Genomic DNA, 66,206 nt, shown 5'->3' with positions numbered 1-66,206 from the left:
TTAATAACTGTACAAAAAAAAACTTGTAACCAATATAAACTTTAAAGATGATTTTTGTTAAAATATTGTATAATATTTACAAACGTTAGCTTTATTAAAAAACAAAAAAAAATTATTTAAATTTTAAAAGCCTCAGTCTGTATAAAATCTTAGCTTATATAATTTTAACTACCTTCGTCACATGTTATTAAGTTAGTAGATCCTTCGTCTTTTTCTTTTTTAGTAGTTTCATGTTTTATAGTCGAACAAGAATTTTCATGTACCATTTTGAAACTAAACAGTGCTAAAATATATTCAATCAATGTATACCTTTTTAAAGAAAGTAATCAAAAAAAAATCGTAAGCGCTTACAAATAGGCTTTTATTTGAATAACTTCTCTTTTTTAGTAAACTTTTACTACTTATTTTTTCTCATTATAGTTTTAAAGTAGTGTTTTTATGTTGATTCATACAGTGTTCGAAAAATAACTACGTCCTGCAGAAAGACCTTTTTTTAAGCAGTGCGGCCCGCGTGCAAGTTTTTATAGGAAAATTTGCTTGCGAATTATAAATTTGTTTGCGACTTATCCAAGGCTGCCGACCCTTGAATAAAATTTTTGCTATAGTTAAATTAAACTAAGGTCTTCGATTGTTATAACTTACTTTTACGTATGACTGTTTTGATTGTTTATACCACTATCATAAAATTTAATTCTTAATTGTTTTTAAATTTTTTTCTGAGAAAATTGATATTAACTTTCACATTATAAAGCCATTAATATACTGTTAATATATTGTAAAAGTAAATGCTATCAATCTTACAAATTTAGAATAAATTCACAACTTTCCTTTCACTGTTTAATCAAAGGGTTAATCATACCAAATCAATCCTCAGACCACAAGCTAAGGTTACTGAGATCAGATTCGTCATCATTGGACTGATCAGTCAGTCACAACCAAAAACTTTGAGCCTTCATTCTGCAAAAGGTTTATCATGCTTTCACGTGAAGATACTATTTGCAAGCATTGATCAGTGGTGTCAGCAGCCAGTATTGTCTTTTACCCTTCAACGTTAAATCTCGAGTGTGAAATTAGCTTTAATAATTTATTTTTTAAATGTCCAAACTTTGGATCTAATTATTTTCTTTATCTTAATAAGTAATTATAAACTTTTTTTTTAATTTTAGAGAACAGTCCTTTGTCTAAAAACTAAAAAAAAACCTTTGGATTGGGGTTTTGTTTTTTAAGTGGGGCCCCTTAGAAAAAATTTGGTTTTAAATTTTATATTTTTTCGAGTTTGAGCACAAAAAAAATATAAAAATTATTTTTTGTTTAACCTTCTTAATAGTATGTGTATTAACGGCTATACTATTTTTTTTTACAAACTGTCAGTATTTTGTACAATTTAACCTTAATTGGGTTTTTTATGAATTTTATTAACTATGAACTCAAACTCATAAAATAAAAAATTATAAAAAAACTCTATTAAGGCTATACTGTGGAAAATATTGACAATTAGTAAAAAAAATATAGCCGTTTATACACATATTCTAAAGAAGGTTTAAAAAAAGTAGCTATAAAAATAATTTTTCTTATACATAAATTCGAAAAAAAAAATAATTTAAACCCAATTTTTTCTAAAGGGCCCCACTCAAAAAACGAAACCTCAATCCAAAGGATTTTTTTGTTTTTAAACAAAGGACCGTTCTCTAAAATAAAAAGAAAGTTTTTAATTAGCTATTAAGATAAAGAAAATAATTAGATCCAAAGTTTAAACATTTTTTTGAAAATTATTTAAGCTAACTTCACACTCGTCGTTAAATATATTGTCCACGTGTTAACAAAAGGGTTGATCACACCAACCAGGTCTAAGTCTACTGAAGCTTGTGGTCTGATGATTGAATTAGTTTTTTTGAGTTTTGTATAACGGCATGCGAAAGTCTAGGCTTCTGCTTTGTCACTAATTAAATCACGAATCAAAATTATTCAACGAAATCACGATTTAAAAGAAACATTTCAAAAGGAACTATTCAACTTATTCAAGGAAATCACGAATTAAAGGAACAATTAAACTTAAAATTATCATTAAATTTACTTGGTGATTCATCGTCTCTAACAATTGCTTTTAGTTATACAACAAACATAAAAGTAAGTTAGTATACAACAACACTAAAAACCATAATTAAACTTGAACTTAACATATACTAACAGTCAATAATAAATAATAATTTGGGCTATTCTGTATAAAACTAGGCATGACAATAAATAAACATTTTGTATGAAAGAAAAATTGCAAAAACTTATAAATATATAAAGAACATTATACTTTAGAAAGTACCTCACATGTAGTCAAAACATTTACAGAAAATCAATCTAACAGAAATATATTACAAATGTATTAAACAAAAAATTTTAAATATCTAGGATTTAAATGAAATTCAATAACAAAAGTAATATTGGAAAACTGTTACTTAAAATAACACATGAAAACCTAACATAATAAAAAACACTGCTTTATTTATTCAAGCGTTAAATACTTAAAACAAATCAAAATTTTTACGCTTCAGTTCTAGATTACCATAGTAACTTAAAGTGTTTTACCGACTCTTCAAAAAAAAAAACTTAGATTTCTTTTCTTAAATAACATGCTAACTGAAGCATACTAGGGCTGGAATGCTCCCTACTTCAACTGTTGAGAGTTTATATACGGCTTCACATACAGTAATGCACACTTGCATCAGTTAACTCGTAACAGCTCTTTATTTTCTTTTTATAACCTTGCTTCAGTATAATACGTAGCCTTGCGAGCTTTCTCTTAAACGCTTGAACGAACAGGAACTTTAACTCGAAACTTTTTATTGTATTTAAACAGATATCAAATGCAATTAGATTTTCTGTTATTTTTGCTCTTCTTCCACTGTTGAAATAGAATTTTCACTATACTTCTGCTTTGCTTTCTTGTTACAAGATAAACAATATTCTTCTTTCATAAAAAAGAAAAAAATTACACATATCAAAGTTTATATTAGTGTCAAAACTACTCATGTTTTTCAGACAAAAATTTAAGGTAAACTTAAAATTAAAATTAAATGGTCTTTTAATTCTAAAATTTTTCATTTTTAATAATCAAAAGAAAAAAATTAATGTGTTTTCCTAGCTTCAACAATTCACTTTAATTTCTAAAATTATAATAAACATGTGTCAAATTCTACTAAAAAGATTCCAGCATTTGAAAAACTAGTAAATAACAAAAATACAAAAAAATCTTTCAAATGTCATTTCTTTTGAAACTTCAATGATTCATTTTTCTAAAAACTTTCAGCATTTAGCTTTTCTGGCTTATTTATAAATAGATATTGTCTGGTTCTGTCATGCTTTAAGGCCTTACATTTATTTTAACATGATTCACTTTGACTTAAAATTGGTCACCACTTTTTGTGACTTATTAAAATTAAAACTATTAATTTATCAGCTCTAATGACACTTTGTTTACTAAATTTTGCCAGTTTAATTTCGACTTGGTTTACTAAAATTGTTAGTTCTACTTTGAGTTTTAAAACTAAATTTAGGACAATACCCTTTTTAAATTATTCGATCAAACTTTGTCACATGCTTTCTGAGATTCAATGGCTTAAAATGTGTTTTTATACCTTTTTGGTTTACCTTAACTAAACTTATGTCACCTACTTTTCGTGACTTAAAAACTTAAGTAGTGTCAATACTTTTTAAGGCTTATACTTTTTGATCTCCCTGTGGTATTTTATCAATATTATTCCTAGTTGCCTGGTTGTTTTTTAAGCCCTTATTTTTTTCTGGTTTTTCTTGAACCTTAAGGGCTTTTAAAAAGGCAGATACTCAATGTGAGTGTTGCTTCTTAAAACTTTATCTAAATTATATATTATGTAAAATGCATTATTAAAACGAGAAGGACAAAAAGTTAAAATATGTGACTTAAAAATATGGTAAACACTATCTTTAAAAATAAGGTAATTAGTTTTCACAAATTGTTTATGCTAAAATACTGTCTTTTTCTTCTATAAATGTTACCTAAAAGACTGGTTTTTCTTTACCTGGAGGACTCCTTGAAGTGTTCTCTTGTAGTGAACAACCAAACTATTTATCATAGATAAATTTAAACTTAACTTATACATAATGTTGATAACAATAATACTTTGGGCTACTCTACATACAACTAGACTTGACAATAAATAAACATGTTGAATTAAAGAAAAATTGCAAACTATTACAAATATATAAAGAACATTGTACCTTAGCAAATACCTTAAATTCAGTCAAAATTTTTACACAAGAATTCATCTAACAAAAATATTCTTTAAAACTGTATAAAAAAAAGTGTTAACTATTTAGGAATTGAATAAAATTTAATATAATGTAACATTTGTAAACATACATTTAAAAAAACACAAGAAAACAACATAAATGTGTTTTCTTAAACAACATGCTTACTGCAGTATAATGTGGCTGGAATGCTCCCTACTTCAACTGTTGAGAGTTTATATACGGCTTTAAATAAAATAATGCAAACTTGCATCAGTTAACTCGTAACAACTCTTTATTTTCTCCTTATCTAACCTTGCTTCAGTATAACACGTATTTTCTCTTATACGCTTGGATGAACAGGAACTTTAACTCAAAACTTTTTCTTCCATTAAACTTAAACAGAAATCAAATGCAATTAGATGTTCTGTTACAAGAGGAAATAAAACTCAATTAATTAGCTAAAGTAAACCTATATTCTAATAACACAACACACAGACTAACATAAGTTCCTATAAATCCTGTAACTATTGATTTCTACAAATTTAAAAACAATTAAAAAACATATTGCAGTAGAAATTAAAAAAAAATATTTTCTTATGTTATAAACCATTCAATTTTACTTGATAAAAATTATATAAAATTTTTGTAGAAATTATATACAAAGACAAATTCAAAAAAATTATTTAAAACTATAAAATACTAACATTATTACTTTTTATAAAGCTATCTGTAAATTAAAAAGAATTATTTAAAAACAGTTTTTAATAAACTATTAACATGTTCAGAAAAAAAAAAAAAAATTTATCATTTTAAAATTTGGAAAAAAAAATAAAAACATAAAAATTATTTTTTCCGAATATTTCTACAAAGTTTATGTTCTTTATAATGTTAGAAAAAAGTTATTAAAGAGACCGTTTCAATAAATTTGCACTAATTTACATAAACTCATATTCATAGGTAGAAAATAATATAAAAATAAAAACTCAATTTTTAAATGTCAGGCTTGATGCACTTAACAATAATTTTTCAATGCTGTATTGAAACATAACACTAATCATAAATGATTATATGAAAAGTTTCGTTAAAGTAACTTTATTTTTATTTATAAATTTAAGTATTTAAGATATTAAAATTAATTATTCAAGATTTTTATTTGCAAAGCTAAGTAACTCTTTAAGGGATCTTAAGTTATAATTTAAATCTGAAAAATAAAAGTTAAACAAAACATGGAGGACACTATAAAGTAAAACAAAACAAGTAAATTCGAAATAGTAAATAATTTTAGTTAGTAATTTAACCATTATTTTGAATAAAATACTAAATAAATACAGGGTTGCCACTCGTTTTTTCAAATTGTTTTGCAGGTTTTTCAAATTTCTTTGAGGTTTTTAAAAGTACACATTTTCGGGTCTATTTTTAGTTTTAAGTTAAATTTAAGTAAAAAACTGTGTTAAATAGAATAAAAAGATAGAAAAGATACTGTGAAGCTATTTGAAATGTGTTAAGAAAAACATTTTTTGATGACATAATTTTTTTATTTTTATGATAAACTTTTTGAGTCAAACCGAAATTTTACTACTGAACATGTTAAAATTCTTAAAAATTCCAGGTTTTTTGTTCAAAATTCCTAGTTATTCCAGAATTTTTTGAAAACTTGTTAAATTCCAGGTTTTACAAGAATTCCAGGTAAAGTAGTAACCACTCTGTAAACACTATGGGTTTAGGCTTTTAAAAATCTTAATGTAAAACTGTTATATAAAAAAACATTATTGGCTCAAAAATAAAGCGATAAAACAGGCTACTTACATACTATTATATACAAAAAAAACTTTTGAGTCTTTAAGTTAAAACTTATTTATATCGAATGTAAAGCTTTTAACATTAAAAATTCTTACTAGAACAAGTTGAGAACTATTTTGTTAAACTTAGAAACTCAAATATAATCTATTATTTAAACTATATAATTTTAGACTAAAAAAAAATCAAAGATGTCAACAAGAGTTAATTATGAAAATCAAAAACAAAAAACATATGGTTTTTAGTGTTATTAAAAGTATTTTTTTGGGAAGTCTTGTTAAAGAATGCTAAGTTTTTAAATTTCAGTAAAAAGAGAAGGCTAAGTGATATAAGTTTGATAAAAACTAGTCTTCAAATTATTTGAGATTAAAGTGAATAATTATGTAAGTTATTGTTTAGATTACGAGTGTGAAATTAGCTTGACCGCTCAAGAATTTTTATAAATTGGCCATACTTTGGACTTAATTATTTTTCTTATCTTAATAGCTAATTAAAAACAATTATTTTTATTCTAGAGAACGGTCCTTTGTCTTTAATTTAGAACATAAATCCATTAGATTCGGGTTTTTTTTTGAATAGAGCCCTTTGAAAAAAAATTGTTTTATTATGATTTTTTTTATTTTTTGAGTTTGAGTAAAATAATAAATAATATTATTTTTTTTAATCTTTTCAATAATATGTGAAATTACGGCTATAATTTCTTTTTTAATTACTGTAAATATTTTGTTCAACCTATCCTTGTTTCAATCTTTTTACAATCTTACTAAATTTTTCACTCAAACTTAAAAAAATAAAAAAATAATTATAAAAAAACCTAGATGAGGCCGAATTGAACAAAAAATTGACAGTTAGTAAAAAAATATTATAGCCGTAAATTCACATATTACTAAAAAGATTATAAGAAATATTTTATTTGTTTTTTTAAGTCAAACTCATAAACTAAAAAAAGTAAAAAAAACTCAATTTATTCTAAGGAGTCCCACTCAAAAAACCAAACCCCAATTCAATGGATCTTTACTTTGAATTAAAGACAAAGGACTGTTCTCTAGAATAAAAAAAGTTTTTTTTTAGCTATTAAGATAAGGAAAATAATTAAGCCCAGAGTTTTGATATTTTATAAAAACTTTTAAAAAAGCAGTCTAGCTTATTTCACATTCGTATTTAGATTTAGAATATTTGATCAAGTTTCTTCAATTAAGTTTTTTTTACAGGAAAATTTCGCAGAAAACCAAATTATTTTGTAACACCAGGGCAAAAATGATCATAAAAAAAATATCAAAAAATAACTTTGACTTTCTAACTTTTATCGCTTTGACAATGTTAAGTGTTTCTTTTAGTTGGTTTAATTGGATTAATTTAGTAATAATTCACGTTAAACTTAATCTTAGTTGTATGCACACTTTATATTGAATTTAGACATTATAATTTAATTTTTTAATGGGTATATGCAGGGTTCTCTAAAAACTTCAGAAAAATTTTTTCAATGATACTGTAAAGATAACAAGTTAATTTAAGCAAAAATAGTAAATATAGAATTTTATTAGCAAAAATTAATTAAATACTTATTTTCAAAACATATTTAATTGAAGTATGTAATGATTACTACTTTTCAAATAAAAAACAACTTTTTCATTTCATATATTATGAAAGGAAAAAATTAATTTTATGAAATTAAAATAGTTATAATTCCAAATCACAAATTTACAGCTATAAATCAAAAAAAAAAAAAAGAATTTGAGGTAATTTAATCTTAAAGTACATATATAAACAAACAATAGTACTAAGTTTGGATGTATTCAACCTATAAATAAAATAATTTTTATGTTTAAAAAAGTATTTTAACTTTGAATAATTTTTCTAGTTTCTCTGGAAATAATTATGAAATAAAACATAACATAAGATTCTTTACTTGTCATTTCACAAGAAAACTTCTGTATATCTTTAAAAAAATTATTTAATTTATGCTATATATAAAGTACTTAATATACATATCCTTTGTAAAATATTTTACTATTTTTACTAATATATTCTCATAGAAAGACTGCCTAACAATGTGTAAATGCAATAAAAACTGTTTTAGACTTTTAAATCAAAACTTGAAAAAAAAAAGTTTTAATGTAAAGCATCAAAGATAAGAGCTTAAAACATTAAGTTATACAAGTTTTGTTTTGTAAATTTAGTATTTTTAGTTTCACCAGAATTGCCAAAAGCAAGGTCAGAAAAATTTTAGAAATAAATAGAGTTGAACATTAAATAACTTTTTTTAGTCTCTACTGTTTTACAAAATCATGCTTAAGTTATTTTTTGTAAATTTGTTTGATCTAAACACCAGATCTTTTAGTAAAACATTTGAGTTTTGAGTTTTTTTCTTGTTCATTGAATTTATCATAAAAAATCAAACAAAAATAAATAAGTATAATAAAGTAAAATCAAATATACTTTTTACTGCTTAACCAACCTAAAACACTAAATGTGGTACTTTTTATTTTTTACAGACATCATAAAATTCCCTTTAGCCAGTCCAAGTTTGCATTTTGCACATTTTGGTTCAAATAAGCTGAAAATTAATGATTGATTCTTTACTTACTACCGTATATATAACTTTCCACTAACATAGTTACTTTGTTATAGTGAGACTTGATTTCGATCTGTTTTTTAAATTTTTGATTTTCCTTTCAGATTTTCATCTCAATTTGACTTAAATTTAAAACTTCACTAGCTCATATTTTAGAATTAAAACAGTTTGGCTATGGGTCGATCCTATAAATAGATTTATTTATGTTAAATTTAAAGATTAAAAAATGAGTTACTGTTTACAGCATGCGCTTTTTTATCTAAAGTTTATCAAAACTTTGAAAAGTTGTTGATGTAAATAAAATTAAGTTCGGTTGACTAGAAAAAAAAGACCTGTAGAATCAATGATAAGTAAACAGAAGTAATTTGCAGACGATAACATATGTCGGCTGTCTCGACTCGACTCAAGCGGATACATACCGCTATTTCTTGTATTTTATATTGTTATTACAATCATGCTATTTTGCGAATCCAACCTGATTTTCTTGTTACTTTCGGTTTTTAAGAAATAAAATCGGAAACTGAACCTTCAAGGAATCCTTTAAAGTATTTTTACGTTTTGTTCTGTCCCTTGGGTATTTTGTTTTAAATAGAATAAGTTTCGTTTGTTTTTTAAACTTAAACGCTTTTTTTCACGAATGAAAACTAGTAAACGAATCCATTTTCATTTTAAACTAAAAAGAAACACTATTATTTCTAAAAACTACCATTCTATTTTTGTTGACTTGAAAAAATATCAAGTTTTTCTCGTATGTAGACATTTACGTATTGGTTACACAACTACAAATCTAGCTTCTGAAAAAAACGTCGCAAACTTGAACTTACGACCTCGAACAGACATTATGTCATTTAGCAGTGACGTCACTTGAATTCTTGATGACAGCAAACTTAGTAGAAAATCAAAAATCACATACTGATTTTTTTTAAATGCTGTAAAGCAAGTGACAACTTATGTTTTTAGAACAGTTTGTAATTAATAATACAAAATTAATAATCTTTTTCATATATTATTTTAAAATAAAATCAAATAATAAAACAAAAATACTTATAAGAAAACTATTAAGTACTTAGTAACTCTAATTGTTTCACAAAATGATGTTTCTAGTTGTATGCATTTCAAAAAAAGATATTTTATTGTATTTTTACAGTCTTATAGCATGTTTATACATCCTGTAACTTCGACTACATATGTTTTATACTTTATATCGTAATCGTGTTTACTGATATATTAGCTTCATACCATCAGCGACAATGAAGCAGTAGCTTATAAACATTTTCCTGTTTCATACGAGTTGAATCAACTAGCTTCACACAAACTAATTGACAATGTAGCGAGTACTCAAGCTGTTAAATCAGTTTAAACATTTTCTGACAATCTATATTCGATTTTAATTAGTTAAATACAGTAACCTCTCGCATCTTTACGCACTCGTGATGTTACGCACTCTCGTTTAGTTACGCATTTTAGAATTCTAAAAATTCAAGAGAAAAAAATTTTATTTTCTTTCAACATTGCCCAAATTAGATTTATTGTATATATTTTATTTAAAATATGTTTTTAAATGCTAACTCACCTCTCTATATCTTTAAACTTTTTAAACTTATGTTCCTTTGTTTATAATAAGAAACTTTGTTTATAATAAGTGATTAAATTTAATTTTATCCTCATGTGAGCATAGGTCAAAATAAAAAAAGTTTTAGGAACATAAACAATTTTTATTAAACATTTTTCTTATATATTATATATTTCTGTTCAAAAGTCTACAACACCAAATGCATATTTTTGTAAAAGACTATAGAAACAGATTTTAATATAGACATCACACCATTCTTAATTGTAAACTAATGTTTATTTATAAATCGAATTTGCTAAGTACAATAAAATATAGATGTTAAGTATTAAATAAGTAACATATAAATAAGGATTAAGATAAAATCTACTTGTTATTAAAATAATAAAAATTTTACTACAAGTATTATTATTAGTTAAAATTAAAATTCTTTTTTTAATAGATGTATAGTTTTATTTTTTGTTATCATATTTATATATAAAGTAAACAAACTGTTAAAAGTGGTAAGTCCCAAGTCAGCTTTCAACTAAAAGCAATATCAAAAAACAGCCATTATAGTAAGTACATTTGGTACATCTCGTATCTTTAAGATCTCTCATATCTTAACGCACTTTTTCTGTGGACACAATGTGCGTAAATAAGCGAGAGGTTACTGTATAGACATTTCATTGCTCATGTCACCGAGCCCTCGTAGTTGTTGATTATGACGTCACAAAGTGAACAACTAAGAGATATTTTAATACAGATCGGTGTTGCTCGCAGCGCTACAAGCTGATGTGAATTCAAAATTAACTTATGCAATTTATAAATTACTTTCTGCAGCAGTTTCCGAGTTATATATAGAAAAAAATTCTACTTAGTTATGTGCAGCATAATAACTTGTATAGTCTACCAAAGGTCAGAAAGGGGCAATTGAGACAGAGACAAGCCTCAATTCGACGTCGCAAGTTGCTTGTCGGCCGACGTCAGGTTCGTGTGTGAGATCGGAACCTTTTAATTGCTCCTCCCCAATTTGTAGCGAGGTTGCCTAGCAACAACCGGCATTTACTTGTGATTGACACATTCACTGAGCGCACTCGAGTTTCCTTTTCTCTTGTTACGTCACAATAGTGGTTTAAGGTGATATTTTTGCTGGAGATTACTGTTTGAAAGTTCTTTTACATCATCGTTTAAACGTCAGGTACGCGCGAGTGAACTAGGACATTAAAAGGCTAAAAAGCAAACTTCAAGAAAATAAAACTAAACCAGTATTAAGTTAAATTGTGGTTCTTAAATTATGAAAAAAATCCACATAAGACTCAAGTTTGACTTGAACTCGGAAGGAACTTTTCTATTTAAGTGTCACTCGTCACTAAATATTTTACATCAAGTTTATAAAAGTATGTAGTGTTAACTATACTTGTTTCCGGAAAAAATTTTTTTGTAATTTTTATTTATTAAATCAAAGTTTTAGACATTATTGTATTTGCCATCAGCAATCAAAAAAAAATAAAATGAAAATGTTTCTTATTTAAAGTCATGAAAAATTGATAAGGCTGCTCACAAAGAAACATAACAAAACAAACACTTTTTTCTCACGCAACTGTTTTATTTACGGAAAATTCTGAGTGAGTATTGAGACGTTAAAAAAAAGTAGAATATGCCTTATTTTAACTTTAATTATTTTGTCGCATCATTATCGATTATCGTTTATAATGAGATAAATCTGAATTTTGAAAAAAAATATCTTTTTAAAGTAAATCTTTTTAGACAAAGTAAAATTAAATTTATTTGTATGTTTAAACGTCGTTAAATATAATTTAGTCGCTGTTGTTTTTATTTTATTGTAAATATATTTGTAACTTATTTAAAATCCAATAAAATAATTAGCTCAATTTTACACCTCTATAGCATAAATATTCCTTTTTCACTTAAGCAGTTAAACTTGTATGTTTTTGTAAAAATCGATCTAAAATAAACTACTTAGTATAAAACAATTAAAAAAACCGCCGTAAAAACTATAGAAATTAAAAAGTGAAAATTTTTTATTTTTGTGTTGTAAATACTTTATCTACAATAAAAAATAAAATTCGTCAAAAACGTTAAATCTAAATTGAACGTTATAAATCACATAAAAGATGCGCAGTTTAGAATTTACATTGTAAATTTAGTTGGCAATCAGCAATTAAACGGAACGTTCATAAATTTCAGCAAATTATCAGCTTAAGTTTTTTTAATTTAATGGAACGATTTTTTTCAAGTGGAAAAATTGTTTAATGAAGCTTGTTGTTTAGGAAACATTAATTAATTTATTTTTATTTGTATTAAAAGTAAATTAAAAATGGTTTTCATTTATTTTAATAAAGATAATATTATCAACATAAAACATATATCAAACACTGAAATTTATCCCCTAAATTGATTTTTTTTTTAGACAACTTAGTTAATTTAACTGATAGTTTATAAGGTAAACAAGCGAAATCAACTTGAAAAATTGAAAAACTGCCTTTTAAATTACTTTTTTTTTAGAAAACAAAAAAATCAGAGCCTTAAGCAATCAGGGTTTTTCAGTCAACATTTCAGAATTGAAAAGTTCATGTTTGTAGTTTTGTTTTGTTCTTAAAGTGTAAAAAAATGTCTTAAGCCAAGCAGTTTCTAAAGTTTACAAAAGGCTCGATCATCAGACCACTTGTAAACTTGAGCTTGTCTCATGGCATACTAGAGTCCAGGCTTCTGTTCTGCATATTTTTGCAGATTTTTTTTGTTGAAAGCTATATACACTTAACTTTCTTCTTTTTTGTTTTATAGTTTTAGAAGCTTAATATAAACTAAAAAATTAAGATTAAAGAAAGTTGAAGTTAGATGGTTTCCTGCCATCAGAAGCTTTTTCAGAAGTTTTGCTACCAGCAACCAATAGCTATCGTTTATACAGCAACAAGTCCCTAAAACTCTTAAACATGAAATTACTATTAATCTTGTCTTGGGTAAAAAGATTTATTATCAATTTTTCTAAAAGTATACTTGAGAGGATTTAAACCGGCGCCATAGACAACATAGGAATTGGTTGTTTTAATTAAAAAGAAGCGATAAGAAACTTGACTTTTATATAAAAACAAATTTGGGATGAATACAAGATAGTTTATACAGTGCAACATTAAATATTTTTATATATTTATACTGTGAAAAATTTAGTAGAAAACTTGTAATTATGAAAGCTTCTTATTTTAACAATTTGTAATTCTTTTCTAAGTAGCTAAAACAATATAAAAAATACTGTTAGATCTTGTTTTTATTTAATTTTGTAATTAAGCTAACATGTATGAAAAAGTTGAGCAAGAAGCTTTTAAGGTTCGCAGTTTTTCCATATCACCACAACCCTAATTCAAATTAAAAAAAATTTAAAATGTTTTGACAAAAAAACTTGTTTGCTTTTTATTTTACAAACTTTATTTTAAAACAATCGGAAATTTTTAAAACGTTTTACCTAAATCTAACTACCTCAGTACTATTTTATTGCAGATATTTTTCTTCACTTAACAGCAGTAAAATTATCTTAAAACTGCCGCTTATTGAAATAATGGACAACTTTTTTTTGAAAGGCCGTAATAAGCCTCGCTTCATTTGATTCATAATTTGCGGCTGTAATACTACATTAGTGGATTTTATGTAATGAAATTTAAATTTATTACTACTTAAATAGATAAACCAGAGCTATAAGGTTTGGCTACTAGACTTTTTAAGTTAAATTACAAGAGTTGTAAAAAATAACGTATCATATCATTGCAAGCCGTAGGTAAAAACGTTTCTTTATAACTTAAGTAACTTTTGTTTTATGTTTTCTCATGGCATGAATGTTACTGAAACAAACCCATTGTTAACAATCGACAAAACACAAGAATAATATGCATTTATGAGTATGTGTCAAGCAAAAACATCAAAATGTTAATTAAATTTTCATTTTGATAATTAAGTGAAACAAAATTAAAACTTATATCGTGTAACCGTTAATCAGTATTTATTTAACTTTTTTTACGTTTTAAAGTAGTATGGAGACTAATATATCTAAACCAAATAACTTATAAGACACTTCCTGTTTTTGTACACTACCAAATAACAGAAATTACACAGATAAAAATTCTAACTATATTTTGCATGCCTAATACTTCACAAATATTTTTTCATGTCGTGTGGTTTTAAATCTCTTTCCAACAAATATAACTTGACTTAACGGTATTCTCATGTCAGTACACAAATATCCCTTTATTTTTTCAATAAGTCGTTTTGTAAAAGTATAAGTAACATGCCGTAAACACAGAACTTTTTTTATGTCAAAAACTCTGTTCTTATCTTTCTTTTATTATTGTATTGTAGATGCTTATTTAAGTTTTAGTAAACTGGTATACTAAAAAAAACAATACATTATCGAAATCGGTTTAAACAGAAAAATCCTTACAATTTTGTATGTGTTCAATTATGAATTTTATTAAAATTATCTGTAGTCGTTAGCAAGCCGATGTGACTCATTCACACGCTAGTTAACACAATACAGCTAATTAGATTAACAACACTTGCTCAATCTTCAATGCAATCCTCGTATGCAAATTTGCAATCTTTAATTAGACTTTAAGTTGCATTTAATCATTCCTTCCTGTCAAAGATCAGTGTGATTAGGAGATAAAAATAAAATTTCAGTTGAAGATTTGAAAACTGCAAATATAATAACTGACTGGCTAGACGAAACCTGAACTTATTCGATTGTTTTATTTGTAAAGTGTAAACCAAAAAGTTCAACAGTCAGCAGTTTCATTTGGTGTGTTAAGTATTATATAAATAAATATTGCTTTTATTAGATTTGTAAAACAAAACAGAGGATATGTTTGAAACCTGCCTAGATAATGCGAAAGTAGTAATTTTGGTCTCAAGTCACACGCTTAAAAAGAAAATAACTTCGAAATGCGATTCAAGCTCAGCGGTAGCGCAATCATCCGTTAAACACTGCATTGAAAATTGAAATGCGTTGCTGTTGGCAACCATCCGCTTGATAGTTAAATTATTTCATTCTAAGTTTGGTATAAAAAGGCGATGTAATAAACAAAATATGTATAGTGTAATTACGTGCAAGGAAATCTGACTGACAGTTTTAAAGCATGATGTTTTGATATGAACTTTTAAATAAAGAAAGCAATAAAAGTGTTTTTTTTTTTGGTTTTTCTTATCAAAACTTTAACCAGAAGTTTTACTAAAAACGTTTTAGCGTTAAAATAATAAATATTTTACTAAAACAAAAAGTAACTTAAAAATAGAGACAAAACAAATTTAAATAAGCCTTTTTTTTAATAATAAAGTTATTTAAGGATTATGTTTTAGTAAGATATTTTTTTGGTAAAACCAAGTGGTAAGTGCTGATATAAACATTAAGTTTAATATTAAAATATTTTTTTAAGTTTAAATTCGAAAAAAAGCTTAACACTTTGGTTTAATAATTAAAAGTAACAGCTTTTTTCGAAATAAATTGATCGGTATAATTTAAGTTTTATCAGTGTTGATACACTAAAAGTATAAGATTTTTTTTTTATAACTGGTCTTTAAGCAAATGTTTAAGCAAATCTTGATTACAATTACAACAAACCAACTAAATATTAATAAAATGACTAAGTTTAGGAAAATGCAGGAAAAACTAGTTTTAGTTATTTAAAAAATTTAAAATAACAACCTTTATCGAATTATAATGATTCGACACATGATTTGAGGGGAAAAATTTGAACTTTATTATGTGCAAATATCCGCAATAAAATTTTTGAGCGACAACAATTATCTTTTATTAATGGAAATATTATTTGATTTGCTTCCGTTTCTATCTGTTCAAAAAAACATTTGTACAGTTAGTTATAAAAACGACTATTAGCTTATATTTGCATTTTTTATTGTCACTATTAATCCTTTATAAAATATGTATAAATTTAAAATCTAATCTTTTTATTAAACGCTTTCATCACTGAATTTTTTCATTTTAATTTTTAAAATTAAAAAAAAAAAATTTAAAAAACAATTATATAATTGATAGTTTAAAAAAAAATATTATATTCGTACTACTACCTTTAATTAAAAATATAAATCTTAACTTTATCAGCGTTGAAATATTACAACTTAATTCGAGACTTGTGGCTACTTCTAGACAAAAAAATCGTCTAAATTTTCTATTAAAATAAAACTAAATCGACAGAAAAATTCAATGTTAAAGAAGCTTCAGTACAAAGCAGAAAAATAAACAAAAAAGCAACAAAGTTTTTTGCTCAAAAAACGGATATTCTTCACTCAATGACGTAATAATACCGCTTTCTATATTCATTCACGACCCTAACCTAAAATTGACTGATGTTTAGTTCGACGTTTTGAACGAAAACATGTGTAAATTGTAACTAAAATGTCCGATTCATATTTTAACATGCCAACTTGTCATTAAATTCAACGCTGCAAACTGATTTTGATCTGTTTGTTTTTTTTTTTTGCCCTGGTTTTTCCTGAAACGAAAATAAAACATTTGTTTTTAATACCAGCTTTTTATGTTACTTTTTGTTGAACGTTTTTTTCCACTGCTTTCTATACCCTTATTACTAATATTGTTTTCGAATTGAGCTAAAAGTATTATGTTAAAAAATTTTGCAATCAGACTTAGTTTTGAGGTTTTTTAGTAACTTCAAGAACACTTTATAAAACAACGAAATTACTAAAATAATATATCTTATGTGTTATTTAGTTACTAAAAGGAATTGTAAGTTATAACGAGAGGGTGTAAACGTTATTTTTAAAAGTCATTTACTAAAACTGTTTTTTATACAAATTGTGATTGAGTTTTAAGAAAAATTGTTTAACAATAAACTGTTTATGTACTAGAACTTAACGAGGTTTTTATTATTGTGAAATAAAAGTAGTTCTGCTAAATTAAATATAGCCCTGGTAATTAATAGTGTTGCCCTGGTAGCGTCATATATTTTATATTTTATAATACAGATTAAACACTTAAAAAGAACGCTAATCAATCATTTTTCTAACACTTTCTTTATTTCCTAATAAAAAATATTTTAATTATGTTGTGCTTAATACTATTATCACGAAAGCATAGATTAATTTCAAGCTTTTAAAGCTAATTTTTACTTTTGTTTCGTAATTAAACTGTCATGTCGGCAACAAAAAAACTAATGACATTAAAAACTGCATTGTTATTAAAAAATCAGTTTACAAATTAAATTATTTCAAACATAAACGTTTTACCAGGGGTCCAAAAACAATTTTTAAGTAACTTATCTTAAGCACGCATCGACAATACAAATTGGAGCAGCAAACATATATTTGTTTATTATATCTCACTACTGATACAACCAAGCGTTAAAACAAAGCAAAACATTAAATCGGTCGTGTAAACACAGGTTAAACTTTGAAAAAAAAAACGTTAGACATATAACAACGAAAACTGATATGTACCTCAAAAGTAAATGTTTAAAAGTGTTAAGTTGTCACTAGTGTATTGTATCAATAAAACGATGAGTTTTTTTTGCCGCCAAAATTATCAATTTATTTTTGTGAAGAATTTCTAAAATTTTCGAGTTGTGAGATTATTTAAAAAAACACAGAATATATCGACAAACAAAAAATCATAAAACAAAGAAAATTTTGTACCTTTGCAGACTATCAGCTGTGACCACACCTCACGAATTTAGTTGCAAATTTTGTCAACAAATTATGAACTTAACACAACGCAAAGAAGATTCTCAAACTATGAGATAAAAGAGTTAACCCTTGTGATTTCAAAGGACTTTGCACATCTTGATTAATCGAATCACACAGCTCAGTTTTTTATCAATGTCTGAATAATTTAACAAACTAAGTTTTGCCCTACTTACATTATGGTTTTTTTTTTGTAACAAAGCTTTATAATTTATAAAGTGACTAAATTGCTCACAAATACTTTCTTATTTCTACTTTAGTTGAAAGCTCAAGTTAAAATAAATATCGGTTAAAAACTATTTAAAAATAAATACTGGTTTTGCAAGCTATCTAAAATTGATTTAAATATTATAGTGTGACTGTGTGACAATTTGAAGGCTTCAATAATTTATAAAAATTAATAATTGTTTTAGTAATTAATGCTTGTTTTTCAACACAAATACTTTGATTTTTTAAACTGTCCTATCTATTTCGTAAAGCTTAACTTTAACTATTTTGCTTTATATTTTGTAGCCTATTTTTTACTAAATAGTCTTGTTTTTAATTTACACCATTTTACTTGGTGAGTATCTAAAGCTCATATAAGCTGTATTTAACAGCAAAACTTTGACATTCCTTTGCAAAACAATAAAATCAATAGTTAACTTTTAAAGTCAGGTTTCTCATCGATACATCAAATACTTCAATCAAACGTGAGAACTTATCAATCTTAACCACAAAAAAAAAAACTGTTCAGCTGTTCAGGGTCTTGTTACACGTTGTTATCATCGTTTGACTCCTTGAGTGTTACCTAACCGCCTTTTTTATTGTTACGTGACCACAAATTTTAACGCTTGATTGAGTTTAAGCCGCCATTTTAATCCGTATTTAAATAACAAAGTCTGTTGGGTGTAATGTTTTGCCTGTGGCCCTTTTATGTACAAAATTTTCACACACAGAGCTGTTATAGCGTAGAAAAGTTTGAAACAAAACTTGGATATTTAATTGTTCGAACGCCAATCGTAAGCGTTTGAATAAATAGTTAAGAAAATATTCTATTAACGACTAAAAAATTTCAGTTACTAACATTTACTTAAATTAAATCATGAATACTGATCCTAAAACGTCTAAATCTCTATCAATATCTATTTTAGATGTAACGATCAAAACTTTCAAACGATTTAATGAACAATATTTAATACACTGAACTGATCACGTTAGTACAAAATAAAAATGCTTAAAACATATTTAACTTATAAAAAGTATGATGTGCATACATAAATAACAAGTCTAATTTACTTTATTTAAGCTATTTTAGTTTAAACACTATAATTTTTGTAAAAAGTATGGAAAAAAATCGTTCAATTTCAATTTGTTGCGGAAAACATCAACGCAATTTTCAATGAAAGTTATAAAAAATATTTATAAGCTTCTTGTAAACAATAACCGGAAAAGTTTTACTTTTATTGATATTATGCTAGAAAACTTCTTTCGAACGCTTAAGTAAAATCACATATTTTTAGACTGTTTGATGCTACTATTTAAAAATATTACTTGAAAATAGTTAAGGTCGAAATTTTAAAAACTAATTTATTCTCAACAAAAATAGATCTTTAATTCTACCTTTTCCTAAAAAACAAGCTGCAGTATATAAACCAGGATTTTTTTTACTTAACTTAAAATTTAACGGTAAACAAATAAAAATCTTTCCACTCCAGTAATCACATGTAATCAATCTATATAATGTCACTAATTATGTTGCTTCACAATGCACCTGTGTGCTAGGTCGGAGTCTTTATATAGATACATAATTTGATTATATATAGGCGGAAAAAGAAGTAACTATGTTTCATAGCGGCACCTTTTGAATCTATTTTACTTTATTTGAAGTGTAAGTTCTTTTTTTTTTTCAAAACTAATATGTTTTGTGTAGTGTATTTAGAAATATATAACAGGCGTGATAAAAAACGTACTGTATCATTTTTTTTTAGATGTTTGTTTTTACTGCATTTCAAAATTATTAGTCATTACCAAACATTACAAACATACATAACCTATATGGTTCAAACTTTACGATAAAAAGCTAATTCTAAATATATCATTGACCAAATTTTTAAAGATTATACTAATTGATAAATCATTAATATTTGAAAAGACGTAGTAAATATATAAAAATAAAAAAAAAAAAAATTGACGAAAATGTTCATATAGTTTTTCGATGTAATTGAGCTTAAGAATTTATTAAACTATATTATTTATTTTTTTGACGTTGTTAAAGTAATTGTTTTTAAATAAGTTTCAATAAAAAAAGTTAAACATAAGTTAATTAACAAAAACTCATAAAAATTTAACCAAACGGTAATGTAAATAAGCGACAGCAGAATTAGCTACATAAATATTTCGCAATAAAGCACAAAAACGTTGTATAAATTTAGATACAAATTTATGGCCAATCAGTTGAATAATGATTTGTTTAACTGATTGATTTTAATATATTTATTTCAACTTTTATTATTAAGTAAGTCCAATTCAATAAATAAACTAACATGTATAATTTAAATTATTTAGTCATTTTTTTTTATAAATTAAGTTAATTTTTTACTCAACTTGAAATATTAAATTAAGCTATTTTTATATGAGCGCCATAAGCTGTCGAAAAAAAAAAAACATAACTAAAAAAGACCAACAAAAAGAATAAATTAAAGTCGATTAAATAAATAATGCAGTGCCCGCACCGCTTATCTTTCATATTATGACGTCACAACTAAGTGCAAATAGTTTGTGAAGAATCGTTGTGGAGAGGAGTGGCGCAGGATAATGTGGAGAGTTCGTAGTTGTGGGAGGATATGGAGGGGATGCTGCGAACTTCCGAATAATCAGAAATCGAAGAAGAAGTCTGATCTGAGAAGTTGTTGACCTAAAAAAATGGAGTTGATAAAATTAAAATAGTAATTTACTAATAAGTAACATTGTAAATAACATAATGATAAACATAGTAAGTAACATAAGTAAGATTAAATAACGAATCAAAACTAAATAGTTTAAAATATTTCAGTGAAGATAACACTTTTTTCAAAACGTAAATAGACAGTTAAAAACAAGATAAACAAAAACTGAGATATTTTTAACTACATAAAACAGTTCATTATTTTAGATAAAAACTAATTTTAACTATATAGTATGAAAGTATAATAAATTTCCATTACATTTACTTAAACAGCTAGTTATAAAGTCAAATTAATAACACAAAAGTTTTTAGTTACTTAAAGTATTTTAACTACTTTTATGTTTAAGAATTTTAAAACAAATACTTACCAGCTGCTGAAAAGGGGGTTTTTCAATTTCGCTCTGCAATGCGAAATCACTCAGCGCCTTCCAAGCCGGCTGCTGTGGATGCTGGTAATTTGATTGGTCCACGTTGATGTCTGTGGACTGGTTAGAAGATTGTCCGGGATATATAAGATTTTGGTTTGTTGCGTTTCGTTCGTCGTTTGAGTTGAACGTTTCTTTCTAAAAACAGTTAAAGAAATTTTAAGAAGACTTGTTTAATAGTTTTCATATATACATAATTTATACTACTTTTATTCGTATTACATTACTTTTCAAACAATAACTCTCTCCGCTTTTTTGTTTTAAAACACCAACCTTAAGGCTAATCAAAACTCATACAACTTTAAATTGGTTCAATCGTTTGCGCAATGAATAGTTGATTGATAGTTTTACAATCGATACCAGTTATTTTCTTCGCAGTGATAAACATTTAATTATTGATTTACAGAGACACGCAGAAAATTAGTATGTTACGTAATAATCTACTTGTGGTTATGACGTCACTGTATTGAAATAATTCGGATTCAATATTGTGCGTTGTAGATTTGAGGCTCAAAAACTGATCTGACACACAACCTACCTCATGCTCTTGTTTATTACGAAGCACTTTTTATAAATGAGTGTAGTTCTTTAATTGATTTAAGACAGATGTTTCTATAAAATTTAGTTAGACAATACCTTGAAAAAATTTTTTTTTTATATTAATTCATTCTTTTCAATTTAATAGGTCAATAATTTGTTTCTACTACAAATTATTTAGAAAATGGTTATACTGTGTGTTTGTGGTGTACGGCTTTATGACTGAAAAGTCTTTTTGTACATCAGATCCTTAGACCAAATATTTTTAGAATTTTTGTTTATGTGCTTTGTTAACACATTTCAATTATAAATTAAATAAACATTTAATAAATACGGTTTACCACCAGAGCAATGTTATTAAAGCTAGTCAACCAAATTTGTATTTATAAAAAATTTTGAATTCCTAAAAGACCTGATTATAAACAGCTTGAAAAAATTTTAACCTTTATAAATTTTTTTTCTTTAGTAGTTGTTACATTTATACTGATGAGCGTAAGTATCTTTAGGAAAATAACAACAAATTACGCCATGATCTACAACAGGGAATTGTGAAGGAAAAAATTGGTTTTTTTTTATTTGAAAATTTAATATTTGTTGTACCATTGTAAATACCTAAAATGTTGTTTGTTGCGTTGATTTTTTATGCATTTATAAATTATGTTAATTTAATGAGTGAATCACTATTCACTCGCTCATACAAACGCAGGTAAAACTAAATAAAATTTAAATGGTTTTTGAACTTTTAAGTTTCAAAAGCTAGAAAAGGTAAAAAACTTTTAGTACAGAAAACTACTCAAATAGTATATTAAGTATTTCATTCTAAATATAAACTTTTCATCGAAAAAAAGAAAAGTTTAAGGAAGTTGAATAAAGTTTGCCTTAATGAATTATTTCTGATTTGTGTAATCATATATAGTTGAAATAAAACTTGTGAAAGAGAAGTGGTTTTTATCAAAACTGAAGAGATAGTACTTTATGTTGACAAGCTACTTAAGTTAAAGATGCACAGCACACTTTACTTATCAAATGCTTTTTTTCAAAACAAACCGAATAGGCAGATTGCATGTGAAGAGTTTAAGTTAATAATTGATAAGATGTCTTATTTTGTTTGCAAACTCGTGCAAGAAAGGTGCATATAGGCTAATAGGTCAAGCGTGGCTTGTCACTAATCCAAGAAGAAACTCAGCATCTCAGATGTTCCACATTGATCGATGGCATCATGAATATTTAACCAGGTTCAATCACCAACCTTACTCAACCTGCGACGCCCACAAACAATATGAGCAGTTTTTTCTGCTCGGTCTTTTTAGCGTTACCGTTTTTCTTAGCCACTTTTTCCATACGCGAGTCAACTAAAAATAAATGAATAGCTCTGTTTTCCCTTTAATTAAGGCATTTTTAAGACAGATACTAAATATTTTTTAGTAATATGGACTGAGAGGTTAAAAAGATAGGCAAAAGTAACTTAACTTGCAGCCTCAAATAAATTTTAAAAGTTTTTCTAATTTTAAGCAACTTTCTCTTAAACCTTTAATTTTTTAACTTGAACTCTTTTAGTTTTTTTCCCTATTTTTAATTAAATGTGTTTAAGTCGGTTCTCATTATAATCACTGAATGACTTCTTATTATAAAGTAATTGTAGTAGCAAAATTAATACAATTTTGGTCAACATTGATATTTTAAGCATACAAAGTTATTTGGTAAGAATCTTTTCTAAACATAGCACGCAGATTAGGTTTTTTTTTTACACTTACATGATGGGCGAGTAATTATGTTTGTTTCACAACGCATTTATAACAACAACTTCTCTGAAGAGCGTCTTTAATATCTGGCAACCATCGTCATGGTAACACAAATGGATGTAATTTATCATAATCACGTTACTAATCAGTCCTTCAAATATATTTAAGTACGAGCTTTTTTTTTTCGAAATTCAAAGAATCTTTTTAATTTTGTGTTTAACCCCTTAACGTCTTACACTAGAGTTTGATGACCAACAAAAATGTTGTTCAGAATTTAAATTTAGTTTTAAGCTAAATACCTTAATGTATAAGTTATACAAAGATTTAAAATTTGTTTTTTTTTTCAAAAAAATAACAGGTTTTAAAACTTGTGTATTTTACAAGTTAACGACTTGATACATAAGTATTTTTAACACAGTTTAACTTGACTTTTGAAATATTTTTATTCATAACAACCTTTAAATCTGAAGTAACATCTTCATAAGTCTTGAAGTTATTGGAAAAATGTGAATAAAAACCTTTATACAAAAACATTGCAATCTATATAGAAAATAAGCAAAAAGTAAGTTTAATAATGTTTCTTTGTACTAGGACATTTTTTTAGGATGGATAGAACCTTTTTTAATGGCTTGAACCTTTCGAGCTAGTTGTTTTGTATAGATTCCAATATGTATAAGCAAAAAAAATGTTTATCAATTTACAACACTTTACAGCTTGAATTATATTTGACGATTTGTTATTCTGAATAACACCAAACCAGCCAACCTGCTGTTTTTGTTGCTCGCAATTTTGCTGCATGCCTCCTCCTTCGCCGTTCCTCATCTTCTGCTCCTGCCGCTGCTTCATAGCAATCTTCTTGTCCTTGCACCGCTTGTTCTGGAACCACACCCTGATGACTCTTTGAGGAAGTCCCGTCATCGTGGTCAGCTGCTCCTTCATGATGGCGTCGGGTCTGCAGTTGTTCTCGTAGAAGGTGTGCAGCACCGTTAGCTGCTTCTCGTTCAGCACCGTCCTCTGTCTCGTCGTCTTCCCTTTGTTCTTGTTCGATTTTGCTGAGTGTCCTGGTTCCTTGCCGATGTGTCCTCCCCTGTTTATGCAACCTGAGTGCTCTAAATTGATGTTCTGTCCTGATACTTTTTGGCCCGTGTAAGCGTCTGCAAGTATAAAGTAGTTTGAATTTAGGTGACTTAAAAACAATACAAAACCTGTAGTTTGTTACAAATTATATATTTCATATTTTTTGGTCAATTAAAAACTTGATGATTGAAAGCTATGAAAAAAAATTAACTGTAACCTATTTTTACGAATTCAACTAACTAAAAAAGTAAGTTTTGAAATAGTTTATTATCAAAAACCATAACGTTTAAAATATCTACAAAAATCTAAAATACAAAAAAACAAAAATCTAAAAAATGGCGTCTGGAAATTAAAGCATATTTTGACCGTCATTAAAATCAAGTTGAAACTAAAATAACCTTTTAACATAAAATTGTAACAAAGCTAAATACTAACTTTATTTTTGTAAGTTTAATGTTAAGATCATTACTTTCGTATACATACTCTGTATTAGTATAAATAAATTATATTTTGAATGGAAACGATCAGGAACAAAAGCATAATGCCAAATAATTAACCGTTATGTTAATTCATATTTAAAATTCATTTAATATCCCATTAATGTCAATTATTTTAACTGTCGCGGTTTATCACTCAAAAATTTTTTTCTGCTACTATTCAACCTTAGCAGGTGACTTTTTAAGCTGCGACTTGACTTTTCGTTGTTTAATACTTTAGTTGAGGGTTCGCAAAAAATTTTACTATTGTTCTTAAGAAGAATTCTACGTATGAAAATCGAAGTCACTTCACAAAACATTCAGTTTTTTTGTAATTAATTTTTAACGATAAGGTGTCAGCTGGGAACAGCTTTTATTTGGTCACACTTTATGTGAGTTGCACTATAAGAAGATTTATTTTGTAAAAAAGCGTTTTTTATTATAATTTAAGTTTTATACAAATTAAGCTTTAAAATTCTGGTTGAATATGAAACATTTTAAAAATGTAATCTACAATTTTTTCTTTAAGTAAAAAAATGTAAAAAAAAGGTCCTTATGTTTTTGTTTTAATTTTAAATAAACTCAAAATGTCAGTTTAATTTGCATCTTTAGAAGTTGAAAATAAAGCATTACTCGTACGAGCTTGTCTACCGAATTCTGAGGTCAAACTTTTCTAAACACTAGTTTAGTGAAGTTGAATTACTTTAATTTATTTATTGTTATTTTTGTTCTACAAATTCCATAAATAACAAAAACAACCGACAACTTTACGTAACGTTTGTACTACAGCCAAGATTAAATAACACATAAGCCTGAATTCAAAATGATAATTAACAAACAAGAGATGCCGAAACATGAAAGAAGTCAAACTTCTAAACATAAACATACACCAACTATCAAAGGGATAAAAGAAAGTAAATTCCCTTAAACAATGGCATTTTTTGCGCAAAATCTGATAACAAAGTGCGAAGGTGAAGTTAGTTGAGGTTAAGTAACACGCATTATCCAATTATCGCACAGTAGCTGGCGGTAGTGCAGATTTTTATGCATGAGTGATTCTTATTTGAACTTGTTTAGAACCTCATGCATTAAAGATCAATCAGTGGTTAAAACTAAAATTTATTGTAGTTAAGTTACATGCAGCATCACTTTATAACTTAAAGTATTTTGTGTAGATTTTAATACCTATAAACTGTTTAATGACTTTCAGTATCTTTATTTTATACTTTGACCCAAGCTATGTGGTTACTACAAACTGTTTTTAAAAACAGTATCAAACTAATATGTGCATTAAATGTAAAGAACATTGATTTTTAACTGATTTAGATGAATGAACTTAATTTTTAAGTTTTTTAAGTAAATTTAAGTTAGTTAACTTTAGTTTACTTTTATTTACTTTGTTTTAATTCCTTAATAAACAACTGAAACTAAGTTTCAATACTAAATTATGATAAAAGTTTCAATAAGCAAATAAAACATTTTATGTTTAAAGAATTAAAGATACAACTAAACTGTGTTTAAGATTCTTAAATATCTTTTTAGTCTACGTTTACAAACTTCTAATTTCTATTTGTCAAAATAAAAAAGTGAAAATTACATCATGAGAATTTTTAAATGTTTCAATTAAAACTAGACTTGTTAAAAAAACAAGATCGCTTACCAATAATACTGCTGTCATCTGCTGAACTGTTGAAAATTCTTTCGTAATCTTTTATGCAGTAGATGCTTCCATCTTCGTTACACACGAATGAATCTCCTGGTATCAGTTGATCGTGACAAGCGTAACATCTTTTTAATAGTAAAAAAATATGTTGACATTTTTAAATTACCGGGGCTGAACATACATGTGTTAAATTATAACATGATACAAAATCGGACATACTAACCTAAAACACTGAGCGTGGTACTTTTTATTTCTGACGGACATCATCAGGTCCCCTTTGACCAGTCTGAGTTTGCACTTCGCACATTTTGGCGCAAATAAGCTGAGAAATAATGATTGTTTTTTTTAACTTATTAGTGTGACTTGCTACTTTCATAGTTTACATAGTTACATATACCTTACAACGAGCTTTATATATATGTATATAGTAAAATTAGCAACAAAACTTTTTTTTAAATTAAACGTATAAAAATTAAAAGATTTTGTAAACTGATATTTAGATTACTGCTTGCTAGACTCAAGAAGAAAATATGACACTTTGATATTCAAAACGTTTTATGATAAGGGTTAATAAATTCAACTTAATGTATTTTTAATTATCTTTTTTATTACATCTTAATCAATTTTATAATCATAGTTTTGTGAATAGCTTAATGGATTTTTTATTAGCTTTAAAACTATTTAGCTTCAAATACTTTAATTTGGATATTGTTTTAAAAACTTTTAGAAAAAAAACAGCTTTAATAGTTGTTATATATTCTTCATAAATTATTATTTTAAACTTATTTATGTTTAAGTTTAGTTTTATTCGTTTGTTACTGCTTCATGTATTTTTAAGTTTATTAGTTTTACGCTAAGAGTATCCGAACATTATTTTTCTGAATACTGATAAAAGTACACCCGATTGAACTCATATACACGAAACATATCTGCATTAACACTCTATTATGACGCAACAGTGTGCTATTATGCGCTTCTATAAGCTTCCTGACAATGAGCTCCCGTAGGATTTCCTTGCTGCATCAAATGGCGACATTTTAACTGCACCCGTGACGATTTGTCACTTTATCCATTTCGTTGTGTCTGCCTACATACTTGTGTTTAAAAAATAAAGTGTCGCAGTCCGGATTGAAAGCACAAAATCAATCATACTGATGTCACCTAAACCGCATTAAAACTTGGCAGTTGACCTCAACAGCTATTATGACGTCATACCAAGATTTCTCTTCAAGCTGGTTATCAGGAATATATTAAATAGTTAATCAAAACTCCATTAGTTCTTGAATGAAAAATTAAACCTTTAAGAATTAAAACTGATGTTTTCAGTTATGGTTTGATCCTTTAGCTAAGCACTTTATCTCTTTAAGCTAAGTCTAAATTTTAAACAAAAAATTATATAGTTTAAGATATTCGCTTTTTGTTTATACTAAGCTTATCTAAAGCCGATAAACTATTTTTGTAAATAGTTTGAATTTCGGTTTCTTAGGAAAATTAAAAACATGCAGTAACAGTGATTAGTAAGCAGAACTTCTTTGCAGTCTATAACATATGTCGACTGTCTCGACTCAAGCAGAGAAAAACCAATATATTTTGTATGTTATGTTTGTTGTTACAATCCTGTTATTTTGTGGCTTCTAACTAGGTTTCTTGACTTTTTACTTTTTAGATGACTATTACAAAAAAATAATCTCCCTTCAAATTTTTTTGCAAAGTAAGTATTTTGGTTTAGTTTTAAAAGTTGTGCATTAAAAAGTGATAAAGTTAACAGAGAAACTCAGTGGTACTTCATAAAAACTTATTTTAAACACTTATTTATCTATTTTAAAAAATCTTATATAAATAAACAAAAACCTATTGTATAAATATTTAATTCTATCTTTGTTTGTTTTTTTTTACATTAAAGACTTTATCACGAGACAACATCATAAACAATTATTTTTATTCAGGTAGTTTTTTCAGTGCAATTTTCTACTAGGTTGTCATTTTTAGTTGTAGAACTTATCTTTGAAACCGATTAGACCTAGTTTAAAGATAATTTTAAAAACAATTTATGAAACGCATAGACGAAAGAATTTACTAAATTCGGCACTAATTTGTTTAATGACTTTTTATTTGTTGTGAAAATAAACGTAGATTACAGTTTTGATGTTTTTAGTAGAAACATGAATTTACGTGTTTGATCATCATACAGTTGACCGGTAAACATAAATCATTTATATTTGCACACACATATACATTTTGTCAGTAAACAGTTTGAATTTGAAGTATGTGCTTACGTGCGAAACACTTTGTAATCTTTATTGTAAGTGTTTTTATTTTAATTTTAATTTGTTATGACCATTATATGAGTTTGTTATAAGATACTTTTAATAATATAGTTTTATAAAGATTGGTAAGAGTTATTAATATTTTATAAATTTGCTTTTTAAAGGTCGTTTTTTATTAAATACTTGTTGCAATCTTAAAGTTTGTTGTAAAAATAAACAACATTTTATTAAATTAATTTTTTAATATTGTTCTGCTTAGTAAACACTAATATCATAAACTTAGAACAAACAGCAAGTAAAACTTAATTCTAAAAAACATGTCAAGAAAAAAATCTAATCAACAAGAAAAGTTGAAAAATTATACTTTAAGAAGGCTTAAAAATATCAAATTTTTCTTATATGTGAATATTTATTTATTGATTAAGTCATTTTAAAGCTGGTGTTTTCAAAAACGTCGCAAACTTGAACTTACAACCTTAAACAGACATGACGTCGTTTTGAAGTGACGTCACTTAAATTAAAAAAGGCCGCCTACTGTGTTGCTAATCTAAATCAGCTAAAATGCAAAAACAAAAGAAAATCCTTAAATTTTAAAATCGACTTGCTAATACTATCAATTATTTCATAATTTTTTGTTAAAAAAAGCTTACAAGATCATTAAATGGTTTTTTATTTCTTGATTCAAGTTTTTGAGAGAAAATGTTAACTAAACTTTTTATTTGACTTTATACAGTCAAGTTCAGCCAAACTTGTTATGGTGAAAAAAAACAAGTTAATGTGGTTTAAACTAAAAAAATAGAATTCAAACATAATCTAGTACTTTCTTAACCTCCTAAATATGCCTTATGGCTCAGAGCAGCATTAGAATTGATTAGCAGGCAACAAAAAAAAAATTAATAAATAGTAAAACTGCATAAGTACTCAAGAAACTTGATCTATTTAATCATGTTGTTAAAATCCCGAACCATTTACATTTATTACTAATATATGTAATTTATTTCTGACCATAAATACGAATATCTTAGTTTCGTTTCAACAGCAACAACGGCGAGCAACTTCCTACTATCAATAGTTTACTTAACAAGCTTCACACGAACTAATTGGCAATACGATGAGTTCTCAAGCGGCTTGAATCAATTAAAACTTTAAATCTACATTAGACTCGTGCTACTTCATCGCTCGTGTAGACGATTTGTCGTCGGCATTGATTATGACGTCATAAGGGGATATATGAAGTGATAGCTTGATAAACATCAACAATGCTTTGCAACGCTACAAATTGTGATTTGATCGTACAATTTCCTTATACAATTACCAATTACTTCCATTAACAGTTTCCTAGTTTTGTGTATAGAAATACGTTTTTTCTTTCTAATAAGCAAAACACTACGCTAAGTTTTTCAAAGGTCGGCAAGCGCAACTGAGACAGAAACAAGCCTCAATTTGACGTCGCAAGTTGCTTGTCGGCCGACGTCAGGTTCGTGTGTGAGATCGGAACCTTTTAATTGCTCCTCCCAATTTGTAGCGAGGTTGCCTAGCAACAACCGGCATTTATTAGTGATTGACACATTCCAACGTCATTGAAGCACACGCGAGTTTCTGTTTTGTTGTTACGTCACAATAGCGGCTTTAGCTGTTCTCTTTAAATGGATATAACTTTTTTCTTAGCTGTATAACATCGTCATTTACACGTCACGCGCGAATGAACTTGATGGCATTAGGTAACCGAAAAGAAAAATTTGAGAAACAAACTTACTAAAAGTCAAATCAAGTTGTGGGCCTCAAGAAGTAAAACATTTTACGATTAAAGTTTAAACAAATGCTAGGACTTAATTTCTTTTTATATAAGTTTTCTTTATTACATAAAAGTTTGATTTTGAGTTGTTTAAAAAAATTTTAGTAAACCATCTAATAAAAATCATAAAGTATTTGTTTTTAGGCCAAAGTTGTAGAGTTAGTGATACAAGGAGCCAGCAATGAGATAAAAATAAAATAATTTTGTATGTTAAAACTTGTTAAATATTCATCAGACTGCCGCAAAAAAAAAAAACACAACAAAAAAAAAACACTTTTCTGTCACACAACAGTTTTACTTGCAGAAAGGTGTTTGTGTTGAAAAGAAAAAACAAAACTCTAAAATGATCCTGTTTTTTTATTCTTACTTTTTCGCACGAGTATCAAATGTCCTTTTTATTGATATTTAACCGCTTTTTAAAATATATCTGAAAATATAAATGGCAATATTATGGACTTTTTATTATTTTAAATCAATGAGAAGTTAAGTAACTGATGTTTAAATTTTATTTAAATATGAATTTGAAAAGGGCCTACTAAATTTAATTATAGTCTTCAAAAGTTTTTTTTATGAACATAAACTTTAGTTTTCACAAGTAATATAATATTTTGATACCATTAAAGTATTATGCTTTTATCATTCTTAACAACAGAACAAGCAACTAAGAAAAACAAATTAAGTTCTTTAATTTTTGAAAGTCTGTTTTTGTCTATAAAACAAATTTAATCAAAATTTCAAACTAAACTCGGAAGCTCTTCGTATGTTTAAAATGGCGAAAAATTTTAATTAACATTGCAAACTCGTTCAATAGTTAAAAGTAATTTTTATAATTGTCGATAACTGATTAATTAAAGCATTTCCATGATGTTTTAAAATTTTTGTTTTTCTTTTAATACCCTGTGTCTTGCCTAAAAAATACGAGCCGAAAAATACTGTTATTATTTTCTTTATTTTTAAACACTTTCGTTTAATGTTTTTAATAAGTGCATGAAAGTCCAAAGCTTATTTTTATAAGCAGTTGTTTTTGTTTCAACTTTTTTTAATTATTTAGGTCGTACTGTATCTAAAATAAACAAATAACTTTTTTTTAGCATCAGTCATGAAAAACATAACTTACAAATCTCTAACGACTAAAAACCCAAATCACTTTTTAAAATTCTTAAAAAAAATCATGTAGCAAAAGAATAAGATGAATATTTTTGCGATTACACAGTTAAAAGTGTGACTTGTTGCATGGCATGTTGAATTATTTATATACTTGTATTAAAGGATAAGTATTAAACCATGGAAGCTTATTAGTGACAAACTGTTATAAATTTAGTGATTATAAGCTTTGCTTAATATGTTTGTGAATTATACTTTCAGTATAAAGTTTTCAACTCATGTGTTAAAAAAAGTGTTTAAGAAAGTTACAATCTATCTCCTAACTGTAATCAAAAGTTCGTTACACTTAAGCTAAAGTATATCATATAATTTTACATTATTAGTTTATTTTTTAACAGAGATCTTAATTTTTCAATCAGTAACATTTTACTACTAACAATTTGAATAATTTAACTAGGTTGTTTTCATTTGTTTAAACTTTGAAATTTAAAATTTTTTTTCCAAAGTTTTTCTTAAACAGCAGCCACATAGAATAATTTAAAACATATTTTACACACAAAATTTTATCTGCACATATTATCTTTATTTACTTGACATGTGAGTTAATCGAACCGACAGTTTATTAGGTCAACAAGCAAAATCAACTTGACAGGTGGGAAGAATTAAAATCACTTTTGTTTTGCAAAACGACAAATCCATAGTCAGAACAAAACAGGTGTTTTTAATCAAAAGTTTCAAAATTTAAAATTCATACTTGTAGATTTTACTAAATAACATTAATTGATCATGGGTAGTTCGTAATTAGAATTCAATGAAAGTTTAAATATTATTATGTTTAATGTTTGTCGCTTTTTGATTGTATTAAAGTTAAAGATGTTATTTATTATCTGGAAAAAATGTTTTGTAGTTTTCCTTTAAGTGTAAGAGATTCATTAAAGCCAAACAGATACTAAAACCTTTTAAAATGTTATACTACATTTTAAATTTACTATTAAAACTATAAACCAGTTTTAGTTTTTGGGATTTTTAAGTATGTTTATTGATACGTTACTATTGTGTATTTAAAACTACTGTAGTTATTTTTTAATGTATAATTAAAAATACAACTATTATCTGCTTTACTATAATTTTATATAGAATAAAAGCACAATCTTTAAGTGTATAATATTAGAGAAAACAAACAAACTGGAAATAGTCGTTTTTGCAGTAAGGTTTGTTGTCCCTAACGAAGCAGGTCCTCATATCAGCCAGGTTGCAACCACATGCGGCGCACTTAAGACATTTTGAATGCCAGTCAACCCCCTTTGAGGTGCTGATGTAAGGTCCGTGGATCAGGTGACCACAACCCGTGCAAGTCCTCGTACGGGGACCTAAAAGATTTTTTTTACGTATCTACTATTATGAGTTATAATGATAACAGTATAAACATTTTTTCTATTAAAAGTTTCCTTTGATGACAAAACTAAATGGTTGTTAAAACAAAGAAAAATTATCATAAAGTATTATGCTTATTGTACATAACAGCCTTTTTAAAGTGACTACACCTTGAAAGTCATTAAAAACTAATATATCAAGTTTTTTATACTATGCAACTTTTAATGTAATTAATAATAATACTTCAAGATACTTAATGTATACAAGAGTTCAAACTTGCTATTGTCGTTAATTCTATTAAAACTTAACATAATCGACCACAATTTTTTTTTTCTAAATCTCCAACCTCATTACAGCTCAAACAAGATTAAATATGCCGTTCTCGATAACGAAAAAACTCTAGGCTGCGAAAATCTCAAGTTGTTTTGGTAGCTGCGGGATGATAACAACTAAATAGCTGTAATAAACTTGCAACCAGTAATTTTTAAATCATAAACCTTAAAAGCCTTAGGATCTCACCAAGTACTAGCCTTGTTAGTCTAATTATTTAAACGCTTCACTCAAATATTTTTCTTAAATAAGCTAAAAATACAACTTTCAAAAGTATTTAAACCTTTCATTATAAACATTAATTTTGTTATAAATACTATAATCTGTTAGTATAAACTTTGTTACTATGATTTAAAATGATAAATGTTAATTAATAAAATGCAAATGTTTTTTTGTCCTGCTTGCTACTGATTATTTAAAGGTTATTTTAATTTAATGTTAGTCTATCTTTGAAAATATTATTTAATGAATAAAAACGTCTTTAAACCAATGTATCGACTTTCTAAAAAAAAAATTCTCGATTTAATTAAATAGTTATTAATCTCTTGGACTCGTACATAGATAAATTCTGCTTTGAACTTTTTTGAAAAAATTATTAGTTAAACTATTTGTATTAAAACATATTTTAACTAAAATGATTAACTATTACATACAAATATCTATTCCTGTTTTTTAATAAAAATCAGTGTGCTTAGAGTCCTAAGCATAATTTTATCTAACAAGTTTAATACATCATAAATTACCTTACAAAGTCTTTTAAAACACTGAAAAGGTAAACATAAAACAATTAATTGTATATAATAAATATTCACCTCTATTTCTTTGTTGCGTGTTGTCTATATTTCTAGGACTTTGATTCATTATAATCTGACTCGACCTGCTCCTAATTGGGGTCATCCCCTGGCTCGAAACTGGTTCCTGGTTCGAGAGAAAACTCATCTCGCTTCCAGTGTTTCCCATTTCTCGGTACCCAGGTGAGAAGTAGCCCTGGGAACTACTGCCGGCTGAGTAGTCGTCAAAGTTGTTCCAATCAAAAATGTCTTGACTTTCTGGTTGTATATGACAAGATGGAAGATCTCCTGTACATTGAACGACCTGCTGAGACGTTTTCATCTGATATCCCGATTTAATGATGCGAGTTGGAGGAAATTTGGTTGGTCAAAAAAAATTTAAATGAAATTACGACGCAGTACTATTATAAGCTAAAAAAAGACTATATATAACTAACAGCCTACTTATGAGCTTTACAAATAATTAATGATATTTTAATATTTTATCTATTCGTGTTGGTTTTTTGGTGGTAGGAAAAAATATTTTGTGTAAAATCTTACATAATTTTAGCAGTTTATACTCAAAGTTATAAAAAAAAAATATCTTCAAAGTGTTGAGCTCTTTAGGTAAACTTAAAAAAATCAACTTCAATAAGAACCAAATAAATAATTAAATTATTTTCTTTTAAATTACTTGCAATAGTAGGTAATATTTTTAAAATTACATTTTAAGACGAAGAATCTAAGTTTATTCAAAATACTAGTACTTTAATTTATTAAAAGTTTTAACCAGTTGTATCTACAAATCTAATGTTTCCTCAAAAGTCCAAAGTTTAAATAAAAACAAAATTACAAAAAAGTAAATAATTTATTTTCACTCAATAAACACATAAAATTTTGTTTTCAAGTGCTCTTTGAATTATTTTAAAATTTCAAAATCCTTGAATCTTATAAACATTTAAAGTTATTAATATTATTTATCTTTTAAAGGGTTTTATGGGGTATTTCTCGTTTTATTATTAAAGTTGAGAGGAATTTTCACCAGCGCCATGAAAAAAAAATACAAAAAAAGAGATTTTAACTTCAGAAAATAAAGTAATAAGAAATTTGACATTTTTATAAACATAGTTGTTGACTAAATATTGGAAGATTAGACGTTTTCATCGCTATCTAATTAGCAAATACTATAAAATCTAACCGCCAAAAACTCTAGTTATTTAAAGTTATTGGTTTAAGAAAAAAAAATTGAAAAAAAAATATGTGTTGCTAAACATCTTAATATATACATGAAATGAGTTTGATAATGTTTTAATTAACTACTTTGAATAAATGGTGCTTCCTACATTTCACGTACGACATGATGTTTACGTCAAAATTTTTCAAACTACCGTATATGACAAAATTAAGCAAGAATTTTTAAGGCTTGCAGTTTTTTCATGGCATCAAAACACAAGAGGAAAAAGTTTTTTCAAAATAAAACTTTCGGTCGAAATGAGAATTTGAATGTATTTTATTATCTTTACTGTGCCTAACAGAGTTACATGTTTTTTACAGTTTTACAGTTACAAAGCTTTTTGTTTGACTCTTACTACCTAGGTAATTTTTAATGCAATTATTTTTGTCACTTAACTGCAATAAAATTGTCATAAAACTGCTGCTCGTTAATATTATGGGTAAATTTGTTAAGTCCCGTTTTGTTTGATTTACAATTTGTTGCTGTAATATAGCTTTAATGGATTATGAGTAAATAAAACATAAATTTATTGCAACTTTAATGAAGAAACTAGCTTTTAAAAGTTTAAGCTACTGAGATTTTTAAGGACGACTACATAAATTGTAAAACATAATTTATCATATCTTTACAAGTCGTAGGTGAAAACAATTTTTTTAAACTTTCATTTGTTATTGTTAAAGAATATTCTGAATATTTCTCACGGGAGGATTAAATTACTGAAACAAACGTATTGTTAACAGTTGACACAAAACAAAAAGTTTATGCTTTTAAAAGTATGTGTCAATCAAAATTACATTAAAATAGAAACTAAGTTTTTGGTTTAGAAAACAAGCTAAACAAAAAATCATCTAAAACTATTTTTTTTAAACTTGTTTTATTTGATCACAAAAGTTTTAAAAGGAAAAATCGTTTAACATATTTTTGTACTTTACAAAAAGTACACAGAAAAAACCACTACATTTGCATGCCAAATATTTCGCAGTTATTCTTTCATATCGTGTGGATTTAGACTTTTTACAACAAAATCTATTTGACTACAAGTTATTTTCTTTTTAATACACAAGTATCCTTTTTTCAGTGTATCGTATATTGAAAGCATAAATATTATACGGTATTTCAAAAGTACCTATTTCAAAAGTTTTATTTTTTCTTATCTTACTTATTTTAGTATATATAGTTATTAAAACCTTAGTAAACAGGTAAACAGAAAAAAAGCAACATGTAGTCAAAACTATTAATAACTTAGCTAATTTTAGCAATATTGTATATGTTTAATTATAACTCTTTCTAAGTTCATCTAAAGTTTTTAACAACACCAAAATGACTGACACTGAGGCGATTTAATACAATTAATTAAATTAACAACAAATGCAATACTTTACTGACATATAGAATTGAGAACTTATAATCTTTAATCAGAACTAATAACTATAACTAACTACCTTTTGTGCATAAATATGATTAGTAGCTATGAAAAAAAAGTTACTTGATACTTTTAAAACAATAAAAAAAAAGTTATTTGATGCTTTCAAAACAATATAAAACTATTAAAATAAAACTATTATTTATTAGAATTTTTACTCGTAAAGCAAAAATGTTTTATCCGTTGCGGTATATCTTTTGTGGTTTACAAAAAATACACAGACATATTCACTACATTTTGCATGCCAAATATCTCGCGATTAATATTTCATATCGTGTGGTTTTAGATGCCTTACAAACAAAAACTGTTTGATTTTTAGGTATTTTCCTCTCAATGCACAATTTTCCCTTTAAAGTTTTAACAAGTCGTATTTAAAAAGTATAATTACTATACCGTAAAAGCAGAAAAAAGTATTAATTTTCTACGTCAAAAATTATGACTTACGTTTTGTTATATAATAGCATTACATATTCATATTAAAAACTTAGTAAACTGGTAAACTGAAAAAAAAACAATAAATCATCAAAAACGTTTTTATATTAAAGTATTTTTGCAATCTTGAATGTTTTAAGTTATAACTCTTTCTAAGCTGATTTATAACTGTCACTAATGTCAAAATGGCTCACTCACACGCGATTTACACAATGGTTTAAATAAACAACGCATTCGTAATTTTAATTTAATCGCTACATACAAGTAGAGTTCTAATCTGTAATCTTTAATTGGATTTATTAATTTCAGTTAATCCTTCCATCCTCTAAAAGATCGATGTGTTTAGGAGATATAAATAAATTTCAGTTGAATTTTAAACACTGCAAATTTATTAATTGAGTGGCTAAACAGAACTTTAGTATATTCGATTGTTTTATTTATAGAGTGTAAACCCAAAAAGGTTTACAAATATCAGTTTTAATTGATAAGTTAAATTATCGGCATTAAGAACTTACTTTAATACAAGACAGAGGTTTTTTACAAAAGTATTTTTTACAAGTTTCTACCAGTAGATGCGAAAGTGGTAATTGCTGCGTCAAGTCACACGCTTGGAAATAAAAATTCAAACTGCGATTGGTTCGAGCCTAACGGTAGCACCACCGGCGTGCAATCATGCGTTAAACCTGCATTTAAACGCGTTGCTACTAGCAACCTCTCGCTCGATAATTGAACTGTTGCATTGAAAGCTCAATAAGCATGCGAGGTAATGAACAAAACAAGTGTTGCGTAATTACGTGTATATCAATATAATTGACAGTTTAAATGAAAAAGTATATACATTAAAAAAAAATATATTTTAAAACAATGTAAGCAGTGAGAGAATTAAAGCTTTTATTTTAACCTTCTACGTATTTAAAGTTACGGGAAAGTCATTTAAAAAGTATTAAAATGCTAAAAAATTAACTTGTTTTTAAATTGCTGATTTACAGAATTAGAATTAAAAAAAGTTATGGACAAAAAAAATCAAGTAAATCTGTTCAAAAGAATATAAGTTGTTTAATTTTTTTTTTACAAATTAAATAAAACTAATTAGAAAGTGCTGAAATGACCAAAAAATAAAAACTTAAGTTTATATAAATGTTTACATGTTTAGATTAACTCTAAAGTTTACAAGTCTAAGACATAACTAAGGTAGAATTTTACAGAATATATTTGTTATATACGTGAAAATATATTAACAGTATGAAAAAAACTTTTTCTTGTATACTAGATTATATCAGTTACTACTTAGCTTAGTAATTTTTCACTAAAAAGCAATTAGTTTCAATAAAGTAAAGATAGATCTTATAATTACTTTGATCCATTTTATTTTTAAGGTTTAGAGCGTATCTTTACTTAGAAGCAAAAAAAAAGAAGTTTTAGTCAGCTCTCAACTTTAAATATTGATTATGGTACATCAAAATTGATGATATACGGATGATATACATAAAAAAGTTTACCGAGAGCAAATGTCCGCTATAAAATTTTCTTTAAGCGACATCATTGTCATTTTATTATCGCAAATATAATATAATTTGCTTCCGTTTCTACCAGGGTAATAAAACATTTAAAACCATTAGTTTTACGAGCAGTTCATATTTGCAGAAGTATTAAATTACAGTGTATAACGACGGCGACTATCAATAATTCTAATAAGTCTATAAAGAGTTAAACAAAAGTCAGTAAAACAAACCAATGTTAAAATGCAATAGCGTAAAGCAGACAAAAAACTAAAATATTTTTCTTGCTCCTAACCGGTTGTACAACTCTATGAAGTATTATATGTTTTGTTTGTGATTCTGATGTAAAATTAATTGTTAGTCAAGAATTTTGAATGAAACACGTGTAAAATGTAACTAAAGTGTCAGAATTGCACTTTAACTTGCCAACTATTTATCGAAGTCAATACGATAAAAACATTTTGATCATTTTTATATTTGTTGCACAACTTTTTGTGCTAAAACCGAAAAAAAATTGTTCTACTTTTTAACAAAAAAAATTCACTTGACTTGTTACTAACCTTAAACCTTTCAGTACTTTCACTACACTTTATTCTAAACCTGTTTTTTTTAAGACTCAAAAAACTAAATTGAAGCATATTGCATAAAAACTAAGGGTTTTCGTTTTTCTGTGAAAAGTTTTCTGTTACAAAGTTAATGTTTCACACAAAACCACAGCTATTCAAACAACACATTGTGTACTTTCAGTGGAGTTTTGTTATGATTAACGTAAATATAGTAAGTTAAAGCGGTAAGTTTTAACACAAGGGTATAAACCTTATAAGTTGTTTTGTATTTAATAATGTGTTAGGTTTTAAGAGAAGGTCTATAGACTCTAGACTGTGTAAGTATTAAAGTCTAACTTGGTCTGTATTGTAGTGGAATTACAATAAATTACTGCTGATTATAGAGATTAATAACGCTCAGGCAGTTTTATAACTTTATAACTATTAATATAAGGACTAAGAGACAGTAACAATATTTTAATAAGTCACTGAAAAGCTAATGCATTTATATGACACTTTCATTATTTTCCAATCAAACATTTATAAATTATGTTAAGCTTTTTTTTATAATACAACAAAAGCACAGACTTATCTTAAACTTTTAGAGATTAATTAAGTTGAGTTTCAGAACTGAACTGCCATAGCAAAGGCAAAAACTAGTGACATATGAAATCATTATTAGTAAGTTAGTTAGTTTTCTAGTAAAAAACTTTCAACTACAAACATTTTGCCACATTAAAAAAATGACTTTTTATTTCTTATTAGCAGCAGACGCATGCGCTCGCGGTATATATTGGAGCAACAGGCAGATATTTGTTCGAATGATAAAAATTTTCTTACTTGAAATAACAAGCATTTGACCGAATCAGAATATTAGTCCGGTATGTTAAACTCTTGCCTGGAACATAATAATAAGGAACGATGCGTATCTCGCAGACACAATAAACTGAGTGTTGAACTGATTTTACGTGTTTTTTAGTTTAGAAAACATTATTTTTTGCTTTCAAAACCTGCAGGCTTTTTTAAATCTCTTGAATTTTTTTGAACTGTGAGATTTTACAAAAAAAAAAAGCTAAACATCGACAAGCTAAAACTAACAGACGAATCAACGTTTTCAAACCTAAGCGAACTATGACAGTAACCGCATCCTTCAAATATCAATGTAATGCTTGTCAATAATTTGTGAACTAAGTTTTCTACAAGGACGAATCTCAAACAAAGAAAGATTTGAGCTAATTATCATAATATTAGTAGATGTTGTACAAATTATTTATTCAAATTCCACAGCTAGGTTTAATAAGTCTAATAGTTTTGAAAACTTAATTTTTAAACTATTAATCAATACATCAGTGTAATATAATTTTTAAGGCCTATATAACGTTTACCTTTTTGTTTTTGTTCATTTTTTTGGATTAAAAAAAATTTTTAAGTCCATGCAACACATGATTTTAAACGCAAATATATTTTTTTCAATGAACTTACTTATAACAAACTTTAAATGCACAACTTTATTTTATATAAATGTTTGAGTTTTTATTCTTTATAGCTTATTTTTTACAATGTAACATATTATTTTTTAATATATTTCTGCATTTTATTTTAGTTTATAACAATTTAGTTGTAGACGAGTATTTGAAATACATACAAATCACAGTGAACGGAACCAATTTGCCTTTCCTGTGCAATTCAATAGAATCAATATTTTAACTTTTTACGTCAATAGAACTTATCAACTTCAAACTTAAAAAATACCTATTCAGCTGTTCAGGGTCTTATTACGTGTTGTTTTTATTGTCGGAATCAAAATACAATACTTAACCACCGTTTTCTATTGTTACGTCACAAAACATTTCAACGCTTAATTGAGTTAAAGCCGCCATTTTAACCCTTTTTGAACAAATTCTGTGGGGTGTAATGTTCCACCTGTAACCTTTTTATGTACGAAATTTTCACACACAGAGCTGTTATACCGTAAAAGTTTGAAACATAACTCCCTGGGTCTTTAATTGTTTAAACGCCTTACCTTAAAGTATAAATAATAAACTAAGAAAAGCCTTTTCCACGAACGTAAATATATAAAACAAACATCGAAGTTTCTAACATTTGCTTAAAATAGATCGAGACTACTAATCTTCAAATGTAATAAAAAACAACAAACTTGTGTAAAATTTAGTTTAAATTTCTCCTGTTTAAGTTTTAAAGCATTAATGTAATAAAAATCAACAACTCTTTTAGTTATAACAAAACGTTTTACTTCTAAAAATAAACTTACTGTAATTCTAACTTATATCATTCAATAATTTTAAAAAACAACTAACAACTTGATTCTACGTTTTTGTCTGTTGCGTTTCTTAAAGAGGTTTGAACGCAGCAGTAAAAGTAAAAAATAATAAACTTTTTTTTTTCCTAATCATCTTTTTTTCCCTAGTTTGCCTATTTACAGCTCTTTGTCGCATCACTAGTGACCGGTTTTCGAAATACTTAAATTTTACAGAAAAATTTGAATATTAGTTTGTCGTTTTTATTGTGCAACAAATTCATTTTGTTTACCAAATAAAGTAGTTATAAATCTGGTCTTGGGAGCATTGCTTCTTTAAAGACGTTTGAATTGTTGCATTTTTATTGAAAAGTTTAGTAGGCTTAAAATTCAAATGTCAAGTTATTATGAAAAATTTTTTTAATTAATTATGTATCAGATTTTCCAATCAAGTTTATAGCTTTGATTTTGATTTAATACTTTTCTCAAAAAGAGAATAGTCAAAGATTTTCGTGTGTGACCAGCTACTAGATAATTAATGAAAGTTTACCTACAATGTTATATCATACCTTTGTTGACCATAATATAAATTTAAATGGTAAATATATTTCAAAACAATTTTAGCTTACAACGTTTTTAAAACATGTTTAGACAAATAATTTTCTGCACTATGAGTACTTAATTTAAAATCTTAATTAAAATTTTCAAAATAAAACTTGTTTTCTATTCAAACACATAAGGTACTGTAATTTAAAACAAATAATTAATTGTCGTATGTAGACTGAGTTTGTTTATAAGAGAGCAAATACAACTTACTATAGTGATTTTACTTTTTGTTGATTTAAAGTTTTCGCCCTCATCTACTAATATCAAAAATTTGAACGGGTGCACTAAATAAAAACACTCTCACTTTGGCACTGTGTACACTTGTTTTTGTTCTTGTCTCATAAATTAAAATTTTTGCAATTTCTACACCTTTTTTTGAACAATCAAAATTTTTTGCTATACGATGATTTAAAACTTTTCAAAAAAAAGTATTTTCTAAAAAATATTTTTGAATTTGAAGAAACATCTTTATAATTTAGTAAATTTAAGTATTTAATTTAGTTACTTTGAATTCTACAATTTTTTTTAATTATATATAAACCATTATTTTTTTGATTAGAGTTTAAATGTTAATCAATATAAATTAACTTTTATAAAGTTTTTATAAAGTTTTTATAAAGTTTTATAGTTTATTTTTTAATTCTTATTATCCTTTAATTATGCTCTTATTAAGCAGTTTGTGCATAAAACCAAAATATATCCTTTCAAATTTACAGCTTTTTCTCGCAGCAATTAAGCATAAGTTTGCTAAGGTATCAAATCATAATTGAAACTTCCGTTTTAATTAGGTTTGCGTTTATAATTAGAATATGTCGCTTACTTAGTCATTTAATAACTTGATAGATACGCTACTAGTCTGCAAAAAAAAAATCAAGTTTTTAAGTTTATATATATAAATAATTCTTTTAAATTAGATAATCATATAGAATTTTAAAGTTTCGTTAAATTAAAATATAAATTAAAACTTATAGGTTAAAATTTCAAGTTTTTATAAACTATATTTTTTAAATTTTCGTTTGACAATTTTATCTTTTAAACGGGTTTGTATGGATATATGTATTACAAAATCACCATTATTATAAACTTTTAATATATTAAATAAACTAAAAAAAAATTTTGATTACATTTTCTTTTAATTAACGTATATAAATTTAAAATTTCATATAGCTTAAAATTGTTTAGTTTTTATTTTTTACTTGTATCATCACGTTATACCGAATAATATGAACAACATATTTCTTAGATTAAGATAATGAATTTAAATTAAAAAACTTAAATATAATTTTTAAATTATAAGAATAGTATAAATATACCGCCAAGGAATAATTTACTTACAAAAACGGTTTTGTTGAATAAATATCTTATTGTTCTCTTTTAAAAATATTTAAATATTTTGCAATTGTTTTAAAGAAAAAAAAGTCAAAAAAGAGTTATTTAGAACCACTAGCTTTTAGTTTTCGACATAAGTTTCATGACAAAACTGAATTGAGTTTCGTAAAAGTCTATATTTTTGGGAAGTCTATATACTAAAAAGATTTATCTGGGTTAAAACCTAAAGAAAATTTAGCATCAACAGTCTAAAATGTGATATATAAGGCAGATTTTTATTTAAAATCGATTGTAGTTGATTTAAGTAAATAGTCAATTTATTTTTATAATTTTTGTGTATAATTTTTATATTTGTTTAATAATTTTATTAGTTTATATTTCCAAATAAATAAAAAAACAAAATTATTCTATTGTATAAATTATATAAAAATACAAAATTAATTAATTTTATGCTAATAGTATTATTACTAAATAAAAATAGAACTAGTATTTATCAAATTGTTATGTTTTGTTTTTAGCTACGTAATAAAACTTTAATCAAAATTATATTATTGAATAATTTGAAATTAACTTTTCGAAAAAAAAAACATATAAACATAAAGTAAAATAAACTTAGTAAACAACAAGTTTTTTTTATTAAAAAGCATTATGATCATTTTCTGGTTTAGTTTAGATTTTAATGTGTAAAGTCGTAAAAAGTTTGGAAACAAATTTACAAAACACTTAAAGCAGCAGTTCACACTTTTAAACACAAACAAACTTGCTTAAAACCTTCAAAATAAATAGCTAGAAACACAAAGGTAACAAAAACACTTTTCTAAACAAAAGATTACCATTAGTTGTTTCAGTAATCGCTGTAAAAATTGTAAATTCGTTCAATAGATTACAAATCAACAATTGATTTCCAATTTTTGTTTATAAAAAACAGACTTGCTGGCTGTCCAGCTCACAATTCTTGTCAATACCTGTTTTTTATGAGAAAACAGAACTTACCAGTAGCAAGATGAATTTGTATCAAAATCGGCGTTTTAAGTAATAATCAAACCTCAATTTAGTAAATATTTTTTCTTTACATGACAAAAAATTAAAACTTGTGCTATATGAAACACAAACTTTTTAATAAAATAAAGTTATAAAACTGTGATTTATTGTGTCGAACTAAGGTTATAGAAAACATTAGCGGCAAAATCTTTACCAACTGTCACTTATTTCATTCTAATTTCTTCTGCTTATCCTATCTATGATTTGACATCTACTGGCCGTCAAACTATAAATAGGATAAGCTGTAAACGTAAAGGTATTTGTCAACTTATGTGTCGACTTGAGCTACCAAAAATACAAAGTGATTATTTTTCTTTTGATTTGCAGAAATAGTTAAATATGCAAAGTGATTTCACAAACCGAAGTTTTATAAAAAGGTTTCATAAAACGTGACTTACAACCTGACGAAAAATTTTATAATGAGTAAACCATGTGTACTTTCAAAGTCGTAAAAATAATTACAGATAACTTTTACGAGGTAAATTGTGCTTAGATATTGCCCTTTAACGTAATAGCTGGTTAATTAAATGTTTCTGAAAGTGAAACAAGTAAAGTGAATAGTATTCATCTTTAAAATATTGATAGTTTACGAAAACTTTTGCAGAGTGGACATATGATTATTTTTTTGACTATAAAATATTGCTAAATTTAGTTAGTACACAGCATATTTTCATAAGATACGTGTTAATTAACTAATTTATTTGTGACTAGTTCCGATTAGGAAGAATTGTTTATGGTACTCGACATTTCAATATTTAGATGTTCTAAAAACTTAAATACAGTAGTTCAATAACCTTCAGAACTTAGAACGTTCAAGATTAACTTGTGTATCTTTTAAGGTCTAATTAGTTTAATTTTTTTACATTATCTTTTTGTCATTTGAACTTTTTTTGTTTTGAGTAGTGACATTTCTAATACACTATTTTTTCATTTTGTATTTTTCGTTGGATCTAAGCCTTAAAACTTAGATAAAAGAAAATATAGTAATTTATATGTAGAACATTTAAATTTAATATTTGGATCTATAAGGTATTATTTAAATTGACTTTATTTTTGCTTTTATACCGTTATTTTACCATCAATTGCATTTATAATACATTGAATTTTCTTTAAAATCTATAGTGTTTAAATACAGCTTTAAACTTTAAATTTAAAAAAATGATACTTATTTTTATCTGATAACATTGAAACCTTACAATTGCACCTTTAAAAATCTTATTTAGATTGTCATTTATTTTTTTGACATTTGACCGTTTTTCAATAAACATTTAAAACGTATTGCATTTAGTTACATTTAACTCAAAGGTAATTTACATTTGAACAGCAGTTAACACATTAAACCAAAAACAATTTGCTAAGAAAGTTATAAATAAATCAAGCTCGATTAAACTCAGAATATCTATGATTTTTTTCAGATATTTTTTAACTGTATTTAATATATAAAGTTTATATCAAACAAAAATAGTTTAAGTAATAATGCATTGCACTAAAAACTTCATTATTTATAAAACAAATCAATGGCAGAAAAAACCAAAAGACAATTTGAATAAGACCAAAAAGGATGCAAATATAAGGTTTCAATGAACTCAAACAAAAATTAACTATCGATTTTTTCTAATTTAAAGTATAAAGCTGTGATTAAACAATAAAGTACAATAAACGTTCACTGTATAAGAAATGTGACTGCTGAAAAAAACCGTCCAAGGAGAAAAATATCAGATACAGTTTAAATAAGACCATAAAGGTTATGTTTAGTTTCAAAGCTATATTTGTTAAAAATTTATTGAATTGTTGTGTTTAAATTTTTAGAATACTTGAAAAGCAGAATGTCAAATATCGTAAAGATTTCATGCCAGTCTGGTGAGACAATATCTGACCTTTTCAAACAATTGTTAGATCATCATTTTAACAATCATTTTCAGGAAGTAAATAGACAATTTTGTTTAAGATTTTAACTAAACTCATAATGTATAACATTTGGAGAAATGGTTTCAAACTATTAATAGGAAAAAGCTTAGAACTAACCATTTCTGAATATTTCTGAGTAAAACTTGTCACTTGTATAATGAACTCTTTTTGAAAAAGCATTATGTTGTTAAAAGTAATATAAAAGCCTAAAACTCATTTTTTGTTTAAATCTATAATAAATATATTTTAGAGATGTTAAACTATAGACTTTATTTACTTTGATTTTCTCTAACTTTTTAAGAAGTTTATTTAGGTTATAGCATATCTAAAAGTCTGCAAAAAAATCTAGAAGTTAAAAAAAAAAAGTATTTAAACTTGAGTAAATATTTTATGAATTTAACTAAAACATTACTTTTTATTTTCTTAATGAAGTTTTGTATAACCTACTTGGTTAAGTTAAACAAACTAAGTATCAAATTTGAATGAATTTTGACAAAAACTTTACAAAAATAATTAAGTAAAAAAGTTGTAGTGTAACAAGTTAAACAATTTTTTTATTTGTTAAACATTTCTTTTGCGACAAAGTGCGGTTACTTAACTATAAAATATTTTAGAGTACGTTGCAAACTCTTTTAAGATATTATTGTTCACCTAACAATTTTTATTTTTATCCATTTAAGTTATTGTTTGAGTTTAAAATAATGAGAAGCGAACTTGCATCGTTTTGAAATTAGATTTAAACTTTTTGAATTTATACTTTCTACTTTTCTTCTTTATACAACAAACCATAACACTTGTTCTATTTTATAATCTTTTTATATTAGAGATAGTATAAAATTTAACCGGAAGACTATCAACAAAAATCCGTGCAAGGTTTTGCGACTACTTAGATTATTAGAGTAGTGCATTTCGGTGTTTTGCGACTATTAGGTTTAGTGCGGTTCGGTGCTTATTGTGATTGTTGCTGATGGTCGTCAGCTGCAATTTGATGCAAAATATCATCAACAAAAAAATCATGAAAGATGCAGCCGTACAAAAAAAAAACAAAATGTATTATGATTTATGTTGTCGGTAATGTGTCAATTGTGTTAAATTAAAAAAAAAATTAAATTAAAAATAATAGTACCAAACATATATATGCTTTTTTGTAATGTTTTAACCTATAAAGTAAACATTTATTTAATCATACATGTTTTAGGCAACCGTTTAAATACAAAAGCTTTCAGTAAAACTAACTTTTTATACGAAACTTTGCATCTAATACGGTGTGTAAGTGGTAAACTCGCAGGAGCGGAAAAAATTGCACGAGGGGACTGATTTACACGAGAAAATTAAAATGCACAATGACAAAATTACACGAAGACACATTTTTACAATCAGAAAATTTTGCACGAAGATATTTTTGAACGGGTTGAATCATATTTTATTTTTCAATTTAGTTTTTTTTTTTCTATTACTGTTATCCCTAACTCGTACTCTCGGTCAGTAACTTTTTTTTTTCTATTGTTTTTTTATTAATTTATCTTTTGGTTTTTTTTAATATTTTTTTTCACTTTATTTTCTTTCGTGCAAAATTGTAACTCGTACAAAACTGACCATTAGTGCAAAACTGTCTGCAGGCAATTTTTTCCCCTGTTGCAAATTCGTCTTCTTTAAGAAATATTTTTGTGCAATTTTGTCGTAGTACAATTTTGACCAGTTTCCTAATAACTTATTTGTATAAAAAGCTACTGTTTATCAAAATTAAGTGAAAACCTAAAACTTTAATTAGTTTAGTATAATTTGCATTGATCAATCGTAAGACATATATAGCAGTGCTAATGATAAATATAAAAATTTATCTAATAATGAGTGTTTCTAAGTAAAATAATAGTACAAATATGCTTAACTTTGTCAATAAACTTAAGTAAGATTAATGAAGGTTAAAAAAGATCTACCTAGTCTATTATAATAAAATTAAGCTTTGTGTTGTTTATGTCTGTCAATTTAACTAGAATACAAAACGGTTTTGTTTAAAATTCTTAATGTTTATTAGAAATCTAAACTTATATACAAACTAATTTTAGTATACAGCTAAAGTATTTTGCTAATAAGTGTTTCATAATATTTTAGTATAAATATTTTTATTGATACAAATTTAATAAAATATACAGTTTTTTTTCAATTTTATCACTTATAAGCAAAAACATCATAAAGGGGAAAAATTGTATTATAATAAAACGTAAATTAATTAGATTTACTAATAACATCTTTTTCTCATCTTTTATTTGAATTAGAATTTATCAGTGTATATTTAATTACTAGTCATAAAAATATATAATATAGACATTAGCTAGCTATACAAAACATAGTACAAATTAAAGAACCTTAAGTCTAATAAAAACAACTACAATTTTCAATTCTTTTACCTAGTAATTTATCATTTAAATTCGTTTAGATTTTCAATTTCACACAAATATCTAACAATACACAAAAAAACCAACTAAATATAATACCAAACTGCATATATTAAATTGTAAAGCGAAACAAACTGAAGTCATATAAGTAATGTTTTAAGTGAAACATATATAAAAAACTCTATAAGTATTATGCTTTCTTAAAGTCTTAAAGATGTTTTTTTTTTAATTTGCTTAAACTTTCAACCATAATATATCAATTAGTAATAAAAAATTTATTATGTAAAAAGTTTATATAGTTCAAAAATACAGGTTAAACTCATGTAGAAATATAGTTTGCTGTAACTTGAAATGAAAATTACTAACGTTTTTTGTTTTTAAAAATTATTAAGAATTTGAAGTATGTTTTATTCAATTTATATAGTTAATAAAAAAGTTTTCAATATAAAAATTTGTTTACTTTAACGCATGAACAACTAAAAGGAAGTTCATCATTCAAATATCTATAATTTCTTTCAGACCATTTAGTTTTATTGATATTATATTTGTAAACTGTACCTTTATAGATAATCACAATATAATCACCAAAAATCATCGGGTTAAAGGTTTCTGAACAACTGATGTTACATGGTTCTATGTAAAAAAACTTTTTAGATATAGAATCATATACTTCGCATTTTTTTTCAAAAAATCCTCCTAAAACAAACAACTTATTTCCTTTAGTAACAACTGCGGCGTTAAATCTTCTAGTTTGCAAATCGGCTAGAAATGACCACTTTTTAAGGTAATGATCATACGTTTCAACTGACTTCAATCTGTTATATATTTTACTACATTTGCCACCAACTACAACACATTGACCTTCAAAAACTGTGCAAGAAGTATCGGATCTTTTTAAAATACAATCAGTTAGTTTGTTCCAATTATTTTCTACAGGATCAAAAATCCAATTAGCGCCCCATAAATCTCCAAAAGCATAGATTTTGTTCATGAATGAACAAACACAACAGTATTCAAGGTGTGAACCAGGAAAAGGGTCTAATAAACTCCAAGTGTTCGATTTTCTGCAGTAAACTTCAGATGACTGCACAGCTTTTTCATTTGAATCTCTACCTGAAAAGCAGTATATTTTGCTTCCAATTATAGCACAAGTGCAATTTTTTCTTTTTTCTTGCATTTTACTCGTTTTCATACCAGGCACTATAGTTATTTTACTATTAAAATCATTAACAAAATAGTAATTAGCAACGTTATGATAAACTTCTAAATCAGAACATTTTTGGATTTTCATTCCACCTATTAACATAATCTGTTTAGATTCAAATAAACTGTGGTAATAGCGGTTTTGAAATTGAATTTTTGATGACTTATTATTAGAGTAATTTTTGTTGTTGATTGCTTTTTTGAGTGTTTTTTTACAACTTATGTTTTTACTGCATAATTTGTGATTTTTCACAACATCAGTTAATATTCTGTTAGAGAGCAAAGGCAGTCTAATTAATTTTAGAAGTGTTTTCATGTGTTTAGTACGTTCTTTTAATTTGTAGTTTATCCAATCGACTGCAGCATTGAAAAGCTCTAACTCTGAAGATATTTGCAGTTCAGAGCAAGAAAATATTAGACATATTTCGTCAAAATTTAGTTGAAAAAATGAGTTTTTATCTTCATTTAAGATATACTGCTGCAATAAGTAGTTGCAAAGGAAGCTAGTTAGATTTTTCAGATTATATAACTTACATACTTTATAATAAAATAAACAATTTTTCAAGTTTAATTTTCTGAATATGTAGTAACTGATAGTTTTTATCGTTTTTTCACATTCGAAATAATTTGCTGCTTCCAAAAGTTGTATTAGATTGTCATCGTTTATTTCCACATTGCCTAAAGAAAAAGAAGTTTTTGAGATTATATTAAAAATAAGTAGGAGGTTAAGAGAATTAATTTTTTTTAACTAGTATACTTAAGAATTTATAAGGAAAAACGTACACATCTTATATAGGTAGGATGTAGTTGGGTGATGTTTACTGGACAAATGATTCGGATGTGTTTTGGCTTTATGAAGAATAACTTAAGATAAACAATTAAAATTTTGCAAAAATAAAAGTAGCTGCCTAAAAAAATATTTTAACCCCGAAAATCACATATTATTCGATATTTTGACGTAAACAGTAATAAAATTACTTCAACATGTCTTAGACTTATAGTTTGTATCTTAAATGAAAGCTTATAATACTAGGCATATATTAAAAAAAAAGACTTTTTTTTAAGTAATATGACATCATTATTGCGCATAATATGCAAATTTCGTCTGTAAAATTGTACTTTTTTTTCTAATATAACAAGCAAGTTTTCCTGCTCTTTTTACTTTTAGTTTATTTAATTTTGAATGTAATTGTGTTGAGTCAACTAGCCAGAAAGATATCTTTGCGGTAATGTCATTTTGTTAGAATGTTGGTATGATATAAAATACATTTTTAATAACTTTCTATTGTAATAAATTATGATTATTGAGAGCAGCTGTCTAAGAGTAAAAGATCTAGACCTACATATCATAGAAATTGTATGTGAATTTATTAAACTTAGTCTAACTTTAGTATTAAATTTAAAGAGTTTTTATTTAATTAAACAATAAATAGTAATCTGTATTAAATATTTTATTTTAGCTTTAAGTATGTTATTGTTTTCACATTACTATTAGTTTGAGTTTATAAAGTGTTATAAATTCAAATTAGTTAAAATTTATTTTGTTAGTTTTGTTCAATATTTCAATTCTTTTTTTTTTTTAGCTTAGTATCAAATCTTTTTCAGTTTCAATCTCATAGTAGTTAATCATTATTGTATTTACTTGTAATATTTTATAAATGTTATTTACAAGACTGAGCACTTAGCAAGGTATAAACTTTTATCTATACAATAAATAAAAGCCTATACCTGGCTATAATATACATACAGTAAAATTCCATTTGACTGGGTCTTGAGTTGATACTAACTATTGATCAAATTATTGTTAATTAATAGAAGAATATCAACCAAAGCATATTTATAGTGGAAATATACTATAAGAAATATGAATTGATAGTAGATGTGATTTAATCTTTTATTTTAATAGTATAATGTTGTTTCTTTGGACAATCTTTTTTTTATTATCAATTTTATTGGTATTTCTCGAAGTGCATATTTTAAAAGTAATCAATTATTACTCCTAAGAAGTTTTGTTTTACTTTGATTTTTGACATATAATTTGAGGGCTTTCGAATATGCAGAAACACAGTCTTGCATCTTTTTCTATTTTGGCGTACAACTAATGCTAAAGATATTAACAGCAAAGTGAACCAAAGCATTTGGTTTAGGTTATGTCATGTCGAAATCTAAAGTAAAACGAAACTTGTTAGTACTATTAATTGATTACTTTAAAAAAGTGCATTTGGAACAATTCCAAGAAAAAAAATGACCCAAGAAATAATATTATACTATTTTATCAAAAGATTAAATCACATCTACTACTAAATCAGATTTCTTATAACATTATTCTACTATGAATATGCTATAAGTTAATTTTTTACTAACTAACAATATTAACTCAATACGTTGTAAAAAGAAATTTTATTACATAATACGCGCATAATAATATAGCTTTTATCATAGTATAGGCTTTTATAATTTATATAGATAAAAGTTTACACCTTGGGAAGTACTCAGTCTTGTAAATAGCATTTATATAAGTAAATACAATAAGGAAAAACTGCTATAAGTTTAAAACTAAAAAGGATATGATTCTAAGCTAATACAATTAGAGAATAAAAACATTTAAACAAACTAACAAATGAAGTTTTAAATAATTTATATGTTTAACACTATAATAAACTTAAACTATTAGTCATGTAAAAACAATAACATACTTAAGCTAAAATAAAATATTTAATACAGATTACTATTTATAGTTTATTCAAATAAAAACTGTTATATTTAAATATAAAGTTAGACTAGTTTAACAAATTTACAGGCAGTCTCTACTATCTATTAGTCTATATGTTTTACTCCTAGACAGGTACTCTCAATAATAATAATTTACAGTAAGTAAAAATTATTTAAAGTTTATTCTATATCAACAAGCTATTGAAATGACATTACATAAGTGATATTTTTCCGACTAGCTGACTCCACACATGTTACATTCAAAATCATAGAACAAAAAGTAAAAACAGCAGAAGAATCTGCTTGTTATATTAGAATAAAGTACAACTTTACAGGCGAAATTTGCATATTTTGTATAACAATGATGTCATCATACATCAAAAATAGTTAAAATGTCTTTATTTTATGCCTAGAATTGTAAACTTTCATTTAAGGTATAAATAATAAGTCTAAGACATGTATAAGTGATGGTTTTACTGTTTAAGTGGAGAAATATTAAAATATATTTGACTTTATTGGTTGAAAATAGTTTTTTAGGCAGCCCTTTTTTTTTGCAAATTTTTTTATTTTCTTAAGTTCTTCTAAATGAAGCCAAAACACATCCAAATCATTTGCTCTCATTTAAATTCTACAATATGACCAAAAAAATGTCTTGTACTCATTACCCTACATCTTGTTCAGCTTAAATAGAAAATAAAACATTATCATTGAAGATTTAATTATGTACATTGTTTAATAATTGAAAAAGCGCTCAAAAATTTGGTCCAAAGACCTGGATTTATAAAAAAAAACCTTTAAGTTAAGGAATTATACACCAAGACACAGTTTAGTTATATCTAGGATATGTCATTATATACATATTATTATATTTATATTTAAAATCCTTTCACTAACCTTTAACAACGTTTTTGAATGTGTTTAGGTCACCACAAGACAAATTAAAACACGTTTTACTATTCTTATAGAAGTGTAGATTGTTCTTATCATTAGAGTTACCAAAGTTATTTAGTAGTTTTTTTGAGATTTTGTTCAGATTAAGTGTTCTTGAGCCAAATGTTAATTTTTCAATTGCTTCATCGCAACTTTTACAACAGCTTTTTTCACTACGATTCAACATCTTGTATAGAATTGTTTATAACTGCTTTAAATTTTTATTAGTTATTATGTCTGTAGGAAAAAATCATGGTAAAGCAAGCTAAATTAATGAAACTTGAGTTTTAGACTTAGATTTCTTGAGTTTTATAAAAGAGCAAATTATATCTTGTTTAATTAAATATAAATGTACGTTTTTTAACATTTGTCATAAATTTATATGATAAGATAAAAAAAAAATAGCTAATCTCAATAAATATATATTAAAACAAAAACTATTTATTACTTAATTTCAACTTTATATAATATGAAAAAAATATTAATTTTGAGATTAGCTAAATTTTTAAGGAGATATTCAATCAAACTTGTAACCCATAATCATGAAAGCTGTAACTCTTGGTTGTATAAATCAAAACTGATTAAATACTTCAACGAAATTTTATAGTTTGTTTTTCATCAAACATACAGATTCAAAACATTTTGTTACGGCCAAGGAAGTGTAGGTATGATTATATTGTACTTTATAATCAACAAAAAAAGAATATTAACAATAGCCTAACTAATACTGATATGAAATAATACTTAGAACTGCTCTATATAATCTAGGCATCACATTAAATGAACAAATTATATTTAAGAACAATTGCAAACATTAACAAATATAAAGAACCATTTAAAATATAAAGTTCCTTTAAGAATATATAATCAAGTTGGAATATATATTAAAAAATTAATTATTGAAGTACTAAAAATTGTTTAAAAAAAAACAAAAATCTAAAATAATAATTAAGTCCAAATCTTGAACTACACCTGAAAGGTTTTGACTAGAACTCTCTACAATCAAACTGTGACTGATTTAAATAGTTATAATTTAATAGTTCAAACTGCTTTAGATTACTTGCTTTTTATTTGACTGATTTTATGATAATTTTTGTTCAACTAAATGTAACAGTAGTGCTCTAAAATAGTTTTAACTTAATCTTTATATTTTTTGCTAAAAGAATTGTGAGGAAAAGTAGTTTTCAGTGTCAAACAGTGCAATTTTCTTTACTATTTCTAAATAAAAGAAGAGCAATATAAATGATTGTTGATTATACAAAACAGTTAATTACTCTTAAAACTAATTAATTAGAAATATTTATGAAGACAGTAACAAGAAAATAAATAATTTTCATTTATTGGTTTCAAAATTCTTACAAAAAAAAATAATTTACTCGAAATTCTCTTAAAGCCTTTAAAAAATATTAAACTAGCAAAAATTTTACAAAACTAGGTAAAAAAAAAACATAAAAACAATAATAGTATAAGCTGTTTCAACTAAAAGTATCACTTAATTGTCATGCCTATGTCAACCCCTAAGATACAAGCTCCTAAAACTTTTCAGCATTTTATTGGTCTTTGCTGTTTTAGTTACTTATCCAAATTGTCTTTTCTACTATCCATTCAAGATATAAGACCCTTCCATAAATCTAATATGACTTACTTTGACACAACTTATTGTGACTTAATCATACATTTTCAATATTCTTATGAGTTATTAGGACTTATTTTTTGTCAGATCTATTTAACTTGGCGACTAAAATTTGTCAGTTTTGTTTAGACTTGTTGAATAATATGTTATCATTTCTTTTTTGACTTAGTAGACATAATATTTGTCAATTCTATTAAGACACTGTGAACTTGAATTTTGTCAGTTTTATTTTAAATTGTAGGCTAGAATTTTGTTTGTTCTTTTTAGATTTTGTGGACTTAGAATTTGTCAGTTCTATTAAGACATTGTGAACTTGAATTTTGTTAGATTTGATTTAAATTGAAGGCTAGAATTTTGTCAGTTCTATTATGACTTTTTGGAATTAAATTGTCAGAGCTTTCAATGAATTGTTATTTAAATCCCCTATGATATTTTGTTCATTATGACCCTAATGTTGGCTGTTAGCATTGGTTACCCCCTAACCTTTATGGATATTGCTAAATCAAAATAAGTTTTAAAACGGGAAAAATTAGATGGGAGTATTGCTTCTTAAAAGTTAAATTCAAGATTAAATGTTAATTTTCTCAAAAAATACTGCTAAGTAAAAGCACTATGAAAATTTAGTGACAAAAATATAAAAACGTAAGATAAAAGTTTGATAAATGCTGCCTTAGAAATAAAATGTAATATACAAGTAGAATACTGTCTTGGTGTTATTTAAATGTTACCTAAAAGACTGTTGATTTAAAGAACATTTGCAAACACTAAAAAGTATAAAGAACCATGAAAATATAAAAATCTATATGCTTTATATACTACTTTGTACATTATATAAACCTTTAAACACAATTTAAGTGTAAAATAGTTATACTTTCAAATGTTTAAACCACAATAAGTTATAACTGCTAGATATCAAAACTATAAAGATACTTGTAAGAAGAAAAAATTCTAGAAAAAAAAAAATTACATACATCAATCAAAAAATACATATGTCTACTCTAGAATTACATATTTATCACAGCAAGCAGTTGATTGAATGATCTCCTCTCCAACTTATGAGTATTTATATATGGTTTAATATAGACTATGAAAAGTTTTATAAGATTCATTTTCTCTTGAACACTTGGAAGAACAAGAAGTTTCTCGAAACTTTCCATTAGATTAAAACACTTTTTTATGGTTGCCACAGATGAAGATGAGAAAAATTTCCTGACTTTTCCTGACTTTTTATTAAAATTTTACTGACTTCTCTGAATCAAACTCTTAACTTAAACTTATTCTAAAATACATATTCTAACACTTAAAACTATATAAAGCTTTCAATCTAATTTTTAAAAGTTAAAACAACAGTTTTTTTATGCTGAATTCAATCATCTAACTTCATTACATCACTTGAACCATATGTATATGATTAATGAATTTGCAATAAACAGCTCTACCAGCTAAATACCTGTAGTAGTACTTTATAAACACAGCATGTCTGAAAATTGACACAATGTTTTAGCATTGTTTAGGAAATTTTGCACTAAAACATTAAATTAATAACGATCTTTCACAACTAAAACATTAAAACAATAACAAACTTCTACAATTAAAACTTAAAATAATAAATAACTTAATTAAAAAGTTTTTTTATGTACTAAAATTTATTTCTTTATTAGCTTCAACCTCTTCATCTAATGAAAATATATATTGTTCTTTAAACCTACTTTATAACCAATAATAAATAATAAGAATAACCTGGCTAACACTGATATTAAATAATACTTATAACTGCTCTGTATAAACTAGGCATGACTTTAGGAATGAACATATTGTGTGAAAGAGCAATTGCAAACACTAACAAATATAAATAACCATCAACAATTTAAAACACTGTAAATGTGGTCAAAACTTTTACATAAGGATTACAATGAGCAGGAATATAATTTTAAATGTGTATTTTAAAAATGGGTAGAAAGTACATGTGAATGTGAGTATTACTGCTCAAAAACTAAATGCAAGATCTAATGTAAAATTTCTTGAAATCTACTGATAAATAAAATGCACTATGAAATTAAAAAGTGCAAAAATATTTTTTTTTTAAGTAAGAGCAGAGGATTATAAAAAAATGAAAACTATACAAAACAACAAATTTATTTTAAAAGTAATTAAATAGGAAAAGTTTAAGAAGACAGTAATAAAAAAATTTAACTGTTTTGAAAAATTGGTTTTTAAATTAGTATTACTCAAAATTTTGCTAAAGCTTATTTTAAATATATAGTTCAAGTTAATTTAAGTTTTTAATAATTAGGTAAAAAACAACAAAAACATTTTAATTGACATAACTTTTACAACTAAAAATATCACTCAACTGTCATGCCTATACAAACCCCTATGATACAAATTACTAAAAACTTTCACATGTTACTGGTCTTTGCTGTCTTAGTATCCAAATAATGTATCTTTTTATTTTGTTACTAAGATTTGAAAGTCTAACATAAATTCAATATGACTAATAATTTGACCTACTCACTTAGACTTAAAATAGGTCAAAACTTATTTGAATTATTTGCTTACACATTTTCAATACTCTTGTGAGATAATAAAAATTATATTTGTCAATTCTAAATTAATTTTATGAACTAAAAATTTTAAACACAAAGTTTGTCAGTTTAATTTTGACGTATGGGCAAAAAGTATGTCAGTTCTGTTTGACTTCGGGGACAAAAAACTTGTCAGTTCTACTTTACTTTGTTGATTTAAATTTCTTCACCAACTGCCTGTGTTTTATTGATAAAATCTCATATGATACTATGTTTAGTATGACCGTCTATTGTCTGTTAGTATTGATAATCCCATATTCTTTCTGGTTATGTTTAAATTTCAAGGAGTTTAACTAGGAAGAGAAAGTATGTGTAATTATTGCTTCTCAAAATTAAATGATAGATTTATTGTAAAATATACTGCTGAATAAAATGCACTATGAGATTAGAATAATAAAAGTACAAAAATTCAATATATAATGTGATAAATCATACTTTAAAAGTAAAAGGTTATTCATAAGTAAAATTTATTTGGGTAAGTTAAAGTATTGGTCTTATCATATGTTACCTAGAAGACCCGTGATTCTTACACAATATTGTATAGAAGAGCAATTGCATACACTACAAAATATAAAGAACCATGTAAAATATAAATCACTTTAATTGTGGTCAATACTTTAGACAAGAATTAAATTTAGCAGGAATATACTTAAAATAGTATAAAAAAATTTCATTTCAAATCAAAAAATCAGTTACATAAGAATTAAAAAAATTAAAAAACAGCTTCACAACAAAAAATTAAAATAATAATCTAGTCCAAAAATGGAAGTACATCTGGAAGTTCTTAACCAGAACTAACTGCCATCAAACTGTGGCTGGTTTATATAGCTATGTATTAAAATATTAAACTTGTATTTACTTGTTTTCTGGTTTTATTCTTAGTTTTAAAGCTAATTAAATAAGAAAAGTTTAAGTAGACAGTAATAAAATATAAAATGTTTTCAAAAAATGGTTTTAAAATTCTCACATTTAAGAATATTTTAGTACTCAAGATTTTCTTAAAGCTTTTTCAGAATATTAAATTAGCAAAATTTTTTGATAACTAGGCAAAAGATTATGACATTGAAAACTTAAATTTTGTCAGTTTTACCTTAACTTATAGCCTAAAATTTTTAAAGTTCTTTTATGACTTTTTGGAATTGAAATATGTTAGTTCTTTTATGGCATTGTAGACTTAAACTGTCACCAAGTTTCGATGACTTATTATTTAAATCCCCTAGATACTTTGTTTATTATGAACCTTATATTGGCTGTTAGTATTGATAACCTCCTAATCTTTTTTGTTATGGATATATGTCAAGGACTTTTAAAAGGGGCAAAAAGTAGACGTGACTATTGCTGCTTAGAAGTTAAAATCATAATTTAATCCGTTAAACTGCTAAGTAAAGTTAACGTGAAAATAAAAAGACAAAAATATAAATACGTCAGATATTAAAAATGTTACCTTGAATATAAAATGTGATGCACAAGTAAAACATGTTTGGGTAAAATACTGTCTTGGTCTTATTTAACTATTACCTATAACAGTGCTTCTGAAATGGGGTTCCGCGGAACCCTAGGGTTCCGCGACGTCTCTCAGGGGTTCCGCGAAGCCTTTCGAAATTTAAAAAACAAATTTGAAAGAAAAAAAAAACTTAAATCATAAAACTTCAACTGTCCACTGACGTAAGCGGCAAAGCCTTGTTACTCATTTTGTTAGATATTGTGGGCAGGAAGGATTCAACAAAGATATATTATTTTGTGAGGAATTACATACAAAAACAACTTCTGTTGAAGTAATGAAATGTGTCGAAAATTATTTCATCAGCAAGGGTTTAGAGTGAAATAAATGTGTCGGCATTTGTACTGACGGTGCATCGTCTATGACTGAGTCCAAAAATGGTGTAGTGAGGAAAATGAAGGATAAAGCATTTGAAGCTAAATAAATGCATTGTTTTTTACATTGAGAAAATTTGGCAACAAAACATCTTCCTTCTTGTTTACAAGAAGTTCACTCAGCATCGATTAAAACTGTTAATTTTATAAAGAAAAGTGACACAAAGGCCAGATGTTTCAAATACCTATGTGAAAGTTTAGATGCTGACTATCTGCGACTTCTTTATCACAACGAAGTTTGCTGGCTGTCGAAGGGGCGGACACTAATTCGTCTCGTTGAATTATAGAAACAGGTGTTCACCTTTCTTAAAGATGAAGGCTTAAAATTAGTAAAGTTCTTTTAAGGTGATGTTTTTTTGGCCAGGCTGGTTTATCTCACCGATATTTTGAAAAATTGAATGCTTTGAACTTAAGCATGCAAGGGAACCAAAATTCTATTTTTTTCATGACAGGCAAGATTGAGGCGTTAAAAAATAGAATTAACTTTTGGAAGAAAAAGGTTAGCAATAGTAATTTTGCGATGTTTCACCGGTTTGATGAGGCCCATGAAAAATGCATAGAATTCAACTTCTCTGACGAAATAAACCCGTTTATTACAGTAATCTGTGAATTTGATTAGGTTCATCTTCATTTCGTTATTGTTTGTAGCTCTCATTTTGTTTTTATTATGCAAGGAAAGATTTTTATGACGTTGCGATTAATCATGTTTGTTTTCGTTTATCTATAATAGAGTCATAAAATACCTAATGCCTCTGGCGCACTTTAAGTTTGACTCGACTTAATACTATTACAAATGATTTCTAACAATGATATAGTTTTGTTAAAAATTCGTTTTTCACTGAAATTATATTAGTTTTGCTGAAAATATTATATTAAACATTTTATGTAAAATTAAATTAGGGGTTCCGCGGAAAAGTTGAACTTTGGAAAAGGGTTCCGCCACTAGAAAAAGGTTCAGAAGCACTGACCTATAAGACCGGTTATTCTTACATGAGACTGTAGTAAAGTACAATTGCAAACACTACACAATATAAAGAACAATGACAATATAAAAACTGTATAAATCTTTTAACGCAATTTAAATCTAAAAGAACTTTACTTTTAAACGTTTAAATCACAATAAGTTTTAACTGCTTGAACTTTAAAACATAAAAATACTTGTGAGAGGAAAATGTTCTTAAATAAAAAATTTCACATAAAACAATCAAAAAATACAATTGTCTACTCTAAAATGACATGTTTATCACAGCAAGCCGTGGCTAGAATGATCTCGTTTCCAACTGATGAGTATTTATATAAGGCTAAAACATAGCCTATGAAAAGTTTTATAAGATTCATTTTTCCTTATTCGCTTGGATAAACAAGAGTTTTCTAGAAACTTTTCATTATAATCTGAACACTTATTAAATGCAGTTTAATATCCTTTTACATCTGTAGTACCACTAAATTAAAAGTACCAACATCCATACCTTACAATGACAATTTATTTTTATCTTCATGTTAGATTCTCTGGTCAAATCGAAATTCTACAATTTTACATAAAAAATAAATTAAAAATTCAGGTTTTTTTAGTGTTTTCGTTCAAAAATCCTGTTTTTTTTCAGGTTTTCATTCTAAATCTCTCATAATCGAAATGTAGTGAATGTGAAAAGTTCTATGTCGGCCAAACAATCACGTCCTTTTCGCAAAGATGGTGCTCTCACAGACACATCTAGAAAAGTACAATCACAGATGATGTTAGTGATAGAGCAGCACTTAAACTACATTACGCCAAAAAACACAAAACATCAAAAAAAAGATTCTAAAGAAGCTTTTTCATATATCTTTCTAGACACCACTAATAATTATTCAGACTAAGATTTTTTGGAAAGTAAATGGATCGATAAACTCGAAGCAACAATAAATATAAACAAAACTATATTACCACTTTACAGATAATTGACAAGAATACTATTATTTAACATGTTTTAATGTTTATAAAATAAAGTATTTGGTTATACATTTCTAAATATCTTTAGAAGTTAAGGTAATACGCACTACTACTTTTATCAACTTATTTATTATGATTATTTTCTCTATTAATTTTTGATTTTTCAACTTTAACTAACAATAAGCTTGATTACTATTTTTTTTAGTAATTTTAGTTTTTTCTTACATTTTAAATTATTATAACACACTAAATCAAACACATCAAAGTTTAACAATTTAATTTTATTTAGTCCTTTGTCTTTAATTTTATTTTATTTCTTTTTTTTTTTTTTGCAAGTTTTAACAAGAGATACTAATAAGATTTAATATTTGAACTTTTTTTTAAATTTTCAAAGCCATGCATTTTAAAACAAAGTTTACTTTAAAAGATTAAAACTTAATTTATAATTACGTCATAAAATACTTTTTTAAAAATTTTTATATGCGTGAAAACTTTGAATTAACTAAGTTCTATTATAATTGCCTATTGAAAACGAATTTTTTTTTGAAAGTACTTAAGGCAATGTAACGAGTATTTTGTAGATTTTTTGTAAAGTAAAAAAGGCTTTTTATTTAAATCTATTATGATAAAGACAGAAAAATCACGAAGAACAACACACAACCAAGGGAATATTCGAGATACTTAAAACAATAATATTCTTACTGTTATGATTAATCAAAAAATTCATTTAATGATGAGGGTTAAACCGTAAAATAATTGTGCATATTTTGAATAGTTTGGTTTTGGTACTGGTTTTAACTAAAAAATTTAAACATAACTCACTCATTTTCGAAAAAGTTTATTAATTAATTTCGTTTAGCTCTTCTTCAGAATAATGTTGCTAAAAACTATTAATACTATAAGGTAAATTTTAGTTGTATACAATGAACTTGAAAAGTCTAGCTAAAAATAGTTACGTCATAAAGCATAAAAGTCTGTTTTTATGACGTAACTATTGTTAGCTTAATAAAATTAAGCTTTGTGTTATTAAAATCTGACAATTTAACTAGAATACGAAACAACTTTGTTTTAAATTCTTTATACTTTTTAGAATATATTTAAATATACATATAAACTCTAACTTAAAGTTAAAGTATTTTGCTCATAAATTTTTTATAGTATTACGCAAAACTATTTTTATTAATAAATTTTCATAAAATATACTTTCTTTTTAGTTATCACTTGTAAGTGAAAATGTCATAAAAAAAACGTTGTTTTGTACTAAAACGTAATTTACTAATATTTACAAACAATAACTTCTATCTTATTTATTATCGGAATGAAAATTTTATCAGTATATGTTAAATTACTGGTCATAAAAAGATAGTAAATAGATATAATACAGCTAAACAAAACGGGTAGCTGTCAAATTTGCACGAGCTAAATTGCACGAGGGGATTAAATTGCACGAAATAATTGCGCGGAGACATTTTTGCACGGGTAATTTTTTTCATTTTTAATTAACTTTTCTTTTTTTATTAGTTTTTTTTTATAATTTACTAATTTACTATCACTGTTACCCCTAACCCATACCCTTGGTCAGTTGTTTTTGTTTTGATTATTATTTTTTATTATTATTATTTTTATAATTTCTTTTTTAATTTTTTATTTTAGTATAACTATTACCCCTAACCCTCGGTCAGTAACTTTTTTTAATGAAAACATTTTTTGATTTTCCTCTCTTTTTATTTTTATTTATCTGTAATTTTTGCTCTCTTGCAAAAATGTCACTCGTGCAAATTTAGCTTCGTGCAATTTTGCGCCCTCGTGCAATTTTGTCTTCGTGCGTTTAAACCCGTTCCAAAACAAAACACACAGTATAATTTAAAGAATATTAATTAAAAAAAAAACAACTAAAATACCAGTTCGTATAGCTAACAATTTACTATTTACCTTTGTCTAGATTTAAGTTATACACAAATGTCAATTAAAACACAAAAAAAAACTAACTAATTATAATATCTAATAAGTAAATATTATATTGTAAAGTGAAACAAATTCAAATTAATAAGAAATTCGTTAAGTAAAACATACAAGAAATACCTTAAAGTATAATTATGTTTTTTTTAAACTCTTTAAGAACTTATATAAAATATTTGCTTAAGCCTTCAACCATATCATTTCTTTTTGTAAATAAAAAAATTATAATCTTATAAGTGAACATAGTTTAAAAAAACAGGTTAAACTCATGTAGAAATATAATTTCCTGTAATATGATAAAAAAACTGCTAACATTTTTTTTTAGATTGTTTATAATGTTAAGTGTGTTATATTCAATTATACTTAAAAAAGTAAAAAAAAGTTGTTAATTTAAAACCTTGTTTATTTTAACGCATGAACAGTCAAAAGGAAGTTCTTCGTTCAAGTACTCATAGTTTCTTTTAGACCATTTATTTTCATTGATATGATATTTGTAAACTGAACGTCCATTGAAAATAACAATATAATTACCAAAAATTATCGGGTTTAAGGTTGCTGAAGAAGTATAATAATATGGTTCAATGTAAGAAAACTTTTTAGATATAGAATCATATACTTCACATTTTCTTACTAAAATCCCACCTAAAACAAACAATTTGTTTTCTTTGGTAACAACTAAAGCTTTAGATCTTCTAGTTTGCAATTCGGCTAGAAATGACCATTTTTTAGGTAATGATCATATGTTTCAACTGACTTTAATTTATCATAGCTTTCACTATCTTCGCCACCAACTACAACACATTGACCTTTAAAAACTGTGCAGGAAGTATTAATTCTTTGTACAGTACAATCAGTTAGTCTATTCCACTTCTTTTCTACCGGATCATAAACCCAATTAGCGCCTCGTAAATCTCCAAAAACGTATATTTTGTTCATAAATGAACAAACACAAGAGTATTCAAGATGTGTACCAGGAAAAGAAGCTAATAAACTCCAAGTGTTTGATTTTTTGCAGTAAACTTCAGAAGACTGCACATCGTTATAATTTAAATCTCGACCACCAAAACAATATATTTTACTTCCAATTATAGCAGTCTTGCAACATTTTCTTTGTTCTTGCATTTTACTCGTTGTCATACCAGGTACTATGGTTTTTTTAATTTTAAAATTATTAAGAAAATAGTAACTAGCAACGTTATGATAAACTTTTAGATTAGAAAATTTTTTGATTTTCATTCCACCTATCAACATAATCTGTTTAGATTCAAATAAACTATGGTAATAGCGATTTTGAAACTGAATATTTGATGACTTATTTGTACAGTGGTTCTTACTATTGATTGCTTTGTTAATTGTTTTCTTACAACTTATATTTTTACTACTTAGTTTGTGACTTTTCACAACATCGGTCAATATTTTGTTTAAGAGCAAAGGTAGTCTTATTAATTTTAGAAGTGTATTCATGTGTTTGGTACGTTCTTTTGGTTCGTAATTTATCCAATCGACAGCTGCATTGAAAAGCTCCAGCTCTGAAGATATTTGCAATTCAGAGCAAGAAAATATTCGACAAATATCTTCAAATTGAAGCTTGTAAAATGACATTTTATTTTCATCCAAGATATATTGCTGTAATAAGTAATTGTAAAAGTAGTTTGTTAGATTTCTCAGTCTGTTTAACTTACTTATTTTAAAATAAAATAAATAATTTTTTAAGTTCAATTTTCTGAAAATGTAGTAACTGATAGTTGTTTTTGCTTTTTCACATTCCAAGTAATTTGCTGCATCCAAAAGTTGTATTAAATTTTTCTCGTTTATTTTCACATTACCTAAAGAAAGAAGTAATTTTTTAGATTATATCATAACTAATAAGGAAATTAAGAGATTTATTTTGTTTTACTTAAGTATTTTTAAAAATATAAGGAAACAGTTAAAGTTTATTCAGTCTAGAAACAAAACAAAACAGAATCAGTATAATTTTTTTATTTATATACTTTTAATTGAATGGAAAAAAGCGCTCAAAAATTCGGTCCAATGACCTGGTTTACGATAAATTTTTAACTTATTAAGCCATACATCAGGATACAGCTTAATTTCATGTCCAGCAAATGTTAATATATGTATATATAACATTGTAAATTTATTTTAATTTCTTTTATATAGAACTAACCTTTAAAAATAAATTTTAAAAGTTTTTTGAATATCTTTTGATCATAAGAAGATAAATTGCATATTTTACTTTTGTTGAAAAAGTGTAGGTTGTTCTTATCATTAAAATAACCAAAGTTATTTAGTAGTTTTTCCGAGCTATTGTTCAGAA

The 66,206-nt window shown here is 25.8% G+C and overlaps 2 protein-coding genes across 2 annotated transcripts in view; both read right to left on the bottom strand.

Annotated features, from left to right (window-relative positions):
• The window catches only part of LOC145836811 (kelch-like protein 25), a 1,227-nt gene extending 961 nt beyond the window's left edge, over window positions 1-266 (bottom strand). The window contains exon 1 of the mRNA XM_082944584.1: window positions 173-266. Within this exon, the coding sequence (XP_082800710.1) occupies window positions 173-266 (94 nt within the window). The remainder of the gene's footprint in view (window positions 1-172) is intronic.
• A 20,383-nt stretch (window positions 267-20,649) lies between these two features.
• LOC145836810 (insulin gene enhancer protein isl-1-like) lies at window positions 20,650-34,735 on the bottom strand. The gene is made up of 7 exons (XM_082944583.1): window positions 34,435-34,735; window positions 33,105-33,288; window positions 26,976-27,074; window positions 26,750-26,877; window positions 24,302-24,690; window positions 21,197-21,395; window positions 20,650-20,786 (listed from the first exon to the last, which is right to left on the bottom strand). The coding sequence occupies exons 1-7, from the start codon at window positions 34,733-34,735 to the stop codon at window positions 20,650-20,652; spliced, it is 1,437 nt and encodes a 478-aa protein (XP_082800709.1).
• Window positions 34,736-66,206: the final 31,471 nt, after the last annotated feature.

This window comes from Thalia democratica, chromosome 5, assembly GCF_965202585.1.
Source record: "Thalia democratica chromosome 5, ktThaDemo2.hap1.1, whole genome shotgun sequence".
Classification (NCBI taxonomy): domain Eukaryota; kingdom Metazoa; phylum Chordata; class Thaliacea; order Salpida; family Salpidae; genus Thalia; species Thalia democratica.
This window is presented reverse-complemented; position numbering and strand designations above follow the sequence as displayed.

Excerpts from the sequence above, each read along its gene's own strand:
- LOC145836810 (XM_082944583.1), bottom strand. The coding sequence starts at position 34,735 with ATGAAAACGTCTCAGCAGGTCGTTCAATGTACAGGAGATCTTCCATCT. Across the intron at positions 33,289-34,434 it reads CACGCAACAAAGAAATAGAG|GTCCCCGTACGAGGACTTGC; the intron begins GTGAATATTTAT and ends AAAATCTTTTAG. Across the intron at positions 24,691-26,749 it reads AGATGACAGCAGTATTATTG|ACGCTTACACGGGCCAAAAA; the intron begins GTAAGCGATCTT and ends TTATACTTGCAG.